We start from the raw sequence: 52,773 nt of genomic DNA on the forward strand, positions 1-52,773 counted from the left end.
TTGCTTTCTTGCTGGTCCAGCAGAGAGATGATGTCCCAATGTCTCTGGCAGCCTCTTGCACACCTGTGCTTAAAATGAAAAGAAAGTGAAAGTGAAGTCGCTCAGTCCTGTCCGACTCTTTGCGACCCTGTGGACTGTAGCCCACCAAGCTCCTCCATCCATGGGATTCTCCAGGCAAGAATACTGGAGTGGGTTGCCATTTCCTTCTCGAGGGGATCTTCCAGACCCAGGAATCGAACCCAGGTCTCCCGCATTGCAGGCAGACACTTTATCCTCTGAGCCACTAAAGAAGTGCTTAAAATGAGGCCCCTTCTTCCCAAAGTGAGACCTTCTGGGGTGGGTCTACCTAAGACTCCAGGTAGCTATGATTTCTGCTGAGAAACCTCTGATGTGTCATCCTGGGCGTCTTTTCTCAATCTCATGAGACTTTTATGAGAATCAAATGAAAACATAGATGTATTTTTCCAAAGTGCTTTTATAGAAATGGCACACAACATAGGGTATTGTTAGTTCTGAATTGCATCATGCCTCTTTCTGTCACCTTAAAAAGTCCTTTAGGTGGGGAACACACGTACACTCATGGCTGATGCATGTCAATGTATGGCAAAACCTACTACAATATTGTAAAGTAATTAGCCTCCAATTAAAATAAGTATTTTAAAAGTCCTTTAGGAAAATAAGTTAAGTGACAAACACCCAGGAGAAAGATTTCTTGTGCTACTTACCACCTGACAGAGAAGACCCTCTGCCCAACATGTTCACCATCATTATTCTAGGTGTTAAGCAGACTAATTCTCTTTGGCAAATACTAGGCTTCTGGAATTTAGGAGAGTGTTTAGGGAAGTCTGGAGGCAGGAACTATTTGCCAAGAATAGGAAAACAGTATAGGGTACACTCCTGTTTTCACTTTGATCTGTGGTAGAAAAATTTTTATTATTTTTAATATCTGAATTATTCCTCCACTTCCTTTGCTCTTTTGTATTTCTATGGGCTTCCCTGTGGTAAAGAATCTGCCTACAATGCAGGAGACCTGGGTTCAATCCCTGAGTCCAGAAGATCCCCAGGAGAAGGGAATGGCAACCCACTCCAGTATTCTTGCCCGGAGAATTTCAAAGAGCTGGACATGACTGAGCAACTGAGTACACACACATACATAACTGCACAGAGGCACTGGTCTTATGCTGCACTTGCAGGGGAACCCAAGCTAAGACATTTGTGCAAGAATTCTGGCTGAGTCCGTAGTCAACAGAGTGAGGGTCTCTAGTACACGGGGATTAAATCTTAGCTTTAGAGACTAATTATAAACTTCTGTTAGAATTAGTCCAAGCTGACACAGAGAAAAGTCACGTGAAGGTGTGGTATGACTTACCAGACTGAAAATAAAATTTGTGGGCAATTATTATTTTAAAAAATCATTTATTAACACATCTTCATTTCCCAAGGCACTTCAGTAGCTTTCACAAAAAAACTTTTTTTTTTTTTTTAAACCAGATGAAGCAGATGCTCTAGGAGTACCATGGTAACATATTCAGAAAAGAGAAGACAATTTTACATTGAACACAGAGTATCTCCCAGGGTTAAACCACTGAAGTGAGCAACTCTGAAAGACTGTGAGCACAACTTAACTTTCTTCTTTGTAATTTTTTCCCATGATTAAGTATCACAAAAGGAACACACACAATGCCATCATTTTTGGCACTCAGAGAAGTGCTAGTATAGTAAGGCTGGTGAGGCCTTGCAGAGGTGGCAACTGGAAAACATTGCCAGAGTGATTCTGGGTGAAACGAACAAGCCACGAAACAAAAGACAAAACCAGGAGGCTGAGGAACCAGCCTTTCCTAAGTCTATTCTGAAGGGCAAATAACTTAAGGAGAAAAAAGACATAACAACAAACAAACGACGAACAAAACACAATCAATCAAAATCCACATTATAGTTTTGGGAGAAGAGACATGTTTGCTTGTCTCTCTCACTGATTTACTTCCTTCAAACCATACGTCAGAGACCATAGTAGCTAGGAGACCTGACTCACACAGCAGTGGAAAACAAGTACAGTAGCTTCAGTGACGCATCTCTTGTGGGCCCAGGCAAGCCCAGTGCTTTGATCAGATGTAAACAAGTCTACCCAGTAGCCACCCGGAGTGGTCCAAGTGCTCGTAAGTCAACGTGCTTGTCTGTGTTCTGTATCTGCTCAGTTTCCTCCATATTAAATTCTTCTAGCTTTCCCCAGACCCGTGTTCTCCTGCCCTGGGGAAGCAACAATATCCTTTGTATCTGAGAAAGTATGAGAAATCAAACTTCCTGTGAAATTACTTCTCTTCCTCTAAAGGGCACCATTAGAGGGAAATGGGGAAAAGATGTTTCGTGGGGTGGGGGTTGGGGAGGGGAGGACTTAGACCTTCAGGTCTATCAGAGGCCTTTTTAGGCAGTCTGAAATTAAAATGTAAATTTAGCAAATGCCTCTCCTATTTTTTCCAAATCCTACTGGTTCCAGTTAGTGGTTAACTTCTTAGGAAGTGCCAAGTCCATCATCATCCTAATGGTTAGGATTTATCCAAAGTTGTCTGTCAGTAGCCAGAGTCCCTGGAGAAAGGTAGTGTCTAGGACCATAAGCAGCTGAGTTTGGGTGTCCATCCACGAGCAAGGCAGACACGGAATCCATAGAATCAATAGCAAAGACCTTTGCCACTGAAGGACCAGTGTCTGCACAAGCCACTTCTGACAAGACAGTCTTTCCTCTTCACTTTCTCACTGGAGGTTGTGTTAGAAGGATGTGCTTTTAAGGACTGTGGGGCTTTCTTCACCATCCTTTAACATCCTTGTGTGGCTTGGAGTTTGTCTGTATTTTATTCTATAAAGACAAGTCAAACAAAAGTTAGTAACAAATCTTAGAAAGATTATCTACCAGTCTCGAAACAAACCCCACCCCCGCCACTGCCATAGCTGAGGTTATCTCACTAAAGGGGGGAAAAATCATACAGCAGATTCTGAAAGGTTTCTCCTTGTCTCTGTACTATCCCAGAGTTGCTGTTGCTGTGGAGAGGTGAGTGATGACCTGGTGGTCTGGGTCCAGCCAGAAAGAACAGGCGGTAAGCACCTGGCCACGTCTGATCCTCTTACGGCTAAACTAGTCCATGGCATTTCTGAGTTCATGGGGAACTCTCTGCCAGGTGCATTAACTTTGTGAAGAAGGAGGCCTCCTTACCCTTTGACCCTTAGCATCTGGTCAATGGTGTCTGGGAGTGGAGTGCCAAAGGTCTCTGGGAGGAACAAGGTGAGGATGGCTGTCAGGACGGTCAGACTCCCCATGAGAATGTAGGGCAGGAAGCGGTCGTAGGCACCTGTGACGAAGCAGACAGAGTCCCAAGCTGGGGGTGCTTAGACGTGGTCTCTCCCCCTCCTTTCATGTCCCTGGGACTCTAATGGGTATCACCTGGCTTCTCAGCCTCGGCATCTCCCAGTCTGAGCTGCCATATTGGAGTGTGGCACCTAGGCAGGTCACAGAACCCAGAGTTGGCACAAACCAGCAGTACCCTGGTGCAGGGGAAGGGTGTAGACTGGAAAGATGGGGCTGGGCCATTTCTATTTGTATTTCCTTTCCTTTTTGGCTACACCCTGTGGCATGCCGGATCTCGGTTCCCTGACCAGGGATCGAACCCATGCCCTCTGCAGTGGAATTGCAGAGTCTTAACCACTGGGCCACCAGGGAAGTCCCTCCATTCCTATTTCTTTATGCTGGGTTTCCAAGGAACTTGAGGTACTTATCTAGGGACAGGAATAACTCCTCCACCTCTCCAGACGTGTCACAACCCACTCAATTTGTCTTCAGGCCAGGTCAGGAGGTATTTCTGCTTGTCAGATCTTTGCAGCATATTCACAAAGTGCTCCCCAGGTGGGGCCACCCCTCCCCAGAGATGTGCCAGCTAGGAATGTGCAGGGGGACTGCAGCTGCTGTGAGGAAGTAATTCTGAGAAAGATAAAACTGGGGCCCTGTCACATAAAATGCCATAACGCAGATCTTTGCACAGTGTAGAACTGCTTCATCGAGTGCTTCAAGTTACAGAGGCTCTCTGTTCATCAGATCTCTTCAGTGGACATCTTTCCCTTCCTATTCCTTTTAAACTCCCTATTCCTATTCCTTTTAAATTCCAAGAAGGGATTTCCCCAATTAAGTACACTGGCTCCCCAAACACACTGCAATTTCTTAGGACTGGGGAATTACGTTCTCTGACGGAAGGCCTAGGAAGGCTAAAACAGGCACAAAACCTTCCGCGCTTGTCAATTTCTAGCTTGTGTACAGGTTGTTTTCCACAGGAGTGCTTCCACCACAGTGCACCTCTATAGGAACCTTCTCCAGGCACAGATCCAGTCTTGGCTGTGTGTACACATGTTTTCCTGTTGAGCAGTCCCCAGCCCACATTACAGCCAATCAGTGCTTCCACCCCAACCCTCCCGTGTGCGCTCTGCCCCGAGGGACTTACCAAGGTAAACGAAGTAGGGAGACAGGATGCTGCCCAGGCGGGACGCTGTGGAGCTGACTCCCACGCCCATGTTCCTGACCACTGTGGGATACAGCTCGGCTGTGTACACGTAGACCATGGAAAAGGCGGCTGTGATTCCAAACTTACCCACCATCACCAGGACTGTAGCCAAGTAATACAGCTCTGGAGAGGCAAAGGGAGGCCAGTAGGAGGAGGCAACAACCCAAGGGACACTGCTGCTGAGAGTGGTGTTTTTTTTTTTTTTTGCCTGAAACAGACATATTTTCTCCCTTTCTTTCTGGGAAGGGATGGGGAGGGAAGTTTCTATAACTTCCTATTGTGGGATAAGGCACTTATGTCCCTCCAAGATGCTTACTGAGAGGAGGCTGGGACCGGCAGCTGTGTGAGGACATACTCTTCTCCTCAGCCTAGAGACCACCAGAGTGAGCCCCTCAATAATCCAAAGGAAACCTGCTCCCCAGTCACAAAGTCACTAAAGACATGGAATCTCATGCTGCCAGCACTGTGGAATTAGCTAAGGATTTGTGTATAAATGGGAAGTTCAATCATAACTCACTTCATGCTTTCACTCTATTCAACACTTCACAGACCAGTAGACCTTCAGGAATGACCCTCTGATCTCCCCTGCTTGCTGTGCCAATGACGAGATGCTGCGAGTACCCTGCGGGTCTCCCTGAGCTCTGGTGTGAGCCTCCACATACACCCCTGGGCTCCCAGCCACACTATGCAGAGTGTTGCCAGCCCCAGGGACCCAGAGGTCCCCCGATCCATAACAACTCAGGGTACCACCATGGACATGAGGGTCCATAAACCGTTCTGTGAGTTTTCAAAGACCTCACACCCTTCTGTAGGATACAAAGAAGGTTTTACAAATAAACTCCTGCAGCTGGCCTGTGAGAACCGTGCTGTGGACGGACCCTCCCATTTCCCTCCCCTCACCTCTTACCAAACAGTCCAGGCTCATTACCTCCTCAGGGTCTTGGCTTATGCTTTCTTTATTTTCTTTTGGCCTGAAATGTTCTGCTTCTAGACTTTTTCGTGGGTTTCTCCATCATTTCATCTGTTGCTACTCAACTGTCCCCTCTTCAGGGACACTATCTATGACCACTCTATATAAACCAGCTCTCCAATGTCCTTCATTGTCATTATAAAAGGTAACACTGTCTCTACTATACTAAGCATTTTATTTACTTGTTCACTGTCTGTCTTCCCAACTGGAACGTGAGCTCCAGGAAGACCTGGGGCCCTGCCCAACTAGTTTACTTCTGCTCGTTAGCCCCAAGCACAGTGCCTCCCCCACAGTTCACACTGCGCAGCTGCTTACTGAATGAATAAATGACAAAGACGTGGCCAGGTTGAAAAAACACAGGGATGGCTCTTTTCCCTCCCCCTCACTCTGCAAAAACAAACACGCACACATTAACTTGGGTAGAAGAGTACCATCAACTGCCAGCCCCACATGGCTGCTGTCCTTCCTGCCCCCAAAGCCAGGCCATGATGACTCTCTGGTCCCAGGAGATACTTTCTCCTGATTTGTTGGACGAGAACACAGATATGCAGGCAAGCTCTAATGGCATCACTTCATGCTCTTTACTAATTGGGTGAGACAGTCGTAGAAACTGAGTGACTCAGTGGATATCTCAGACCGCAGACACGTATGGGACCTACCTGGGGGCACGAGCTGCACAAAGAGAAGAACGCTGCCACCTAGGAAGAGGGCGGTGGCCATGGAGTATCGACGGGGCAGGTGCCGCAGCAGCAGCCAGGCCAACACGTACGCTGGGACTTCAACCACGGCCGAAAGGAAGCAGTTCAAATAGACGTCCCCATGCAAGTTAGGGGTGTCCAGGGAGAGCCCGAAGTAGCCCACTGATATGGTCAGCCTGAAACAGAGTGCCGAGGAAAGCTGGAGAAGCAGCATCCAGGCGCCTCCCTTCCTGGGCGACTTTTAAAATATCATTACCGCAGGAAACTCAAAACTATCCTCACCAGGAGGGCAGCAGATTTAACCTTGAGTCCTGCTTCTTAGAAACAAAGATAACTTCCCCCAGACCAGGGTACCTTTTGAGTCAGAGCACTTTCAAAGCATTCCAAAGTGTCCCAGCAAAGACATATAATTCAGACAGATTTCCTGTGTTGGAAAAAAAACCAAGACCCAACAACCTGTCAACAGGCCTTTTGACTTTACAAATCCTAAGCTGTGTGTGCTCAGCAGTGTCTGACTCTTTGTGACCCCATGGACTGTAGCCCACCAGGCTCCTCTGTCCATGGGATTCTCCAGGCAAGAATACTAGAATGGGTTACCATGCCCTCCTCCAGGGGAACTTCCTGATCCAGGGATTGAACCAGTCTTCTGTGTCTTCTTCTTCTCCTGCATCTTCTGCCCTGGCAGGTAGATTCTTTACCACTGAGCCCCCCAGGAATCCTAAGCTGAAGCACTCACAAAAGCCTACCTCCCTACTCTCCGAACCTCCCAGATCCAGCAACTGCAGAAGGAGCTCAGGAATGAGTAAAGAGGCAGCTATTAAGTGGAATATGGTAAGGTTGGTGACAACATAAAATAAGGAACACTCACTGGTCAAACATTTAGAGAAAGATCCCTGGAAGACCCTTTGGGATGATGAGCCAAGAGACTGGTCAGAAGCAGTTGATCCTAACCCCCCCGCACTTGTGAGGAGGAAAGGGAGCTCCCAGTGGGCCATCTGAGTGCCTGTCTCCAGCAGACATTCCCTCTGTTGACGGTCAGCACTTTTTGGCAAACCAGACCAACATGAATCAGATTCTTTCTAACTCATCTGCAGGTTGAAGCCACAGCCGCTATAATCAGGGAAGAGGGCTCATACAGGAGGCCCTGGGAAATCCAGAGCAGGCGGAGAGCCCGGGTGAACCTCAGGACGGGTGACTCACTGCAGGCTGGCAAGTCTGTGGCGCAGGCTGAGGGCTGGCTTTGTCCAAGGCCGACTCAGGGGCGTGTGCTGCCCCGAGGGATCCCAGGCCATTCCTTGGAAATGGGTGACTCACAGTACCCCCCAGGGAGCAAGCCAGCGGGCTGCCAAGGCTTGTTGACTCCAGCAACAGGGACTCTGAGATGGAGCCTGCCTTCCTCCCCCACTGCAGGCTCAGGTAGTCACTTGTAATCCCAAGGGTCTGGCCACCGAGCAAACACTCTCTAGGCACTCAGATGTGTTCCTTCTTTCTGATAGTCACAAATCCCTGCCTGACACACTTGGGGAGATGCCATGTGAGAAGGAACTTGAAGAGGACTTGCGGGCCATGGCTCTGCCTCCAGGACAGTCTCCAAACATTCCAGAGGGAAGACGTCCTGCTTCCACATTTCCGGAATGTACATAGCAGCCTCTGTAACCAGTGGAGTCTTCACTTAGAACTTCTTAAAGCCCTCACCAGTCCTCCTGCGTCACCGTCTGATGCACTGTCGACAGGAACAACTTAACTAGGGCCCCAACGTGTGCAACTCTTCACCTTAGGGCCCGGAGGGATCCCCAAAGACCCCGTATCTTCCTCAAGAGCCCCCACAACAGTTTTCGTACTCCTCTTCTGAGATTCCGTTAAGAACCAGGACACGCCTACTTCTTTAATTGCAAGGCACATCTGTGCCACTTTCTGATGACACAGGCTTTCAATTCTGGTCTGAGACATGTCTGCAAATGTGAAGCCTGAGAGCTACTGCCAGAAGCTGTGTCTGGAGGCCCCGGGTAGGTCTCACTTACGCACCACAGAATTATGGACATGACGGTGATCATCCGGATGTTCCGGGTTCGGACCAGATCCAGGATGCTGTGGGACTGCTGCTTCTTGGAGCTTAGGTCTTGTAGCTGCGGACAACAGGGCAAGGGTATGGGAGGGAGAGAGGGTTGGAGACTTAGAGACCCCAGAACATCGAAACCCTGGCATCTTGGCTTTCTGTGTCTCTGACTTGGGGAGTGGTTCGTGTTTCTTGCTTGAAAAGAAAAGTAGGTATAGAGGCTGTGTCTTGGGCTGTAGAAGGCTTCACCAGGCCTTGTCGATAACAAATTTGTGAACAAGAAAGAGGAATAAAAGTAAGTGACCAGCCTGTAACACAATGCAGCCAAGGAGGAGGCCTAAGCTGATTGCTCTCTCTGAGCACCACCCAGAACCCTGTCAATGGCCACATTCCAGGGAGGCCTCTGAGCATTCTTTCCCAAGCCTGGCTCCCAGCCCTCTGGGTCAGAGAGAGAAACTGGCTGTGTAGTTTATTGATATGATATTTTTTAAAGAATTAATGTTTTTTGGTCCTCCTACCATGTAGTCACTGGTCTACTTCCAAGGAAAAAAATTTCAGATAGAAAAACAGGAAAATTGACCTTGGCTTCACCCAGTGTAACTTCCTATGAAATTTGGCACGGCCAAGGACATTAATAAACCACACGTCTAAACACACTGATGTTGCTTTCTTAAGCAAACCCAGCTTTGGAGTCTGTTTTTCCTGAGTTAGCAGTTCAACAAAAGGTCAACTTTTGACCTAACTGATCCCCTGAAATAGTCTCATTTCTATAAAAATGCCAGTGGATTCATGGGTTCACCAGACTGACCTCGGCAAAGCTACCAAGGCTACCTCACTCAGAAGCCTTCCCTGCCATCTACCCCTTACTGAACTCTGACCGAATCCTTTCTAGGACATCCTGAGTGGGAGCTAGTGATGGGCCACTTCTTAACTGTGAGGCTGGCAGGGCTGTCAGTGGCCAGCAGCTTCTTTGCCACCTCTAGTAACCGGTCTCTCTTTCCCAACCCTGAACTCTACATCAGAAGTCAGACTGGCTTGAACGCGCCTTTGCACACAGCAATATGCTCCTGCTGGCTCTTCTCACAGCCAGGCCCTTGTCTTTGTCAGAGCAGAGACACACTCCAGAATCCCATGAGCCAACAATGACAAGGTCTAAGCTCTTCTGGGAGCCACGGGACTGAGGAAAACTGCTTGTTACAGACAGGGTGGAAACAGAGAGAACAGCAAAAAGAAGCAAGACCCAGGAATCAGGCAGAGCCAGGAAATTACTCACTGCACGGGAGAACAGGGTTTGCAGAAAGGTGTGAGGTTGGGGGAGGGTGGATGTTAAAAAGGACCTGGCTCTAAGACGATACTCAACCACTCCCCATTGGTAGGCGGAAGGAGACAGGACAGTTTTAACTCCAAATCTATTTTTGTTTCATATTTTAGGCAATGCATTTTTTTTTTTAATTAGAAACTGCCCAAGGTATATGAAACAATGATTTCCCAGAATGCCAACTTCATGGAAGACCTATTACACATAAAGAGTTTTTATTATGAAAAGTAATGGTTCCACTGTATGATCACCTAAAAGAGAAGATTTATACAAAGTATGAAAATCTAAAATCCACAGGGAAGGTAAAGGAATTGAGGCAGCTGGCACCTTCTCAACTTCTGAATTTTAACAGGACCTGCCTTGGGATCAGCTGGGGCTTAGGCATGGAGAGGGCTGGGCTGCCGTGTAAAGGGAGGGCTTCGGGGCTGTGTGATGCTGCCCTAAAATTGTGGTCACCGGGACCCTCCCACCGGCCCCTGCACAGTGCTCACCTCACTGGAGTCAAAGATGGTTGAAGGTGCAATGATCCCATTGGTTTTGGCAGCCCTACGGATGATCACCTCTGCCTCCTGAAATCGTCCCTGAGAGATGAGCCATCGGGGGGACTCAGGGATGAACCTGGAAGTACAAGAAGCAATCTCACTGAGCCTTCTGTCCCTCAGACCAGGTGGAGCACACATGGAGGTGGGAAATGGGTTTCAGAACCAGAGCGAGGTTTGAGGAATGTTTGATACTTCCAAGCCAGAAGCTAAGAGATGCACTGTGCTACAGCCAGTAAGTGTGAGCCTCTGATTACACTGGAGTACACAGAATTTACAGGCGCCGACACACCCTGATGGGTGGCATTCCTCCCTGGCTGGCCACCTCCCATTTCTGAGGAGTGGTGGTGCCACCTGCTGGACACTAAGTAGAGAGGCGTAACATGGATTCCTGCAGCCTGGCTTCTGTCATGGGCTGAGCTGGGGCAGGGGCTGGGGAACACATCACCTTGCTGTACTCCCCTACTTGTTCCTGGCATCCACAGAAGCTTTTGCACTGGCCTCTGACAGCCTCTAGTTTATTGTCATCCCTCCCTCCTTGATTTTTCCACTTGACTGTCTATAAGGCACTTGGGCGTTCTGAGACTTGGTGGACCTTATTTTCTACCTCACCAGCTGGCCTCTGCCCTTGGGTCATAACCAGGACTCATCTGCGTCTTCTGTGCCCTGTCTCTTCTCTCACTATGCTCTGCAATGTTCTCACATCCACGTGGGCCAGGGACCTCGCCATCCCTACCTGCAAAGTGGGATTCCCGCCTCAGCTGCATTCTCTCTCTTAGTATGGAATAGCCTCCTCTCTGCTTGTCCAGCTCTATTTTGGAGGCTAAGATGGAGCCTGTCTTCCTCCATCCTGCTACCTGGAGGACTCTCACTCACAATGTGCTCCCTCTTCTCTCAGTCCTGTGGCACGAGGCTGTAGCAACACGCAACCAGAGCTGGGGCCTAAGCTGTCTTGTCCTGCGGTCTGACAGCTTCCTGGAGGTCATGCTAGACTATCATCTAGCAGTTACTGCTTTTTCCTCTGTCTACACTCCGATCAACCCAGCACAGGGCTGAGAACAAGTCTGTTGATTTCCTGAAGTTGTTTTGTTTTTGGCTTTTCTGTGGATGGAAAAACATTCTGAAAGAACTTAGGATGTGTGGGTTGCTGCTGCCCCCTAGTGAAAGCCAGACAGAAGACACCCTGCTGGTGGGTACCACCAGGCACAGGGGACACTCACCACCACAGCGCTGCACACAGCACCCCCGGCACCGTCAGCGCCAGCAGCAGCATCCGCCAGTCTCTGATGAAGTAAGCAAACAGTGGCAGCAGCATGTAGCCAAACGCATAAAATATGCACACGCCTAACGTAGAGAATATAATACGAACTGACTTGCCAAGAATTTCTGTTCCTGTTCAAAACAAGGGAGGAGTCGGGTTAGTATTTTAATTCTGGTCATTTCCTTATTCATCTACTTTTGTGTAATTTTCAACATACAGATAAGGGATCAGGAAGAATTATCTCGAAGTTTCCAAGCCTTTGGGAGGGACAGGATTCTGACCACCTGCTGCGGGTACCTCAGGGTTCTCTCCTGACATTGTCATCACTTTCTGAAACCCTATGCTAAAGATGCCATGTGGGGCCTCAGATTTAAATCTTCACTGAGGAAGGGTTCATTAAAGGAAAAGTTGCTATTATAGCCACATGTGCTGACTATTGCACTTTTAAGAAAAAATTTTCTATTAAATGTGAAGAGAAACAAACAATCCTTTCAACGATCAACCCAAGGAACCTAATGACCCAAAAGCTAGAGTTAGAGTCCTCCAAACAGTGAAACTGGCAGCTTCTCAGTGAGAGCAGACCAAAGCCCTGCACTGTGGATTATGAATTAAAACCCTGAAGGTCTCGTGACTAAAGCCCACCCCTATCAATTCATTCTTTTTTAAAAAGATGTTTAAACAAATCTGGACCGTTTTTAAAGTCTTTATTGAATTTTTTACAACACTGCTTCTGTTTTATGTTTTGGGTTTTTTTTTTTTTTTTTTTTTTTTTTTTTGCCCATAGGCATGTGACATCTTAGCTTCACAACCAGGAATTGAACTCTGACCCCCTGCATTGGAAGGCAAAGTCTTAACCACTGGACCGCCAAGAAGTCCCTCAGTTCATTCTTGCCAGTCAATTTCACTAGCCACTGTGTGTTTCAGAAGAGGCAGTTTTCTTCCCTGGTGAGCCTGCCAATCATGGCCCTTGCTTCTCATGTCATGCCTTCCTCTTTCCTTAGCTACCCCAGCCCTGGGAAATGGCAGGCCCTATTTTTAACAGAAGATGTTTAGGTGAATTCTAGCAAAATGGCTAGAATTTTGTACTCATCAAGTACTAATGAGACCAACGTGCCACAGGTCGGGGGCCAGAGAAGAACTGGAAATCAGCAGTTAGGCTATCGTGCTGCTGGGGACGCGAGGCTGGGTGGGCACTTGGCGGACTCAGCTTCCATGCCTACTAATTAGGTCCACCAAGGATCCCTGGTTGGCACTGCCAGAGACCACCTCCCCAAAGGGACATCACAGCTGTCCCCAGAAAGTGGGTGGTGGGATGATGGTGAAACAGGATCAAGTACTCAACTCCAAACTGATGGCCATACCCAGGACAAATGCTGCCACATAGTTGGAGATCTGGCCCATGCCTACAAGGAAAAACAGCACGGTAAACATCTCAAAGTTCTTCGAGAAGATCTGCAGGAAGCTGAAGCCTGTCTGCATGCCCATCGTCACAAACAGCACGTTCTTCCGACCAAACCTGGGAAGGAAAGGAGAGTGACAGAGAACCAGCTGGGATAAGGCAGCATGAACGGGCCCCCCCAAGGTGGGGCTTTCCCCTGGGTCACTCAGGGAGGGGCTGCAGACAGTGCTGCCAGGGCACCTGGTGCGGGGGCCGTCCTGGTCTGTCGGTCCCTAGGCTGTTACTAATGCACAGCCTGGGCACCAGCGTTGCCCAAGAGGTAGTGCCAGAGTTAACACAATGATCACAAGGGACTGAAACACACTCATTATACTTAAGTTCATACATTCATAATTAATATTTTTAAAGAGTTGGTTTACTTTGGAGGATAAGGGAGAAAGAATTCATTATAGATGAAAACTGCCCATGGGAAGACATTTGTCCTGACTTTTCTATGTAAACTATATGAACAGTAACCAGTAACAGATGAGGGAAAGTATCATTTCATAAAAGTATTCCAACTATTAAATGAAACTAAAGTGATACAATTAGAACATCATCCTTTTATGACTCCCAGTGAATGAACAGATATGGGCATCATGTTTCAATGACTGCTAACATCATAAAAAGAGACACTTGAACACTGTATAACTCTTACAGTCTTGCCAAAGGGGCTGAATCTGATGAAGTCTCTGGATCTAGCTGCAATTTGCAAGAAATGCAGAGGAAAAAGCAATATGTTCAACTGCACTGTAAGTATACCCTCAGCAAAATTCAGACTGGGAAATTCTACAAGTAGAATAGCCCAGGCAAAGAAAAGGATGGAGAACTCCTAGGTTAAAGCAGACTAACAGACATATAAAAATTTTTAAGTGAGTAAGACTAAACTTGTGTTTAAGGATGCACATTTGGATGATAAAACTACCAAAAACCCACAGGGAAGTGATTATTGTAAGTCAGGCTAGTGTTTACTGATAGGTGAGGGAGGCTATTGTCCTTGGGATGGGACAGATGAGTTGGGCTTCCTGGTGGCCAGCAAAGTTCTATTTCTTGACTTGATATTTATATGGTTATTTCCCTGGAATAATTCATTAAACCTCATTTGTTCTGTGTGGTTTTCTATATCTATGTTCAATTAAAAATTTTTTTAAATGTTGTGTTTTTTGGATTTGTTTGGTTTCAAAGACAGTGCTACAACATGTAGGAACAAGTCAACCTACTTCATTCAACCTAGCAGATTCAGCTTGAGTCTGGCCAGGGCTAGCAGACACCCATTTTCATTCAATGAATATTTATTTGAACATCTATTATATACTAGTCACTATAAATGTATTTGAATAAGAAAAAAAGACATGGATTCTGCCCTCAAGGAGCTTATAGTGTGTAGCAGAGACAGACAGTAGTCATATTTTAATCACTCTGCTCAATGTATGATCACACAGTGAAACAAGAGTGCTGAAGGATCAGCATCCTGACCCACAAGGGACCCAACGAAGGAACCTATCCTGACTGCAGGTAAAGGCTGGGGACTTGGGCATTCAGGGGAGGTCTCCCTGAAGATGGGGCACCAAGATCAGACCCAAACGTAAAATAGTTGTTGACAAGAGAGGGTAGGGGAGAGTGACCAAGCTTTTGATGATATTCACAGTACAGTGGGGGAGGTCAACATTAATCCTATGATAACATCTTTTATTTATTTCTGATAGGCAATGTGAAGGCAAGGCACAAGGAACCAGTGTAATAATGTAAACCAGACACCCTGAGGAGGTCACCTGTGTGGTCAAGGAAGGCCGTGGCATGGGGATGGGGGTCCGGGAATGTTTTGCTGTGACTATGAGAAGAGCACGTACAACTGTGGTTGGAGGGGCAAGATGAATGCACACGAGGGGCAGCTGGTCAGACTGCAGAGGGTGCCAGGGGGCCAGTGCACAAGGCCTTCAGCCACGGTCGAGTTTGGTGCTTCTCCCCATTACAACAGGGGTTTGTTGTTTTTGATGATACTGGCATCTAGTAAATAGAGGCCAGAGATGTTTTGAACATCTGAAAATACCCACGATAGTCTCCCACAACAAAGCAGTCTCTGGGGCAAAATGTCAACAGTGCCGAGCAACCCTGGCCTAAAGGAGACTCCTCTGCATTGTTCTGAACAATAGCGCCCTGCACACCAACCAAGGGGTGGGGCCTCCCTACCCTGCTCTCCCCTCCCAAGGGCTCCCTGGAGAGTAGTGAAGAGGACAACTCAGGGAGCCCTTCCACTGCAACAATCCTTGGCAATCTGGGTTTGGGGCTCAAAACAGTCACTTTTTAAAAGAAACATTTGTCTATTTTTATTCTTTGATATTATATTTATGTGTACACAGCACATTTGTAAAATACAGAAAAGCACAGAGAAGAAAATAAAAATCAGCTATATTCTCTGACAGCCACTAACATTTTCTTTTTCTTTATTTTTCTAAATTGAAGTATAGCCAGTTTACAATGTTGGGCTAATTTCTGCTGTACAGCAAAGTGACTCAATTATACACATACAGTCATTCTTTTTTCCTCTTCTTTTCCATTACGGTTTATCCCAGGAGATTGGATATAGTTTCTTGTGCTATATAGTATTCAATAGGATATTGTTGTTTATCCATTCGAAACATAATAGTTTGCATCTACCAACCCCAAACTCCCAGTCCATCTCTCCCCACCTCCCTCTGCCCTGGCGACCACAACTTTGTTCTCTATGTCTGTGAGTCTGTTACTGTTTTGTAGACAGGTTCATTTGTGTCATATTTTAGATTCCACATATAAGTGATATTGTATGGTATTTGTCTTTCCTTTTCTGACTTGTCATTTAATATGATAATAGCTAGTTTCATCCATGATGCTGCAAATGGCATTGTTTCGTTCTTTTTTTATGGCTGAGTAGAATTCCATTGTACAGATGCACCACATTGTCTTTATTCATTCGCCTGTTGATGAACATTTAGGTTGTTTCCATGTCTCTGCTATCGTGAACAGTGCTACTATGAATACAGGGGTGTACGTACCTTTTTGAATTACGGTTTTGTCCAGGAGTGGGATTGTTGGTCATGTGGTAGTTCTATTTTTAGCTTTCTGAGAAACCTCCACACTGTTCTCCACAGTGTCTGCATCAACTTACATTCCTGCCAACAACGTAGGAGGGTTCCCTTTTCTCCACACCCCCTCCAGCATTTTTTTTTTTTCCTTTCCCAGCATTTGTTATTTGTAGACTTTTTAATGATGGCCTTCTGACTGGTATGAGGTGATACTTTTCACTGTAGTTTTGATTTGCAAGAAAGGCTCACTTTTAAAATCTGTCAACACAAGCTTAAACACACACATGTCCACAAAAATAAAAAAGATCAGCTACTTCTTCCCTAGGGTTGCGCCTCCCTTATAATTCTGCACCCAAAGGTAACTCAGTGACATCAGATAAAATGCTTTGGCAACCCAGGATTATGTTATTGCTCTTGACTTTTAGGCCTATTCATATTCCTGAAAGGAGTCCTATATAAAAAGTTACTGTTGATATCACAGACAACACTGGAGGGCATGAATGCACTGCTCTAAGGCAATCTGTTAGGCTTAGGTTTTTGACCTGGCTCACTTAGGAGAAAACTGTCCACCCCGCAGAGCTCTGGGGCCGCCCAAGGGGGTGCAGACAAGCTTGGGTGGTACAAGGAGCTGAAGGCAGGTGCCGCAGCCAGAACAGCCACATTTTTGGCTATTTCATATACTGGACTTAAAGGATCGTACTTAAAAGAAGACATCTGCTAGCAAAAAAAAGTTATTTAAAGGTTTGAGAAGCACTGTACTAGCCCTTCTGAAGAATAAGGTGGTCTTCAACACAGTCACTAACTTTGTTTCTATTGTTTCCTTGGGAGCAGACCTTTTGAAACTTGAACACTTTCCTCAGATCATCATGGTGTTACATGGTCATCAGGCTCTGAAGCTAACCCACAATGATCTATCTATTCTATGACACAGCTGACCAGAGAAATGCACTGGGTTTCAACTCTGAAACTGGGGTACTTCCTCCTAGTTTTTCACATCAAGGTAATTACTCTGAGTCTCAGCTGCCACCCCACCCTGTGAGGAGGAACTCCCACTTCAGCTCCAGGAGGCCCTCTAAGCTCAGTCCACGGCATGCCCTCCTCTCACTCTACACTGTTCCCATCCACTTTCCGGGCTTTGATGAGGGTTCTGTGAACTGACAATTCCCAAATGTGTTTCTCTAGCCCAAACCTCTCATGGAGCACCCTATCCATACATCCAACTCCATACTCAATTACTCCTATGAGACCCGAAGTCTCATAGTCACCCTGAATTAAGTATGTTCAAATGGAACTCAGTATCTTCTCCTACAAACTTTGTCCTCTTCCACAGGGCTTTGTCTTCGGGAAGGGCATTATCACCTGCACAATTGTGCAGGCCAGGAGTCTCCCTCCCCTCACTTCCTGTGCGCACAGAGCTAAGCCCTGTCGGTTCTACCTCCTTCCACTCCTCTCCATGTCTACCGCCTTCAGCCTAGTCCAAGTCACCTTCATTTCCTGTATAAATTATTGTGATAACCTCTCGCTTGGTCTTTCCGCCATCCCTCTTGCTTCCTTTCAATCCTTTCTCCACCAAGTTATCAAACAACTTTTTAAAAAATGCAAAGCTGATGATGTCACACTCTCAAAAGCTCCACCCTGCTATGTGCTGAAAGCCCAGACTCCTGTGACCTGCTATGCCCGGCTGCTCTTCTGCTTGGGACTCAGCCTGCCTCACTGTGGTGTCTCTATTTCACTCTCCACACCACCCCAGAGCACTGTCTTCAAGCTCCTACGGTGTGCCATGCCTTTTCTTGAGTCTAGGCTTAAGCACTCTCAGCTTTCCTGCACAGAACACTCTTTCCTCTCTCCAGCCCTTTAGCTGGCTAATGCCTACTCATTTTTCAACCCCTAGCACATGGTTCATCACCTCAGGCCTCCTCTGTCATACCCTCTCTGAGTACCTTGTACTTCTCTGTATCACCTACCATCACAAAGGGTAATAAGTACTTCCTTCAATTCGTTGTTTAATACATTCTGCCTTGCTAGAAGGCAATTTCTAGAAGAGTGGGCACCTGGAACGGTAGTTCACAGGAAACAGGATCAGGACTTTTTGGGCCCTAATCCTACCTCTGCCACTTGCCAGCTGTGTGACTCTGGGCAAGTCATTTAATCCCTCTGGGCTTCATTTTTCCCATCTGTAAAATGAGAAGAATAATACTTCCTGTATCATAGGGTTACAAAGATCAAATTATTTGTTGTTTATTTGTACAGCACTTGTAAGAGTGAATGGCACATATTAGAAGCTCCGCATATATGTATGCATTTATCTATTTATTCATTTACTTTGACTGTGCTGTGCAGCTTATGGGATCTTAGTTCCCTGCCCCAACTAGGAACTGAACCTGTGACCTTGGCAATGAAAGTGCAGAGTCCTAACCACTGGGGAATTCTCAGATGCTCTGTGTTTATTAAGTAAATGTAAGTAACTGACGCTTGCTGTAGGTTAAGAGTTCTCTTGGGTGGGGTAGCTGAGTCACAGAGTAAGTGTATATTCACCTTCAGTAAATACTGCTGTGCTCTAAGTGTATTTATAAAGGATAAACAGGAAAAAAAGTTTCATTAAAATATGTATTTAAGTATGTAAATGTTGAGATATATTAGTTCCCTGCCCTCAGTAGGAACTGAACCTGTGAGCTTGGGAATGAAAGCACAGAGTCCTAACCACTGGACTACCAAGGAATTCTCAGATCCTCTATGCTTATTAAATAAATGTAAGTAACTAACTGATACTTGCTGCTAGGTTAAGAGTCTGGGGAAGCAAAGGCCTTTCCCCTAAAGGAGCAAGCTTCTCAGGCTCATCTAGAATCAACAGTCAGTGGTCACAGCCTACTGAACTCTTTAATACTTACAGGTGGCTGTGGGAATTTGTCCCTTTCAAAAATCACTAGATGACACACTGGAAAAGACAAATCTAGTGAAAAACGCACATAATTCTTATGAGGAAAGACTCCTCAGGTAAAGATATTAATCCATAGATGCAATATGCCCAAACATCCCTCTGCATGAAAGCTACAGGGTACAATGGCTGTGTGCTCAAAGCAGGACGACATCCTCAGCTTGAACCTCTCTATGAGAGACTCCCCCTGCTGGGAGGATGCTGCGACTCCTCTCCACTGGGTGATCCGGTGTGGCCAAGGAGCTTGCTGAAGGCTATTCTCCTTGCCACAGGCTTCTCTCACAGACCCTGAAGTCCTGAGATAGAAAGACACAATATCATAAACCCTTCTGTGAATATTGTGGCAACTCTGGAACTTTCTCCAGAAAAATGCTTGCATACAACCTCTAAAATTTTGTAGGTAATCTCCAGCGGAGATGAACTCCCTAAGCCCCAGACCTTGAGTCAAGAGCCCTGGAATTATACAAATCACCTGCTTATGGGTTGAAATAGCACACTTCCTGATTGCTGTGAAGTGCGATAACCACAAGCCTGTTAGCTAAAGGGAATCAGCCCTGTGGACATAAGAGTTCTGCCCATCACACTGCCATTGGCTAGTGAGACCTCCTCTTACCTTGAGGAAAGAGTGATGGTTTTTGGGAACACAGAGGCAACTATCTATGGAACGCCCTAAGTCTGGCCAAGGCTATGGTTTTCCTGTGGTCATGTGTGGATGTGAGAGCTGGACTATAAAGAAAGCTGAGTGCTGAAGAACTGATGCTTTTGAACTGTGGTGTTGGAGAAGACTCTTGAGAGTCCCTTGGACTGCAAGGAGATCCAACCAGTCCATCCTAAAGGAGATCAGTCTTGGGTGTTCATTGGAAGGACTGATGTTGAAGCTGAAACTCCCATCCTTTGGCCACCTGATATGAAGAGCTGACTCATTTGAAAAGACCCTGATGCTGGGAAAGATTGAGGGCAGGAAGAGAAGGGGACGACAGAGGATGAGATGGTTGGGTGGCATCACTGACTCGATGGACATAGGTTTGGGTGGACTCCAGGAGTTGGTGATGGACAGGGAGGCCTGGTGTGCTGCGGTTCATGGGGTCGCAAAGAGTCGGACACAACTGAGTGACTGAACTGAACTGAAGATCTACAATACAGCTCATGTGCTTGTGTGTGGTGTCTCCCTCTCCTAATGTGTGAAGACACCAAAGGGTTATGCTTACCTAGGGAAGGCCAGCCAGGAGCCACAGAAGTGAATCAAGGCATATTTCCTGGTCAACTGGATCATGGATACACTCAGCTGAGGTTGTTTTGCTCAACAAACATCAGTGAGAGGAGGCTGCTGACTCTCCTTACTTGGAATGGAGTCTATAGTATTGATGTGCCTTCCCTCTTTTCAAACACACAGCCCAGGCTGAGAGGATACTACCTGGCTCTGTGCTGGGGGCCCCAGCAGCTGCAGGAGACAGATACCCACCTTACCTGTCTGAGAGCTGCCCCGAAATGAAGGAGCCCATCAGCACACCCACGAAAAACAAGGAGATCGTGAGCGGGGCCTTCCAGTCATCCTCACACACCAGGTTCCACTGAAAGAGGAGAGAGGGATGTATTACTTCTTTTTTAAAGTGTGTAAATGTTCAGCTTCTTGGAAAATGAAATCAGAACATCCCATATCCCTGCATGCTTTGTTTACATGACCGCAAGGGTGTGTGAGCTCACTAAGGCAGGTGATGGCCCATTGGGCAGCAAGGCATGGCACAGGTTTCCCCTCAATGGGAAGACTGGCCATCTTGTTTTTCACAGCTTTCAGCCTCATTGTTTTGTTATCAGTTTCAGGAGGGGAGACAGGCAGGGACCAGGTACTCTGCCCACGTGCCAACCAAGGAGGAAAGGCGAGGCTTCACATGGTCACTTCTAAGGATCTGGGCTGAGGCTGGGACTGTGAGTAGAGCAGGCAACCTCTCAGTGGGGTCCAGGCCATTGGCACGGATGGCATATGAGTGGTTCCGGAGCAGGGCTCTGCAGCTCCAAGGGTCAGGGCATCCAGCAAGGAGATGCAGTCAGAAGGCCTAGTATGCACCTTCTGGATCTGTTCCTTCAGCTCTGCTCAGGTCCTGACTCTGGGCCAATGACTCCTGGCTCCTGCTGACATTTAGAGCTGGTATCCCTGATGCTGTGCCAACATAAGGCCCGATTACAGCCAAGAGCACTGAGCTGGGAGCCAAGAAGCTGGGTTGTAGCTCCTACTCTGTTAACTAGCTACCCAACCCCATCGTGCCTTAATCTCCCCATTTATGAAACAGTGACTGGGGGGCGGGAACAGGTTGCAGTGCTTGGTTCCCGGAACCTGGTGTAGAGTTTCACCCACAGTTGGCATGGGAAGAGATCTGCGGGCACAGGGAAGCACTGAACACTCACACATGAGATTGCTCCAGCCTAACAAGGGCCAAGAGAAGGATGAGAAACCAAAATAGGAAGCTTGCTGGTTCCCAGAAAAATGTTTCCCAAAACAAGAGAGATGGTGCTCTGTAATAACCAAGAAGGCCACCTTCCAGGGAATTCAGCCCCTTGCTTGCCCGGTGACAGGCTGCATGCCTGCCCTCCATGGATCCTGTTGGCTCCTGGGGGAGTGCACGGCTTCCAGGAAGAAAGCATCTCTTCCAGGTCAAGGTCAGAGGGAAAAACAAGTCTGCTTCTCAGCCCTGCTGGGCAGTGCATGCAGAAAGCCTCCAGGCACCTCAGAATGGGTAGAAGGGCAGCCCTCAGGATGGATTGGAGAAGGCGATGGCACCCCACTCCAGTACTCTTGCCTGGAAAATCCCATGGACGGAGGAGTCTGGTAGGCTGCAGTCCATGGGATCGCTAAGAGTCGGACACGACTGAGCAACTTCACTTTCACTTCTCACTTTCATGCACTGAAGAAGGAAATGGCAACCCACTCCAGTGTTCTTGCCTGGAGAATCCCAGGGATGGCAAAGCCTGGTGGGCTGCTGTCTATGGGGTTGCACAGAGTCGGACATGACTGAAGCGACTTAGCAGTAGCAGCAGGATGGATTAAGAACCCCTGCAGAAGATGATAAGGCTCACTCAGCCGCAAGCTGGCTCTCCACTCTGGAGCAAGCCTATGCCTTGGATGGACTGAGAATGGGTGGTGATCCCCACTCCAGGGAAGAGTTGGGGGTCACCAACTCTTGAGTCTAGAGGAAGCCCAGACTATCAGGGGACAAGCAAGGAGCACTAAGGCCCAAATGTTCAGGCAATGGCAGCCTTCTCATCTCTGCAGTCTCAGTGGTGCCAGCACCCAGATACCATCTTCCTTCTAGGAGGGTATGTGCTCCTAGGGCAGCTGCCATCCAGACACGGCTGCTGAAGTCAGGATAGGAGTGGCAGGGAGTTAGAGCTGAGGGACTCGGTGAGGGAGTGCCAGCCTCTGGGTGTTAGAGCTTCAGGGCCAGATTATGGTTATGGTCACAACTGAATATGATGGGATCTATTCCCAGATAGCAGGCACTACTTTTGTAGTGACAGAGATTTTAAAAAAGACTGAATAGAGTCATTAGTTCCTTCTCAATAGGTCTCTCATGAGAGCTGGGGTCTGATACAGCTGAGCCAGACTAGAAGTCCAGAGGGACTTTTTCAGTGAGTTCTGGAGTGGAACCTCTAACCCCCTACCTCATGTCAGGTCTCCCAGTATAGGCTTCTGGGGACTTCTCGACTGGCGAGGCCAGATGTTACCTGAAACCAGGTCAAACAATGCTCTGCAGGAGATAAGGTGACTGTAGTGCTCATCAAGTGGATCCCCAGGGCGTCTCTCCGGCTCCAGCAGCCTCACCCCCTCCACTTGGTTCACTGTCCTTACTCTGGGCAAGCGTGTAACTACCTGAAGTAACTGGGCTCTCCATCTACTATCGACATGTCTTAACAATCCTCATGGCCTGGCTCTGGGCCCTCCAAAAGCAAGCATGGGTTAGCAGTTCCTTCCTACTGGCCACAAGGGGCCTGTATATAGGGTCAGGAAAGGTACTAGGTTTCAAAAAATGAACAGAAGGGCAAGCACGGACTGGGTTCCACCCAGCCAACCCAACCCACCCACCTGGCAACCACCAGATGGACTGCAGCGGGCTCTAGGACTTGGCCTGACCCCCCTAAGGAGGGGTGGGATGAGAAGCCCATAGAGTCCAGGTTATGACCCAAGGTTTGCTGTCTTTACAGCAAAAGGAATCTAGTATTTCTATACTGAGTTCCTGGCTTGGCAGCCGTGACTAAGGCGGCTACAGATCAGCTCACTGAAGATGCCACCTGGAATGAAGGATGAACTGTGCTGGCTGATGATATAGGTATTAACCTTAGAACTAAACGTGTAGGTTTAAGATTTATGTCATGAGTCTAGCATCATTACCCCTCAGCTGGGTGAGCTATAAAAGCAGGAGCAAACTGAGAAGAAAAAAATCTGAGAGTAACCCTGGCAAGCGGCCTAGGCTTGCTACCCTTCCTGGTTAGAAATGTGCCTTTCTAGAAGTGATGGCTTCTTGGAGATAGCTTATATATATAAAGCTTTTTAAATTACATACTTTAGTGAGGCACAGTTTGTTTTATGTAATTTATACCTCAATAAAGCTGTTTAAATTTTTAAAAAGAAAGAGAACTGTGTCTCTTGAACGCAGCATGTAGTTGGTGCTACTTCTCAGTTATGGGAAGTACAGAGATGATGTAGTTCCCTGGGACTAAATGTTCTTACCTGTGACTTGACTGGGAGAAAAAAGTGAGAGAGCCTGTGCCCACAGGGCAGAAGCTCTTTCCTAAGATGTACCCAGCCTGACCAGATCAGTGGTCAAACACACTGGTAAGCACTACCTGTTACTGAAGGCCATGCAGTCCTACACACGTTTCATCCTGCCTCCTGTTGCAGTTAATGGTGAATCCTTGACCCAAGGCTGCCAGGGCAAGGAGAAGAATTTGCGACCACATCCTCTAAAAGCCTGTCAGAGCCCTGCAGTGGAGAGACTCAGTACCTGTTTGATACCTAGGTGAGTGAGTGACTCGATGGATAAAGGACTGTTAACCTTCCAAACCACACTATCCCCTGGGTTTCGTCCTTGGGCTTGGCTACCCAAAGCCCAGATGAACCCTGAACTTCTTTCTCAAGAACAGATTATTTTCCTTTCTCCCTCATCCCTTCTCTGGGTCCACTGTCAGAACTTTGACCCAGGGTGTTGGTTCCCAGCTAGCTAGAGTCTCAATCTGACTGCTCATGGTCAGATGGGTCTGCTGTGACTGTATGTACACAGGGGCCCTCGGGGATTTGCCATGAGCTGCAGGGGCAGGGAAAAGGGTCCGTACTTCCCTAGAGTGAGGGGAGTCAGAAAGGCAGAGCAGTGAGGCCCTGGCTCCAGGGCTCTTTGGTCTCCCCACCCCTATAGTCAGCCTGGGGCCTGCCTCCCCAGTTGATGCAGCTTTTTCTTTGGGTGGATGTGGAGATAACAGTGGGTGCTCTCCTATTTTCTAAGACTATGCACTTACGAGATAAGGCTGATGGAAAAGCTGGTCGAGAAAAAGAGGCTTTCCAGGACAACAGGGAGTGAGTAAGAGTGTTGCCAAGGGCCGGGGCAGGGGGCTTCTGGGAAGCAGAGGAAAAGGGGACACAGAGAACTGCTGGATTTTTGGCTGAAGAGACCCTAACTCATGAGTGCCGGAGTAGCTAGACATTTCCAAAGGAAAACTCTACAGCCACAGGCTGTGCTATGGCAACACCAAAAAGCAGGTGACCCAGGCAGCCTGAAAATCACCCATGTTCCCAGAGAAGGAGGCAGCACTGGGCCAAGGAACACTCAGGGACTGGAGTGCCACTGCATAGTGGAGTGGCTGATGCCCTCGCATCCCTGGGGTGACGGAAGGGCTACAGAAGGGTTCAGCCTAGAAGCTCATGAACCACCTATTCCAGAAACATGGGAGAACAACCTCTTTCACCTCATAAACAGTGTCCCCTTCTTTCTGCCAATCCCAAAACCTTGTTGCAGATCCACACGGGCACAAGCCCCAGTCTCTGGAGTGGGGGGTTACATTTACTTTGAAATATTCCACTTAATGCTTTTTGACCATCCCTGAGTTCCTCTTCTATGAGTTAAACCTGTCCTTTTCTTCTTCAGTTCTCCCACGGTGGAGAAGATTTCAAAATATTCATTAATCCATTCAACAAAAATGCTCCTGAGTACTCAATCTGCATCCAGCATCAATGTCAGGACTTGCAAGATATAAGTACACCACAAAGTTTAGTACTCTGTGTGCACTCAACTCCACAAAGAAAAAAAAATCCAACAGGAAACCAGGGGTTTTCATCTTCTGCTGAAAACCACGAATAGGAATTCTGTACCAATGTACTTACAAATACCTCTAGGCATGATTTGGGGCAGAGGGCAGGCTTGAAGTCATTTAACAGGCACAGGACTAGCTGCAGTGGTCAGCCGGGCAGGTCCGATTGAAAGAAAACGGGCCTTAGAAAAATGGAGCCATCAGAATGTTAATGTAACAGCTTCCAACAGTGACTGTTCACCAGAAGAGAATGAGCAGCCTTGAACCTAAAAGTCTGGCATACCAGCATCCTCAAACAAAGAGCTAAGTAATGTATTAATCTTGCCTCCCTGCAAAGACTGACAACCTGGAAGTAGGTGAAAGGGCACAGAGCTCTTATGAAACTGTTTAGACAGCTAAAGAAACAGCCTAAATATACAAAAGGAAAGGCTGATATTGGTAGCAACATAGCTCAAGGACCCTTCTGGAACAGTCTGCCTTTGGGAGCTCATCAACGCCATCACTGCTCTCATCCAAAGGCAGGATGGGGACAGCAAAGAAAGAGCAAATGATTAGAGTAAGTCAGAAACACAGGGGTTAGGGCAAAGTCTTAAGAAATGCCACGAGCTGCTCCTGACTTCACTGCCTTCTCCTTCCGCAGGCAGCCAGATGCAGAATTTGCAGGGACTTCTAAGTCATGGAGTATGGCTTCCCCTCCGTGGTCTTTGCCTGCAATCTGAGGGACAGCCTCTACTTTCACAATGCTCACTGGATTCCAGGAGGGTGACAGACTCGCTCGGGAGGCTGGGATAGAGGATTTGCGATGACTGTAAGTTTTAATACTCCGTGCATGCTTTGGCCACAGATCACAGTCAACTACCTCCAACCAGTGCCTCTTCTCTCAAGCAGCAGTGCCTGAGGACACCGGAATGCTGTCACTTGCTGAGATCCCAGTGGGGCTCTTCTCACACTCCTACTACACACATGTGGAGTAAGGAGGCACAGATGCTGGGGACATCAAATGTCCAAATATACAAAAAACAACACACATACACAAGTTTGTTGCGGCAGCACTCAGACTACCTTGAAGGGTGACAATCCCCAGAAGCAACATACACACACAGTCTCCAGAACCCATGTAAGCCTCCTTGAGGCTCCAGTAGGGTTTGATGCCATACCAGGAACTATGGGCCATTCCCTTCGGCCTCTTCCCTGTGAATCCTGACCTTATGCCAGGTTGTGTCATACTGTTCCAGACTTTGTCTCTGTTGAGCTATACACCCCAGACTCATCGACAAGCCTCCTTCTCCAAGAAGCCTTCCCTACTCCTCAAACCCCTGTTCCTGACACGCAGTGAACCTGGGCACCTGAGAGTCTTTCAAGAAGTGCTCTTTTTAATGTCCTGCTTGCTCAGTTCTGCTGAGACTACACAGAGTGCCAGAGCTGGAGTAAGATGCAAAGCAGAACCGCATGCATCCATAAATATCACATCATACATCCAGCTTTAATAACTACAAGGTCACCGGTGATAGAAAAGGCCACCCAAAAGGAAAATCCAAGGGGCTGGGGAATGAGAAAGGTTTTCCCCCTGCTTCCGATGAACTAAGGCTATATGCTTTAACTAAATCTGGCTAAAGACATTTCCTTAGAATACCCTAAAACATTTCAGGTCAAGAAGTCACTCCAAATGGATCTTCAGATGCACAGAATCCTAAAAGACTAATGATAACTGACCATGAGTAAAAAGTAAACAATTTTTTATGGGGAATGACTTTGACTACTCAGTATCTTAGAGTATTTACAAGGAATTGCCAGGGCCTTCTTGGCTTCCTCTCCAAGGTAGCTAACAAGGAGGGGTGGCAAGACTGACAACCGTGCTGCGATGGCCACGATCTCTTTGGAAGTCACCATGAAAAGTGCTCCCGAGCCACCTGGCTGGAGGATGTCCATCACCAGTATGTAGTGAGTCTGCGGCGAGTGGGTGGAGTGTGCGACTTTAAAGACAGTGAAGGTCCCGCCTACGTCTAGGTCTCAGGCCCTGGGCGCGGAGCTGGTACCCACCTCGGTGACGATGGTGGACAGGTAGATGTCCTGGCTGAACTCCCAGCCATCCAGGCAGCCCTCCTGCTCCAGCTGCTCCAGGTCCACATCGCGCCCCGGCTCCAGCCCGAGCGCCGAGAAGTTGACGATCATAGCGAGTCGGTAGCGGCGGCAGCTCTGAGGCACCTCGCGGCCGTCCTGCAGCCGCATGGGGACACTGTGGTTGCGCCACGCGCTGCTCAGGTTCGCGGTGTCCGGCACCCGGCAGCGATGTTCCGGGGTCCCTGCCAGAAACACGACTGACATACCGTTGAAGCCGTTGGGGATGATGCTGGCGCTGAGCAGGAAGAAGATGAGGCGCTGAAAGGGCCCCCACTCGCCTAGGAAGGCGGTCACTTCGTCGTAGTCCTGCATGCTGCCTTCAGCTGCCGGCGCCCGGCGCGCGGCCCGCGGCCGGGGGTCGGAGGACGCGGCGGCGCGCGGGGGCGGAGCGTGGCGAGCCTGCGCGCCTGCGCGGCGGATCCCCACAACGCGACCGAGCAAGGGTCTTGGGGACGGCCAGCTGACTGAACAGGTTCGCAAGCTCCTGCCGCCCCGGCGGCCGAAGCGACTGGCCTTACATAGTGCGCGAGGCCGGGGCGGGCTCTGGGCCTGAGCCGCCAAGCCCGCCCAGCCCGCCGGTGGCGCGGCGCGGACGGGGGTGGAGCTGGACCGCGCGTGACGGCAGTGGGCGGGCTCGGGCCGCCGGCGCACCTGGTGCTCCGGCTGGTCGCTGCCCCCGGGCGCTCTCGGTCTCCGCTGGCCTCTGGGCCAAGCCCTGAGGTTACAGCCGAAGGAGCCCTGGCTGAGCGGAGGAAGGCCGCGAGAATTGTGACCTCGCCTGCGTCTGAGGCCAAGCTCGCTGGCCCAGCGCGGAGCCCGGGGAGTGCCCGAGTGGGCGAGCCGGCTGATAGGCTCAGGTATTAAAAATACTGCAGCGTCCCTTCCCCCCAACCCTTCCCTTTACAGAGGCCTAAAGGGGTAGGTGACTAGCCCAGGGTCTTGTAGTTAGTATACTGCCCTTGACACCGCCCATTTTTGTAAAAGAGACCGTGATTATTTTGAAACCGGAACCGTTAACTACCCCAATGGAGAGACTGGGAACAAGGACTTAATTCTAATCCACATGCGCTTTTCACACTGTGGTCTGTAACAAGCCCTTTTTGTTGTCCTTTAACTTGTTCAAGCAAATGTAAAATTTTAACTTCAGTGTTATTGACGATCTCCGTCTAGGATTAAATGTTCCTCAGATCAGTTATTTCTGCACAGAGTTAAGAGTTGAAGGGTAATTTTAAAAAGCAACTACGTGATTCTAAAGCTTCACTGTCCGATAGAATAAGTAGCTACATTTGTAATTTAAAGTTTTCTAGTAGTCATTTTAATTAAGTTACCAGATCTAGCAGGTAAAAGTGTAGGACACCCAGTTAAAATTTGAATTTTTTATATACAAGAAATTTTTTTTGACCAAACCGTGAAGCCTGTGGAATCTCAGTTCCAGATCAGGGAATTGAACCTCTGGCTACGGCAGTGAAAGCTGGAAATCCTAAGCTTTGGACCACTAGAGAACTCTCAAACAATGAATAATTTTATACTAATAAAATGTGCACAGGGATATATGAAATTCAAATGTATTGTGTAGAGCAAACCTACATAATAAAGTCAAGAGAAATGGGTGAAATTAACTTTAATAACATTTATTTAATCCAATATACCCATATTTCATCATGTAATCAATATAGAAATTATTGTAATAATTTACATTTTTACATAAGATCTTATATTTTTATAATTTTCATACTAAATCATAAGAATCTAGTGTGTAATTTTATAGCACATTTCAGTATGGATTAGCCACACTTTAAGAGCTCAGTAGCCACATGTAGCTTGTGGGCTATTTTATTGGACAGAGCTGTTCTAAGGCCTTTAAGAATTAGGGTTGTTAAATTTAACATTGGCGCATTTTCCTTTTTGTAATAATAGTGGCTTAGTGATAGAGAACTAAACTTTCACTTTTAAATATAACCTGTTGGATAAACCAATTGTGATGGATTCTACATTGAAAATAAAAATAGAGGAGAAGCTATCCTTGACAGGATGTTTTACACAAAGAAATAAACATTTCCATAAAATGCAAGGATTTTTTAAAAATTAGGCTCAAATTCTTAATACAGGTTTTAGTCTTACTAAACAGGTCTTGCTTGTTTACACCAACTGGTAACCTACTACTGTTATTGCCTCCTGAAGATGCCTGGCTAGGATTAAATGTACTTAATCTTTTCACGGAGGAGCCTGGTTGGCTGTAGTCCATGGGGTCCCTAAGAGTCGCACGACTGAGTGACTTCACTTTCACTTTTCACTTTCCTACATTGGAGAAGGAAATGGCAACCCACTCCAGTGTTCTTGCCTGGAGAATCCCAGGGACAGGGGAGCCTGATGGGCTGCCATCTATGGGATCGTACAGAGTCGGACACGACTGAAGTGACTTAGCAGCAGCATCTTATCTCAAGTAACAGTCCTTTGCTGGAACTAACTGGAAAACGATGCTTCTTGAACATAAACTTTTTTTTTTTTATCAACTTTCAGAATTGTTTTAATATTGCAAAATAAATGAAAGCTTCTGTGAGAAAAATGCTGACCTGTGTCCAGACCAAAGGAAGTAAAAAAGTCTTATTTTAAGAAATAATCAGCTGGGCATCAGAAAACAGACCTGAAAGGGTTTAGAAACAATTCAGTAGGCTACCAAAGAGGTTGCAGATCTTGAAAAGAAAAACCGTTTATTGTGTATGGCTTATCCAAATGCACAAAGCCAAGAGCAACTCAGGGCCTTCCATTTCTTGGTGGGGCAGGGATTACTCTCTGAATGTTATTATTTGAATTGCATCTTTTCAAAAGAGATTGAACTCTGAATCAGTTACCTGAGTTCCTTTAACCCTCAAGATTCTGAATTAGTATGTTCTTACTTTATAAATAAAAGAAAATAAAACTGATTTTTATGGTAGATAGCAGATTCAGGATTAGAACCCTATATTAAATGGATTAAAATGTTAGCAGATGTGGTAGTTGGTCTCCAGGATAGTACACAATGATTATTGTGTCCTGTGTTATTACAAAACAAAAATCAAAACAGAGTCAGTATTGCTAAGAGAGCTTTATAAATTGAATCAGAGGCCATTAAAGAAGTTTGATTTATGAACATCTTAATCTGAGTGGAATCTGACCTTTTGACCTGATGAAGTCATCCAAAACACCTACCAGAAACTCAAGCTGATTTGGGGACCTTTCAGTTGAGTTCAGTTCAATTCAGTCACTCAGTTGTGTCTGACTCTTTGCGACCCCATGGACTGTGGCATGCCAGGTTTCCCTGTCCATCACCAACTCCTGCAACTTGCTCAAACTCATGTCTATTGGGTCAGTGATGCCATCCAACCATCTCATCCTCTGTCATCCCCTTCTCCTCCTACCTTCAATCTTTCTCAGCATCAAGGTCCTTTCCAATGTGTCAGTTCTTCACATCAGGTGGCCAAAGTATTGCAGCATCAGCTTCAGCATCAGTCCTTCCAATGAATATTTAGGACTGATCTCCTTCTGGATGGACTGCTTGGATCTCCTTGCAGTCCAAGGGACTCTCAAGAGTCTTCTCCAACACCACAGTTCAAAAGCATCAATTCTTCAGTGCTCGGCTTTCTTTATGGTCCAACTCTCACATCCACACGTGACTACTGGAAAAAACATAGCTTTGACTATTCAGACCTTTGTTGGCAAAGTAATGTCTCTGTTTTTTAATATGCTGTCTAGGTTGCTCATAACTTTTCTTCCAAGGAGCAAGCGTCTTTTAATTTCATGACTGCAGTCACCATCTGCAGTGATTTTGGAGCCCCCCAAAATAAAGTCTCTCACTGTTCTCATTGTTTCCCCATTTATTTGCCAAGAAGTGATGAGACTGGATGCCATGATCTTTGTTTTCTGAATGTTGAGTTTTAATCCAACTTTTTCACTCTCCACTTTCACTTTCATCAAGAGGCTCTTTAGTTCTCCTTCACTTTCTGCCATAAGGGTGTATCATCTACATATCTGAGGTTATTGATATTTCTCCCACAATCTTGATTCCAGCTTGTGCTTCATCCAGCCCGGCATTTCCCATGATGTACTATGCATGTAAGTTAATTAAGCAGGGTGACAATATACAGCCTTGACGTACTCCTTTCCCAATGTGGAACCAGTCTGTTGTTCCGTGTCCTGTTTTAACTGTTGCTTTGTAACCTGCATACAGATTTCTCAGGAGGCAGGTAAGGTGGTCTGGTATTTCCATCTCTTTCAGAATTTTCCACAGTTTGTTGTGATCCACACAGTCAATGGCTTTGGTGTAATCAATAAAACAGAAGTAGGTGTTTTTCTGGAATTCTCTTGCTTTTTTGATGATCCAGCGGATGTTGGCAATTTGATCTCTGGTTCCTCTGCCTTTTCTAAATCTAGCTTGAACATCTGGAAGTTCACCGTTCATGTATGTTGAAGCCTGGCTTGAAGGTTTTTGAGCGTTACTTTGCTAGTGTGTGAGATGAGTGCAATTGTGCAGTAGTTTGAACATTCTTTTGCATTACCTTTCTTTGGCATTGAAATGAAAATGGACCTTTTCCAGTCCTGTGACCACTGCTGAGTTTTCCAAATTTGCTGGCATATTGAGTGCAGCACTTTCACAGCATCATCTTGTAGGATTTGAAATAGCTCAACTGGAATTCCATCACCTCCACTAGCTTTGTAGTGATGCTTCCTAAGGCCCACCTGACTTTGCATTCCAGGGTGTCTGGCTCTAGGTGAGTGATCACACCATCATGGTTATCTAGGTCATGAAGATCTTTTTTGTATAGTTCTGTGTATTCTTGCCACCTCTTCTTAATATCTTCTGCTTCTGTTAGAGCCATACCATTTCTGTCCTTTATTGTGCCTGTCTTTGCATGAAATGTTCCCTTGGTATCTCTAACTATCTTGAAGAGATCTCTAGTCTTTCCCATTCTGTTGTTTCCCTCTATTTCTTTGCATTGATCACCCAGGAAGGCTTTCTTATCTCTCCGTGCTATTCTTTGGAACTCTGCATTCAAATGGATATATCTTTCCTTTTTTCCTTTGCCTTTAACTTCTCTTATTTTCTCAACTATTTTTAAGGCCTACTCAGACAACCATTTTGCTATTTTGCATTTCTTTCTCTTGAGGATGGTCTTGATCACTACCTCCTTACAATGTCACGAACCTCTGTCCATAGTTCTTCAGGCATTCTGTCTATCAGATCTAATCCTTTGAATCTATTTGTCACTTCCAGTGTATAATCATAAGGGATTTGATTTTGGTCATACCTGAATGGTCTAGTGGTTTTCCCTACTTTCTTCAATTTAAGTCTGAATTTGGCAATAAGGAGTTCATGATCTGAGCCATAGTCAGCTTTCAGTCTCTTTTTTGCTGACTGTATAGAGCTTTTCCATCTTCAGCTATAAAGAATATACTCAATCTGATTTTGGTATTGACCATCTGGTGATGTCCATGTGTAGAGTCTTTTCTTGTGTTGTTGGCAGAGGGTGTTTGCTATGACCAGTGTGTTCTCTTGGCAAAACTCCATTAGCATTTGCCCTGTTTCATTCTGTATTCCAAGGCCAAATTTACCTGTTACCCCAGGTATCTCTTGGCTTCTTACTTTTGCATTCCAGTCCCCTATAATGAAAAGGACATCTTTTTTGGGTGTTAGTTCTAGAAGGTCTTGTAGGTCTTCATAGAACCGTTCAACCTCAGCTTCTTCAGCATTACTTGGTTGGAGCATAGATTTGGATTACTGTGATATTGAATGGTTTGCCTTGGAAACAGACAGAGATCATTCTTTTGTTTTTGAGATGCGCCCAAGTACTGCATTCGGACTCTTATTGACTGTGAGGGCTACTCCATTTCTTTAAGGGATTCTCGCCCACAGTAGTAGATATAATGGTCATCTGAGTTAAATTCACCCATTCCAGTCCATTTTAGTTCATTGATTCCTAAAATGTCTATGTTCACCCTTACCATCTCCTGTTTGACCACTTGCAATTTGCCTTGATTCATGGATACATACCTTGACACATGCAATTTACCTAACACTCCAGGTTCCTATGCAATATTGTTCTTTGCAGCATCGGGCTTTACTTCCATCACCAGACACATCCACAGCTAGGTGTTGTTTTTGCTTTGGCTTCATCTCTTCATTCTTTCTGGAGTTATGTCTCCATTCTTCTCCAGTAGCATATTGGGCACTTACCGACCCGGGGAGTTCATCTTTCAGTGTCATATCTTTTTGCCTTTTCATACTGTTCATGGGGTTCTCAAGGCAAGAATACTGAAGTAGTTTGCCATTCCCTTCTCCAGTGGACCACACTTTGTCAGAACTCTCCACCATGACCCATCCATCTTGGGTGTCCCTACATGGCATGGCTCATAGTTTCATTGAATTAGGCAAGGCTGTGGTCCATGTGATCAGTTTGGGACCCTTACTCTGATTTAACTTGTAATAGGCTATCTACTTTTCAGACTCCTACCCTAAAACAGCTCATGGTTCCTTAAAGGCAATTGCTTTCTGACTTGCATCAGAGTCAGTTACACCTTTTGCCAGGCAACTTTTAACAACTTCCATGCCTTTTTATCTTTATAAGTCCCTGGCTCTTTCTCTTCCATGGAACACTCCTTCAGGGTTACTGTAATCTGTGTCTCCTGAATTGTAATTCTTAAGACCCAGGTAAACTATATTCTTATTTACAGCCTCCTCTAATTTTTTGTTGTTGTTGTTGACAATATTCATATTCTTGTGTAGGCTTCTCCCACTTAGTACCAGGATTGGTCTTTGTGACCAACAGCGTATAGCACACGTGATATTTCATCACTTCAGCGACTACATTTTAAAGTGACCTCCCTCCTAGATACCCCTCCCACACTTTTCTCTGTCTTTTTCTTTGGGAGAAGCAAGCTTTCTGCCATGTTGTAAACAGCCCTTTGACTGTCCCAAGTGATGGCAAAGAATGAAGACTCCTGCCAAGAGCCAATGAGGAACCAAGGCACTCTGACCTGATATGAGTGAGCTTGTGAGGGGCAACTTCAGCATCAGTTGAATCTTTAGATGACTGCAGCCCTAACCAATAGCTTGACTGCAACCTCATGAGAGACTGTGAGCTAACACCACCCAGCTAAGGTAGCTCCCAGATTCCTGAGCCTCATCAATTGTAAGAGATAAAAGTTCATTGTCTTAAGCTGCTAAATTTTGAGGTACTTGTTATGCAGCAATATATAACTAATACATAGATTATTGAACAATATGTTGACTTAAAATACAGAAGAATAAACATCTGTAACTCCTTGATTTGTTTTACCTTCTAAACGACAGGATAGAATTTTACAGATAAGCTTTATAATTTATTTCCCTGATAAGAGATAGCATAGTGTATTGGTTAAAAGCATAACCTCTGAATAAAGATCAGTATTCAACTGCTGACTCCTTCAAGTCTTAGCTTAGCAAGTTTTTATATTTTATTTATTTTTTTCAGGTTTTAAAACTTTTTATTTGCATATTAAAAAATTGTGCATTCCAATAATTAAAATCATTTGAACAACAACCAAAAAAAATGGCACTCTGATTAAACTGCATTTTACAGCCCGCAGAACACCTTGGACCAGCTTTTTACTCTAGATTTCACTGTCTTCCCACCCAGCTTCCTCCTTCACTAACATGCAAGTTCTTTTCCTTCCCTGCCAGCCACACAGGCAGATGGGAGAGGAAGGCGCGGCCTACGTTGTCAGCAGTTCTCCATTCTTTGATGTGAAAAGGGGTAGCACAGTCATTTAAACTCGATCCAACCTCTTTGCATCTTACAAAGTTAAACAGCTAAAAGAAGTAAAATAAGAAGGCCATGCTTGTGGAATGTACAGTGCATACTGGCGGCGCACGCTTCATTACGACTCGCCTGCTTGCTTCTCCTGTTCAATCGTTTTTTTCAAAGGCAGTGGATTTTTCTCTTGCGTTTCCGTTTTCTTCAATTTCGACTTATCGAACTTCTCTCTCTTTTTTTTTTAATAGGATAGTTTTTTTTTAATTTTATTTTATTTTTAAACTTTACATAATTGTATTAGTTTTGCCAAATATCAAAATGAATCCGCCACAGGTATACATGTGTTCCCCATCCTGAACCCTCCTCCCTTCTCCCTCCCCATACCATCCCTCTGGGTTGTCCCAGTGCACCAGCCCCAAGCATCCAGTATCATGCATTGAACCTGGACTGGCAACTCGTTTCATACATGATATTTTACAAGTTTCAATGCCATTCTCCCAAATCTTCCCACCCTCTCCCTCTCCCACAGAGTCCATAAGACTGTTCTATACATCAGTGTCTCTTTTGCTGTCTCGTACACAGGGTTATTGTTACCATCTTTCTAAATTCCATATATATGCGTTAGTATACTGTATTGGTGTTCTTCATTCTGGCTTACTTCACTCTGTATAATAGGCTCCAGTTTCATCCACCTCATTAGAACTGATTCAAACTTCTCAATCTCAGCCATATCAGGTTTGTCAGACATGGTTGCAGAGGGCGCGGAGCGAACTGCGAGCGAGTGAAGTCGAATCTGCGCTGTGGCCGCTGCCGAGTGCCCTTTAGCTTAGCAAGTTTTTAAAGCTTTCCAAGCCTCAATTTCCCAGATGATAGTGCTTAACTCAGGGCAGTGCTTAACTCAGCACCTAGGACCCATTAAGTGTGAAGTAAATATTAGCCATAACTAATGGTTTTATTTTGATTACTGACTTTAAAGAAACACCTTTGGATGTGTCTGTGGGTTGTGTGGGATGAAGCAGTCAGTACTTACTTGCCCGAGGAAGAGGAAAGCTCTAAAGAACTCCTTTGAGAAAAAAAAAAGAGTAGAGGGTCCAGGCTTAGACGAATATTAGAGCTTCTGCATCAGAATAGAGGAGGATGCAGAAGGTCTGTCCAGCCTCTTCAGGTGATCCCCTAGACTGTGTATGGATTTTATAGAAAGGGGACCATGAGTAAAATTTTAAATAGCTCTTTTTTTGCCCAAGATCTCTGTGAGACATTGTTTGCCTTGGCCTCAAAACACCAGAGTGTGACTCGAGTGAAGGAACAGGACTCTATCCACGTCATCAGACACCATCCCAAGTGGCATGTCATCACCTATGTATATCAGCATTTGGGGCACAGTAGAGCAGCTACAGCTGAGCTTGGCATGCAGGACTTCAGCTGTCAGTGGGTATGCAGCACTTTTGTGCTGTTATCCAGGTGTCTACTACAGACACATCTCAGGAAAAAAAAAAAAAAGAGAAGTCTATGTTCATGAGCCCAACTGTGGTTGGATATTGGAGTTGCACAAATAGAAGGGCCAGAGAAATCACATTTGTGCTAGACTATTTTGTCCTGGACAGATAGGTAGCTAATCATGAAGAGAATGGACCTTGAAACATTCTGCAGACTAAAAAATTATATAATCAAATACTTTGAACAGTTTTCAAAGGACTTATCAGATATCCAGACTTTTTTTTTGAATGAGTGTAATTTCCAATACAAAAACCCACAATCTAGCTTCAAGAAACACAAGAGAGTTTAAAGATTTCACTGCCACAAAAGTGGGGGTAGAAATATAAACTTGTTCCCTTCAGGTACACATACAGAGAATGAGATGTGAAATAGGTTGCTTGCATTTTAAAGGCTGGTTAGCACATTCTAGACTAGATGGAAGAGACCTTGGTGACAGCTAACATTAGAAATACAAATTTACCCCAAAGGATTTTATGAGCATCTGGAACATAGAAAGAAAATTGGATTGTTAATGTTATTTACTTCTTCATTCATTCAGCAAATTAGGTTATGTGCCCAGCCTTGTTCTGGAATTGAGAAAGACACTGTTCTCAGGGAGCTCAGATAGTGAGATAATTGGAGGATGGTGAAACCAACCATAAATTTGTGAAAATAAGTATGAATGTCAAATAGTGGTTAAGTGCCAAGTAGAGATAAAAGAGCATAAGGGTGTAAAGAGTGACAGTCAGTGGGTGGCTACTTTAGACTGAAGGGTGAGTGAATATTTTTCTGAGAGGGTGATATCTGAGCTGAGACGCAGGGGTGAGAAGGAGTCTATCATATGAGGAACTGGAAGACAGTGTTCCAAGCAGAGGAACAAGTGCAGAGGCTGTGAGGTGAGGACCTGCACTTAGGGTGTTTGAGCAACACAGGGAAGGTCAGCATAGGAAGTTCCAGTAACCTATGTTACTGGAACATAGTGATTAAAGTGAGTACTGATGAGGCATACGGTCAGAGACATTGGCAAGAGGCCAGACCATCTAGAGCTTTGTAGACGGTGTCAAGGAGTTTGAATTTTATACTTGGTGCAATGAGAAACCATCAGAGTATTTTTAAGCAGAGAAAGGATAAGGCATGGTTTCTATCCTAAAAAGAGTACTCTGGCTGATATGTGGAGAACTGACCGTAGAGGACAAGAATGAAAACAGGTCGACTGGTTAGGAAACTTTTGGAGCATCACAGGCAAGAGTGGAGGATGGCCTGAAGTGGAGTGTTATCTGTGGAAGAGATAAGTGGGTGAATTCAGAATACAATTTGGAAGCAAAAGGTAATGTGACTTACTAACTATTGGATATGAGCACGAGAGAAGGAATTAAGAGTGACTCAGACCACCTGACCTGCCTCTTGAGAAATCTGTATGCAGGTCAGGAAGCAACAGTTAGAACTAGACATGGATCAACAGACTGGTTCCAAATAGGAAAAGGAGTACGTCAAGACTGTATATTGTCACCCTGCTTACTTAACTTATATGCAGAATACATCATGAGAAACGCTGGACTGGAAGAAACACAAGCTGGAATTAAGCTTTCCGGGAGGAATATCAATAACCTCAGATATGCAGATGACACCACCCTGATGGCAGAAAGTGAAGAGGAACTAAAAAGCCTCTTGATGAAAGTGAAAGTGGAGAGTGAAAAAGTTGGCTTAAAACTCAACATTCAGAAAACGAAGATCATGGCATCTGGTCCCATCACTTCATGGGAAATAGATGGGGAAACAGTGGAAACAGTGTCAGACTTGATTTTTTTGGGCTCCCAAATCACTGCAGATGGTGACTGCAGCCATGAAATTAAAAGACGCTTACTCCTTGGAAGGAAAGTTATGACCAACCTAGATAGCATATTCAAAAGCAGAGACATTACTTTGCCAACAAAGGTCCGTCTAGTCAAGGCTATGGTTTTTCCTGTGGTCATGTATGGATGTGAGAGTTGGACTGTGAAGAAGGCTGAGCGCCGAAGATTTGATGCTTTTGAACTGTGGTGTTGGAGAAGACTCTTGAGAGTCCCTTGGACTGCAAGGAGATCCAACCAGTCCATTCTGAAGGAGATCAGCCCTGGGATTTCTTTGGAAGGAATGATGCTAAAGCTGAAACTGCAGTACTTTGGCTACCTCGTGCGACGAGTTGACTCATTGGAAAAGACTCTGATGCTGGGAGGGATTGGGGGAAGGAGGAGAAGGGGACAACAGAGGATGAGATGGCTGGATGGCATCACTGACTCGTTGGACGTGAGTCTGAGTGAACGCCGGGAGTTGGTGATGGACAAGGAGGCCTGGCGTGCTGCGATTCATGGGGTCGCAAAGAGTCGGACACGACTGAGTGACTGAACTGAACTGAACTGAACCTGGTGCCAGTTTTTGGAATGAGGAAATTGGGTGGGGTGGGGGACTTGTGAAATTAAGAATTTTACTTTAATTAAAAATTTTATTGTGATAAAATACACATAACGTAAAATTTATCATCATGACTCTTAAGTGTACAGTTTAGTGGCATTAAGTATGTTCATGATGTTTTACAACCATCACCAACTCTTTCCATCTTGCAGAATTGAAACTCTGTGTCCATTAAGCAATAACTGCCCATTCCCCACCCTCCTCAGCCCCTGCTGCTGCTGCTGCTGCTAAGTCACTTCAGTCATGTCCGACTCTGTGTGACCCCATAGACGGCCTCCCACCAGGCTCCCCCATCCCTGGGATTCTCAGCCCCTAGTAAGCACCTTTCTACTTTCTGTCTCTGTGAATCTGGCCATTCTATATACCTCATTTACATGGAATCATATGGTATTTGTTCTTTGTGACTGCTCATTTCAGTAAGCATAATGTCCTCAAGGTTCATCTGTGTTAAAAAGCATGTGTCAGAATTTTCTTCCTTTTTAAGACTGAATAATATTCTGTTGTTTGTATGATATTCTACAGTTTGTTTTTCCAGTCATCTGTCAGTGGACACTTGGGTTGCTTCCATCTTTTGGCTGTTGTGTATAGTGTGAATATAGGTGTATAAATATCTCTTCAAGTCCATGCTTTCAATTCTTTGAATGTATAGCCAGAATGGGGTTTCTGGATTATATGGTAACTCTATTTTTAATTTTTGGAGGAACTGCCATACTGTTTTCCATAGGGACTGCGCCATTTTCCATTTCCATCAACAGTGCAACAAGCTCCTCCTTGACTTTTTACTTTCCCCTTTTCTAAAAATAGTAGCTATTCTATTAATAATAAGGTACAAAGCGATATCTCATTGCGATTTGTGATGATTAGTAATGTTGAGCATCATTTCATATGCTTATTGGTCATTTGTGTGTTTTCTTTGAAGAGATGTCTATCCAAATTCTTTGCCAGTTTTAATTGGGTGATTTTTTTGTTGTTGTGATGTAGGAGTTCTTTTTATGTTCTATGTATTAACCCCTTATAAGATGTATAGTTCCCAAATATTTTCTCCCATTCTATGGGTTGCCTTTTTACTCTGTTGATTAGATCCCTTTATGTTAAGAAGTTTTAAGTTTTGATGGAGTTCAATTTTATCTATATTTTCTTTTGTTGCCTGTGCAAAAGAGTTTTATTTTAAATATAAAAGTAAACTAATATTTAAGTGTAAAGTTTGAAGATAGTTGGACATATGAGTCTGAAGATCATAGGATAGGTCTGAATGAGGTATAGAGTTATCCATGTATAGATGGTATTTATAACCATGGGGCTATATGAGACCAACCAGAAGAGAAGATACATAGGAACACATAGGTCTCCTAATAGGATACAGTCATACTGAAATCAGGTTTCATAGGAAAATATCAGAAAGTTTTGACTGAGTTAAATTCGAGTAATATGAGTTTATTTAAGATCTTAATCTTCTGAGCTAGATGCTTGGTTAGAAATTAGAAACTCCTGGAAAAGTATCAACCCTCTTTGCTATTGTATTATTACCATAATAATACTAACAATAGCCCAAGACATCATTTAGTCCTTACAGTGGCTGCTTAAGATATTCTTATTGTCCCCACGTTACAGATAAAGAAACCAAAGTGAGTAATTCACCTAGTTATTACAGTTAGTAAGTGGCAGGGCCAAATTAAAACTCTGGTTGGCCTACCTCAAGTCTACACTATTAATTATTAATCTCATTATTATGAAAAATGAAATCTATCCCCTGCCCTTTACCAACTGACTGCATTCAGTCTCCTTAGGTTTCATATCACCATAGTCACCTCTCTGTTGGTGGTAAATGGTCCAGGAAATGTGGAACCAATCCTGACACCTTAGTTAGGCTAATCTGCAGGCTCTTCTTTTGAACACTCTGGATCTTAAAACTGTGCCAGGTTCTCATACACCAAAAAGAAAAGAAAAAAAACTGATGGACACAGCACACTAGAAACAACAGAAGTAGTCACATTTTTACTCCCTTTCATCTTCTACCTAGATATTATGGTCCTTTGCTTCAAAAGTGCTTCCCTGATAGCTCAGTTGGTAAAGAATCTGCCTGCAATGCGGGAGACCTGGGTTTGATCCCTGGGTTGGGAGGATCCCCTGGAGACGGGAAAGGCTACCCACCCCTGTATTCTAGCCTAGAGAATTCCATGGACTGTATAGTCCATGGGATCACAAAGAGTCGGACACGACTGAGCGACTCTCACTCTCACTCGCTCACTTTGCTTCAGTCTCAGTTCCTCCATTGTCTTGTCATTCTCCTCTCCTGTACTGCAAAACCCTCAATCCAGCCCTTTGTGTATTTCATTCCTACCCTGGGACAGTAGAGAAGATCACACAACTATGTGAATTGGTGTCTCTACAAATTTACTGTTTCAATCACAGGTGGACTTTTGCCTCACTTGTTATTCTTCCAGCCCACATGTTCCTCCAGTCCATCAGTGACCCCCCTCCCCTTCTTCATCTTGATTCAGGAGCAGATTGAGAGTGAAGAGTAAAATGGTTTTGATTTATCTTGGGCTTAGATTTTGCGAGATGGGTAAACAGTATGTCTTGGGTAGCAGTGTGAGTATAATGAAGGGATCATGAGGTATAAACTGGAAGGGAAAGGAATGGATGTCAAGGTCAGAGCTGAACAGTTGTGAAGAAAATAAAAGGTCCTGGAATGAGGTGGAGTTGTTGTGACTGATGATGGGGCCCAGGGTGTGTCCTTGTCAGGGAGGGATTATAGAACTGTAAAGGTCAAGTTAGTATGAGGATGTGGTGTAGGATTACTCATTACCTGAGCGCAAAAGTCATCAGTACCTCAGGTTGGATTCCAGACAACTCACAGAATGTGGATAAACAACTGGCACGTTGTTGGTAACAGCAAACAGAAGGGCAGAGCATAAACCTTGAAGGAAACATTTTATATATGTGAAGGTGAGGGAGTTATGGTGGAGAACACGCAAAGTCCTGAGATCTTACCTGGCTCTGAAGTTCACAGGAGGTCAAAAATAAAGAGCCTCCATATGAAAGACAGGAGCATGAGGAAGTGGAGTGTTCAGGGGAAGCTGGAGCTCTGTCAAGGCGAGGATGTGGAGAGAGCAACCAGGGATTTTCTTGATGGAGGAAAGCTGCCTATCTACAGTGGAGCAGGGTTTCAGAGGACACAGTAGCAGGGAGGGGGACAGTGGGAGCGGGAGACGGTGGGCTATGTAGGGACAGGGAGCAGCCAGAGGGGAGCCAGAATAAGAGTATTCAATGAAAGGGATTAAATTTGCAGCGCTGGTTTCAAGGTTCTAAAAATCAGGTTTCAGACATTTTTGTTCTAACTCAGAGACACTGAGTGATAGTTCAGATCTTCATAATTTTTTATGACCCATTCATCAGTCTGTTAAATATGACCTCATGATAAGGTAATTTACCTCAGCAGAGCAAGTTTGACTTGATCTAAATCAGGGTAGAGATGACTGCTGCTTAGGCAGAGGGAGAGGAGAGATAAAAATGCCAGGTTGGGATGGGAGAAAATGACTTTGACCTGGGTTTCAACTCCACAGAGCTCAGGTCCAGGTTGGGGCGCTGGCCTAGTTACTGAGGCCAAAAGGAAGGAGTTTACGATCTGGCTAGACTGTGTCCTTGGAGAGCTCCAGTTTTATATTCTTTATGTTTTTCATCTTTGCTCCCCAGGACTTTGTACCTTATAAGCATATAGAAATTAAAAAAGAAAAACTTTTATTAAGATAATAATAAAATGAAAGTAAAAAATAAAAATTTAATTTTTTAACTTCTATATGATTATAAAAATGTTATTTGTAAGCAATTATAAAGTATGGAAGACTGCAGAAAAGAAACTAAAATAGAAGTCATCTATAATCCCCCATCCAAAGATATCTACTGTTAATACCTTGAGATATTTTCTTCAAGTTATTTTTTTTCATGTTTTTTAAACATAGTTTATTCATTCATGAATTAATTAATTGGTCAGTACTACTGTATACGTTTAAAAATACTTGCCCTATATCACAAGTATTGTATCATGTTATTAAAAATAATTCTTAAACAATATTTTTGAAGGCTGAATAGCGTTCTTTCATAAAAACACACCATTATTAATTTAACTATTTCCATACTGAGTTTTAAAAATTGTAATTAAAAAAATTTAAATTTACCATCTTACCTATTTTTATGAGTACAGCTCTGTAGTACTAAATATATTTACATTGTTGTGCACAAATCTCTAGAACTTTTTCATCTTGCAAAACCAAAATGTACCAAGCACTAATTCCTCCTCATCTATTTTTCTCTCTTTCCCCCTGACTTGGTAACTGTCTTTCTAATTTCTATGATTTTGACTGTTTTAGATACTTCCTATGAGTGGAATCATACAGAATTTGTCCTTTTGTGACTGGCTTATTTCACTTAGCATAGTATCTTGAGGTTCATCTGTTTTTAAGGCTTTATAACATTCCATTGTATGTATAAGCAACATTATCTTTATCCACTAATTTGTAGATGGACATTTGGGCTGCTTTCAGCTCTTTGCTATTGTGAATAATGCTGTGATGAACATGGGTGTGCAAAACAGCTCTTTGAGATCCTGCTTTGAATCATTTTAGATATATACCCAGAATTGGGATTGATAGATGATACGATAATTCTATTTTTTAATTTTTTGAGGAAACTCTATAATCTGTGTGTTATGGAAAATTTCTGTTTTCCATAATGGCTGTACCATCATGCATTCTCACCAGTGGTGTACAAGGATTCCAGTTTCTCTACATCCTTACCCATACGTCTCTTCTGTTCTGTTGATAATGGCTATACTAATGAATATGAGGTAGTATCTCATTATGGTTTCAATTTCCATTTGCATTTCTTTAATAATGAAAACAATGGGAAAGACTAGAGATCTCTTCAAGAAAATTAGAGATACCAACATTTCAGGCAAAGATGGGCTCAATAAAGGACAGAAATGGTATGGACCTAACAGAAGCAGAAGATATTAAGAAGAGATGGCAAGAATATACAGAGGAACTATACAAAGGGATTTTCACAGCCCAGATGATCATGATGGTGTGATCACTCACCTAGAACCAGACGTCCTGGAATGTGAAGTCAAGTGAGCCTTAGGAAGCATCACTACAAACAAAGCTAGTGGAGGTGATGGAATTCCAATTGAGCTATTTCAAATCCTAAAAGATGATGCTGTGAAAGTGCTGCACTCGATATGCCAGCAAATTTGGAAAACTCAGCAGTGGCCACAGGACTGGAAAAGGTCAGTTTCCATTCCAATCCCAAAGAAAGGCAATGCTAAAGAATGCTCAAACTACCACACAATTGCACTCATCTCACATGCTAGCAAAGTAATGCTCAAAATTCTCCAAGCCAGGCTTCAGCAATACATGAACCGTGAACTTTCAGATGTTCAAGCTGATTTTAGAAAAGGCAGAGGAGCCAGAGATCAAATTGGCAACATCTGTAGGATCATTGAAAAAGCAAGAGAGTTCCAGAAAAACATCTATTTCTGCTTTATTGACTATGCCAAAGCGTTTGACTGTGTAGATCACAATAAACTGTGGAAAATTCTGAAAGAGATGGGAATACCAGACCACCTGACCTGCCTCTTGAAAAATCTGTATGCAGGTCGGGAAGCAACAGTTAGAACTGGACATGGAACAACAAACTGGTTCCAAATAGGAAAAGGAGTATGTCAAGGCTGTATATTGTCACCCTGCTTATTTAACTTATATGCAGAGTACATCATGAGAAACGCTGGGCTGGATAAAGCACAAGTTGGAATCAAGATTGCGGGAGAAATATCAATAACCTCAGATATGCAGATGACACCACTCTTAAGGCAGAAAGTGAAGAGGAACTAAAGAGCCTCTTGATGAAAGTGAAAGAGGAGAGTGAAAAGTTGGCTTAAAACTCAACATTCAGAAAACTAAGATCATGTCATCTGGTCCTATCACTTCATGGCAAATAGATGGGGAAGTAGTGGAAACAGTGGCAGACTTTATTTTTGGGGACTCCAAAATCACTGCAGACGGTGACTGCAGCCATTAAATTAAAAGATGCTTACTCCTTGGAAGCAAAGTTATGACCAACCTAGACAGTATATTAAAAAGCAGAGACATTACTTTGCCAACAAAGGTCCGTCTCGTCAAGGCTATGGTTTTTCCAGTAGTCATGTATGGATGTGAGAGTTGGACTATTAAAGAAAGCTGAGCACTGAAAACTTGATGCTTTTGAACTGTGGTGTTGGAGAAGACTCTTGAGAGTCCCTTGAACTGCAAGGAGATCCTAAAGGAAATTAGTCCTGAATATCCATTAGAAGGACTGATTTTGAAGCTGAAACTCCAATACTTTGGCCACCTGATGCGAAGAACTAACTCATTTGGAAAAGACCCTGATGCTGGGAAAGATTGAAGGCAAGAGGTGAAGGGGACGACAGTGGATGAGATGTTTGGATGGCATCACCAACTTGATGGACATGAGTTTGAGTAAACCCAGGGAACTGGTGATGGACAGGGAGGCCTGGCATGCTGCTGTCCATGGGGTCGCAAAGAGTCGGACACAAATGAGCGACTGAACTGAACTGAACTGAATGATGAGTGATGTTGAGCATCATTTCTTACAAACACCTGCCATTTTCATATCTCCTTTGGGGAACTGTCCAGTTCCTTTGCTCATTTTAAAATCAGGTTATTTGCTTTTTTTGTTGTTGAGTTGTATGCGTTCTTTTTGTATTCTAGGTATTAAACCTTTAGCAGATATATGATTTGCAAATACTTGCCCTCATTTCCTAGGTTGCCTTTTTGTTCTGGTGTTTCCTTTGACACTCAGAAGTTTTAAATTATGATGCAGTCCCATCTGTCTGTTTTTGCTTTTGTTGCCAGTGCTTCAATGTCATAGCCAAGAAATCATTGCCAAATTCAAAGTCCTGAAGCTTTTCTTCTCAGAGTTTATAGTTTTAGGTCTTACAGTTCAGTCTGTTTTGAGCTCATTTTTATATATGATGTAAGGTATGGGTCCAATTTCATTGTTTTGCACATGAATGTACAGTTTTTAAAAAATACGTTGACGGGATTGTCCTTTTACCATTGTGAGGTCATGGCTTGCTTGTGAAAACCGTTTGGCTGTATGTGCACGAGTTTGTTTCTGGTATCTCTACTCTGTTCCATTGGTTCATCTATCTTGCTTTATGCCAGTATCAAACTATCTTGATTGCTGTTGCTCTTTAGTATTACTTTAGAAACTGGGAAGTGAGAGGCCTCCAATTCTTTTCTTCTGTTTCAAAATTGTTTGGGCTCTTCAGAGTTCCTTAAGATTCCACATGAATTTTAGGATGATTCTTTTTCCTAGTTCTGCAAAAATGCCATTGGGATTATGATAATGATGACATTGAATCTGTAGATCAGTTTGGTTAGTATGGACATTTCACTGGTATCTGAGACTTCCAATCCATAAGCACAGCATGTCTTTCTGTCTGTTTCTAACTTCTTTTAGCAGTGCTTCATATTTTCAGTGTACAAGTCTTTTACCTCCTTTGCTAGGCCATGTTGTTGCTATTTAGTCACTAAATCGTGTCTGACACTTTTGCAACCTCATGAACTGTAGCCTGCCAGGCTCCTCTATCCATGGGATTTCCCAGGCAAGAATACTGGCGTGGGTTGCCATGTCCTTCTTCAGGGGATCTTCCCAACCCAGAGATTGAACCTGTATTTCCCACATTGGCAGGCCGATTCTTTACCACTGAGCCACCAGGGAAGTCCCTTGTTAGGCCATACTTAATTTTTTAAGATTGCAAATAATGCTTTGATAAACATGTATGTTCATAAATATTTCATGTATCTCTGATTATTTCTTAGTTGTTGAGTTACTATATAAAAAAAAACAAACAGGCATTTTAAGACTCGATACACTTTGCCATTTTCTTTCTAGAAAAAATAAACCAGTTTACATTTCCACCAGAAGAGTATGAATGTGTATCTCATCATACTCAAATATTGACACAGTCATTTTGTAATCTTTGTTAAAGTGTTACATGGAAAATGGAATCACATTGTCACTTCACTTGTGAAGCAGGAACACCTTTTTTTTTTTTTAAGGCATATGAAATCTTAGTTCCCCAATCAGGGATTGAACCTGGCCCCTGGGCAGTGAAAGCTCAGAGTCCTAACCACAAGACCACTGGACCAGTGGGGAATTCCCAAGGACACTTTTTTTTTTTTTGGCATATTTATTGGCCAGCCAATGTTTTCTTCTTTGAAAATTAATAATTTCTTTTACCCATTTAACTATAATAATGATAACAGTAACACATGCATTCACAAACATTTATTGAGCACTACTCTTTGGAAGGAATGATGCTAAAGCTGAAACTCCAGTACTTTGGCCACCTCATGCGAAGAGTTGACTCATTGGAAAAGACTCTGATGCTGGGAGGGATTGGGGGAAGGAGGAGAAGGGGATGACAGAGGATGAGATGGCTGGATGGCATCACTGACTCGATGGACATGAGTCTGGGTGAACTCTGGGAGTTGGTGGTGGACAGGGAGGCCTGGCGTGCTGTGATTCATGGGGTCGCAAAGAGTCGGACACGACTGAGCGACTGAACTGAACTATGTGCTAAGCACTATTTTAACTGCTGAGGAGACAAACGTATTCCTCATGGGATGTAAATTCTATGAGAAAAGAGAAGAATGCAAAGTGAAGATGAAGTAAATAGTTAGGATGTCAGGGAGTGATATGGAGAAACATGAAGCAGGAACAGATAAGTTTAGATGAAGAGAGAACAGGCTATAATTTTAAATAGGGTCTTCAAGGAAGGATTGATTAGGCAGGTGACATTTGAGCAAAGACATAAAGGAAATAGGGACCCAGCCACGTAGATACCTGGGAAGAGCACTCCCAAGAAGATGGAACATGCAGAAGCACACGTTATAAACAACAAGGTCCTACTGTACAGCACAGGGAACTAGAATCAGTATCCTGTGATAAACCACAATGGAAAAGAACATGAAAAAGAGTGCGTGTATATATACACAACTGAGTCACTTTGCTGTATAGCAGAAATTAAACATAACATTGTAAATTAACTATATTTCAATAAAATGAAGAAGCATGTTCAAAGGAGAACAAGGCCTGAGTAACCTGAATAAAGACAGCAAAGGAGAGAGTAATAGGAGATGAAGTCAGGGAACTGAAGTGGGGACACATGGAGGAGGGTCCTAAAATTTGGGTGACCATATACAATTTATTATCCAAGTTGGGACATTTTTAGAGGGAAAGGTGGGAGGTATTAGTAGGTATTGGTAAGTGTGTGAAAGTGTTAGTCGCTCAGTTGTGTCAGACTCTTTGCAACCCCATGGACTGTAGCCCACCAGGCTCCTCTGTCCATGGGATCTTCCAGGTAAGAATACGGTAGTGGGTTGCCATTTCCTTCTCCAGGGGATCTTCCTGACCCAAGCATCAAGCCTGGGTCTCCTGCATTGCAGGCAGATTCTTTACTGTCTGAGCCACTGGGGAGGTCTATTAATAGGTATTACACTGTGTCTATAGATAGAAGCTGCAAGTATCCTGGGAAAACTGGGACATGGGATCATCCTACTTATAGACTACTGTAAAGACTTTAGCTTTTAAGAACTCTGACTGAGGTGGAAATCTACAGAAAGATTTTGAGTAGTAACAAGATATGATCTGATTTAGGTAATTCATATTGCTATGCTAAGAACAGACTGAAGGAAAGCAGGAGCATGATTAAGGAGGGGGGACCAGTTAGGAAGCTAACAGAAGCTAGATTCTAGGTCTTAAAACTCAGCATTCAAAAAACTAAGATCACAGCATCCGGTCCCATCACTTCATGGCAAATAGATGGGGAAACAATGAAAACAGTGAGAGTCTTTATTTTCTTGGGGTTCCAGAATCATGGCAGATGGTGACTGCAGCCATGAAATTAAAAGATGCTTGCTTTTTGGAAGAAAAGCTATGACAAACCTAGACAGCATATTAATAAGTAGAGACATTACTTTGCCAACAACGGTCTGAATCGTTAAAGCTGTGGTTTTTCCAGTGGTCATGTATGGATGTGAGAGTTGGACCGTAAAGAAAGCTGAGTGCCGAAGAATTGATGCTTTTGAACTGTGGTGTTGGAGAAGACTCCTGAAAGTCCCTTGGACTGCAAGGAGATCAAACCAATCAATCCTAAAGGAAATCAGTCCTGAATATTTATTGGAATGACTTGATGCTGAAGCTGAAGCTCCAATACTTTGGCCACCTGATGCGAAGAACTGACTCATGGAAAAGACCCTGATGCTGGGAAAGATTGAAGGCAGGAGAAGAAGCAGATGACAGAGGATGAGATGTTCGGATGGCATCACTGACTGGATGGACATGAGACTCCCGAGCAAGCTCTGGGAGTTGGTAAAAGAGACAGGGAGGCCTTGTGTGCTGCAGTCCATGGGGTTGCAGAGAGTCAGACACGACTGAGCGACTAAACTGAACTGAACTGTGTAGGGAGTTCTGACCATAATAGTAATTAGGCAAGAAGAAGAAATAAAAAGTAACCAAATTGAGAAGAATAAAATGAAGCTACAGTAATGAAAACACTGTGGTACTGGCAGAAAGACAGATATACAGACCGATGAGACAGAACAGGAAAAGCAGATTTGGGACGGAAGTGGGGGAGAGTAAGAGTACAAAGTAAATTGGGGCGTGTTGAGTTTAAGATTCCCATTAGACATCTGTGAGGATAGAGAATTGGTGTGTGAGTCTGACGTTAAGCTCCCTCTGTGTTTGGTGGTTGTTAATATAGAAGTGGTATTTAAAACTAACATTGGTTTTTTACAAAAGGAAGAAGACCAAAGACTAAGTTCTGGGTGCACTAATGGTTAGCAGTAGAGGAGATGAGAAAGGACCAGTGAAGGAAATTGTGAAGGAACAGTCAACAAAGCAAGAGGAAAACCAAGCAAATGTGATATCCAGAAAACGTTTCAAGGAGAGAGAAATCAGTTTGTCTGATCCCTTGAGAGGGGCGATAAGATGAGGACTATGAATTGACCATTCAGTTCAGAAACATATAGGCCATTGGGGACCTTGAAGGTTGCTCTGGTGAAGAGGTGGGGGCTAAAACTTAATTGTAGTGGGCTCAAGAGAAAACTGGAAGGAAAAACCTGGAAGTAGCAAATATAGAGCTATCTATATCTATTGAGAAATTATGCTGTAAAGGGATAGGGAGAGACGGGGCAGTAGTTGAAGGCAGAAGTGGGGTCAAGGGAGAGCTTTTTCAGTATTGTAGAAATAATAACGTTTGCATGCTGAATGATAAAGATCCAGTAGGGAGAGAAAAGATTGATAGATCAATCATAGAGCAGACAGGATAATTAATTGCTGGAGCAATGTCCTTGAGTAGGTAAGGAGGGGATGGGGGCACCAAGTACAGAAACACACGCATACAGAGGGAGAGAGAGAGAGAGAGAGAATTCTCTGCTAGGAGCAGAGACCATTTATCTCAAATAATAGAAAAGACAGAGTGTGTGGATACAAATGCAGTTAGATTGGTAGATTAAGACATAAGAGCTTAAGTGAAACAGGAAGAAAAGGCACAGCTGAGAGTGAGCATGGGGGAGGAGATATTAGAGTTCTGAAGACAAAGGTCATTGAGGATAGAGAATGGACCAGGGCAGTGGAGCATGACTGTCAGTCAGCATTAAAGTTCCTCTTGATGACTGATGATTAATTTTAAATGAAACCAGTCAGCATGTTTGCATATTTTTTTCCCCAGCGCTGTCTAGCTGTGCAGGTGCTGGTGGAAGGAGGAGGGGGGCTGGATTTAACCAGATTGCAGTTTGCCCAGGAGAGTAAGGTGGATTAAGAAAGGGGCAAGGAAGTTGATTATAATGATTAACTGTTGAGTACAGTGAGATGTGAGATAGAGGAAAACATTTAAGTTTGCTAGGTAAGGGGCTAAATATGTGCATTATCTCATGTGCTCCTCAGAGTCACCCCATGGAACTGCTTGGCCTCCTTCAGAGATGAAGAGGCTAAGATTTATGAAGACTCAAGTATATCAGAGATATCAAGCATATCTCAGACATACTGCGGGTCCAGTTCCAGACCACCATCATATCACAATAAAGTGAGCCACATGAATCTTTTAGTTTCCCAGTGCACATAAAAATTATGTTTGCACCATACCACAGTCTGTTAAGTGTGTAATAGCATGGTGTCTTAAAAAAATGTTCAAACCTTAATTTAAAAATACTTTATTGCTAAAAAATGCTAACCATCATCTGAAAATGTAAGGTTGCACAAAACTTTGTAAAAAAAAATGCAGTATCAGTGAAGCACAATAAAGCAAAGCACAATAAAATGAGGTGTGCCTGTATAACTTGCTCAAGGCTACCCAACCAGTAAATGACAGACCCTGCGCTAGGCCCAAGAACACCGGTCTCCAAAGATGCACTTAACCTTCCTACTATTTGCTTCAACTGGAGTATTAGCTGGTGCTTTTAAATTGATGAATAAACAGAAAGGACTTTGTCCAATATATTTTTGTTAACATTTTTCAAATTTGAGTTAATTTTAAGATTTTTGGTGTACAGAAAATTTTTAAAGTTTATAGCAAAATCTGTTTATTTTACTTTATTTTTAATTCCCTATCCATCCTGAGAGTAAATAATCACCTGTATTTTCTTTCATCTTATTTATTACTTTTGAATCTTTAATCCACTAAGAATTAATTTGGTATGTGTTTTATGGTAAGATGCTGTTTTTCCCCCAGCTTGTCTGTTGTCTCAGAACTAGTTTTGAATAGTTTATCTTTTTCTTGATAATTTGTAATGCACTTTATCATATGTTATAATTTTTAAACATTTGGGTCTGTTTCTGGCCTTCCTATTTATCTTTGTATTTTTAAATCTGAAGAATGTTTTACCTTACAACTCTTCTTTCCCTAAAATTTCTTAGTCTTGCCTATTATTCTTTCAGATGCCCTTTAAAATTATTTTTTGAGCTCCTAAAATCTGTCACTGAAATATTAATTTTAGTGAGTTAATTTGGTAAGAATGGTAGGTCCACAGCATTCATTTTACACACAGCATGTCTCTACTCAACTCTTAATAAAATGGAATAATTTTTTCACTTAGACTTTATATGTTTGTTTAGAGATTATTTGTAGGTATTTTATGTTTTTATGACTATTAAGAATGGAATTTGTTTTTTTCTAGTGTATTTTCTAGCTGATTATTTCTAGTACATAAATAGTTGCTGATTTTGGAACACTTCTTATATGCCTCCACTTAAGCTGAAACTCCTAAATATTAGAATTTTTAGTTAATTCTCTTGGATTTTAAAAATAAAATAGAATTTTATTTTAGAATCCTTGTAATATTGACAATTTTGCCTATTTTCTAATAGTTTTTTTTAACCTATATTTTATACTATGACTACAGTTACTAAAACCCAAAAATGTTGAAAAGGTGCTAAAACACATATCCATAAAATTACTGTTAATGGGATGTCTCCAATATTTTGTTCTAACATACAGTATAATACTGGCTGTCAGTCTGAGACTGATATTCATAAGCCAGTTCAGGTCATTGCCTTGTAGGCCTAATTTTAAAAGTTGTTTTTAAAAATCAGGAATACATCTATTTTGGCATGTATTGATCTATTTGGGCTTTGAACTACCAAAGAGATAATGCATTTGTGTACTCGTTGCTTTTTTATAAATAGATTTTAAAAAGTCATGTTTTTACAATTATAAAATATAATTATAAAACACCCATATAATCTGCATATAATCATTGCAGTAAAAGGCAATGATCATATCC

At 44.1% G+C, this 52,773-nt stretch overlaps 2 protein-coding genes across 4 annotated transcripts; both read right to left on the reverse strand.

The window, feature by feature from the left end:
• Window positions 1-1,394: 1,394 nt before the first annotated feature.
• Window positions 1,395-27,833, reverse strand: SLC22A5 (solute carrier family 22 member 5). Of its 3 annotated transcripts, XM_055547911.1 has the most exons (11): window positions 27,153-27,833; window positions 20,286-20,389; window positions 12,745-12,899; window positions 11,496-11,514; window positions 11,343-11,405; window positions 10,075-10,201; window positions 8,235-8,335; window positions 6,171-6,385; window positions 4,482-4,664; window positions 3,206-3,341; window positions 1,395-2,851 (listed from the first exon to the last, which is right to left on the reverse strand). In XM_055547911.1, the coding sequence occupies exons 1-11, from the start codon at window positions 27,543-27,545 to the stop codon at window positions 2,764-2,766; spliced, it is 1,584 nt and encodes a 527-aa protein (XP_055403886.1). In that variant the 5' UTR covers window positions 27,546-27,833; the 3' UTR covers window positions 1,395-2,763. The 3 variants fall into 3 exon arrangements, with proteins under 3 accessions (XP_055403886.1, XP_055403881.1, XP_055403875.1); XM_055547906.1 differs by having other exon boundaries at window positions 4,482-4,580; window positions 11,343-11,514; XM_055547900.1 differs by having other exon boundaries at window positions 11,343-11,514; window positions 27,153-27,832.
• Window positions 27,834-34,761: 6,928 nt separating this feature from the next.
• On the reverse strand, window positions 34,762-35,750 carry LOC129642098 (thymosin beta-4-like). Its single transcript, XM_055566673.1, has 2 exons — window positions 35,706-35,750; window positions 34,762-35,225 (listed from the first exon to the last, which is right to left on the reverse strand). Exons 1-2 carry the CDS (start codon window positions 35,748-35,750, stop codon window positions 35,127-35,129), a joined length of 144 nt encoding a protein of 47 aa, XP_055422648.1. The 3' UTR covers window positions 34,762-35,126.
• Between the last annotated feature and the right edge of the window lie 17,023 nt (window positions 35,751-52,773).

The sequence above is a fragment of the Bubalus kerabau genome, chromosome 1 (genome assembly GCF_029407905.1).
Source record: "Bubalus kerabau isolate K-KA32 ecotype Philippines breed swamp buffalo chromosome 1, PCC_UOA_SB_1v2, whole genome shotgun sequence".
NCBI lineage: Eukaryota > Metazoa > Chordata > Mammalia > Artiodactyla > Bovidae > Bubalus > Bubalus kerabau.

What these genes read in the sequence shown, in the direction of transcription:
- LOC129642098 (XM_055566673.1), bottom strand. Translation starts at nt 35,750, where the DNA reads ATGTCTGACAAACCTGATATGGCTGAGATTGAGAAGTTTGAATCA. An exon ending in AGATTGAGAAGTTTGAATCA is followed by an intron (nt 35,226 to 35,705) that starts GTTCTAATGAGG and finishes AAGAGAGAGAAG; the next exon opens with TTCGATAAGTCGAAATTGAA.
- SLC22A5 (XM_055547900.1), bottom strand. Translation starts at nt 27,545, where the DNA reads ATGCAGGACTACGACGAAGTGACCGCCTTCCTAGGCGAGTGGGGGCCC. An exon ending in TGTCCACCATCGTCACCGAG is followed by an intron (nt 20,390 to 27,152) that starts GTGGGTACCAGC and finishes CTCCTCTTTCAG; the next exon opens with TGGAACCTGGTGTGTGAGGA. An exon ending in GTCATGTCCATAATTCTGTG is followed by an intron (nt 6,386 to 8,234) that starts GTGCGTAAGTGA and finishes ACTCTGTTTCAG; the next exon opens with GCTGACCATATCAGTGGGCT.